Here is a 72089-nt window from a genome sequence, read left to right as displayed (position 1 = left end):
CCTCTCCTTCATTTCGGTTTTGATCTTCGCCATGACTAGCATCTTGATTATCGCCAGCAATTACTTCTTCAGGAGAAATTTCTTTCTCATTTGATTAACACCAGCAGACTTCTTTAGAAGGAACCTCTTCTTCATCTTCCAAGAAATTATCCTCTGCACCGCTTTCGTAATCATAATCACTATCAGCAGGAAGGAACTTCATCATCATCTACTTCTAAAGGATCAATTGATGTAGGAGGAAGAGAGTTGGACAATAAAATGTCATTTACAAGGACTTCAGCCCGGAGATGAACTTGGCGAAGAAGTGCTCTTGATGATTCCTATCTTGAATATCCTTAAAATAAGCAAGATAATCAAGTTCTTTCTGCTCGGTCGCGAGAACCAGTAAGGGTAGAGACGAGCAATGCATTTTCTTTGCGAATTTTGGCATATTTAGCCTCCAAAACAGAAATAGAAGAATGAAGATTCTTCTCAGACTCTGCGAAAATAGAATACAAAATTTTATTAAGATAAGGAATTCAGAGAGATATGACAAAGAAAAGATAATTAAGGCAGTCAAACTATTATGACTACCTTCCTTTTGCGAAATAAGGTGTTGAATCAAGGATAGACAACTATTCTCCCAACGGTCCATTGCGTCATCAAATTTATCTCCAACTAAACCTTTAAGTCGAGACTGAAGATTTTTCTCTTTAGAAATAAGAAAGGCATTTTTCTTCGCAAGAGAAGAATAAGATTCTTCTAATTTGGAATATTGTTCTTTAAGCTGATTCGCCTTTACACTTAAAGCTATTCTACCTTGAATGAGTGTATCTCTTTCAGCGATAGATGACTCTGTTACTTCTTTAAGTTCATTTCTCAAAGAGCGAAGAGATTCTCTTGGTCATCACATACTTTTTGAGAATACTAAGTTGTTGCGAAGATATCGCCATCTTGTTTAAATAAGTTCGCTTCTCTTGAGATAAGGTTTTTTCTCATCTGATAAAGTTTCCATCCCTAAATTAGCTTTAGTTAAAGAATAAGAAAGAAGATACTTCATTACTTAATAATCTTGTCTTTGAACTAATTGGGTATTTTCATTGGTAAGATTATTTATATGATCAAGAGAATATGAATAGAGGTTATCTAATTGGTTATATTGATCCATCAAGATTTTTTTATCAACACGGGCTTCTTCAACAGCAGATTCAAATTGATATCTCTCCATTATTCGTTTCTGATTTAATGCTTAACATGCGAAAGAGGGATTTAAAGGATAATTAAACATGGGAAGGATAAAATCATCGAAAAGGCAAATTAAAGACATAAATAATAAAATCATACCTCTCAATTCATCATTCTTCTTGCGAAGATTGTCACGATCCAGCAAAACATTCTGAAGCTTCTGATTTTCAAGACGAAGAACATTACATTTTTTTTCTAAAGCTGTCTGCGAAGCAGCTCTGTCAGAACCCAAATGCTTGCTCAGAATTTCGCAAACATTAGACTCGATGGGATCAGTAAAAGACTTCTTGCCATCATCCAGAATTTCAGATAAAACTTTGAAAGCAATATCTCCTTCCACGGTTTCTTTCGAAAGAGGAAGAGACTTGGGTAGAGAACTGGTAGAGATAGAAGGTTGAGGAACACTCTCAATGGGAAGAGAAAAGGTTTCGTTCGCAGAACGATCCACAAGGGGTATTTCAATCATAGAAAGGTCGGCTGAAGAAATGAAATCAGAGGCAGCATTTTCGCGAATTGGAGATAAAGGTTTATCTTGCAAAGATGTCGCAGGAGATTTGGAAGAAATGAGTAGGTGGAAGGGAACAGAAGTTGGAACAGTTTTAAGGTGGCAGGATTTCTTGAGAGGTTTATTAAGATCTTTATCACCCTGCGAATTACAATCCAGATAAGAAACATAGGCAACAATATTGTTATTAGAAAAAGATAGTGTTTCTTACTACCTTCTCATTCGCAGACTTTCTTTTATGTGCGACAACCTTATGTTGTGATTTGGGAATGTTAGGGTTCTGAACTGTAAATTTAGTGTTGGAGCCGCTTTTGCTGAAATAACAAGAGTATGGGAATCACATAAACAACATCAAATAAGGCAATAAATGATGAGTGCTAAATAGTGCATATTTATATATATTTTTGTTGGCATTTAACTCATCTTTTGTGCATTAATTCTACATTTTATCCCATATTCTGTATTTTCATTGTTTTCAAGAATAAATATTTTTCTTACTTAATTTTGCATTCTTAGGTAACAAATAAAATCTGGATGAAGTGCGGAGCAAAAAGAGCAGAAAAGTAGTGAAAAGCCGGGAGGAATTACGCAAGGAAGCCGCGAAGAATGTTGCGCGCAAGACCAAAAAGCTAGGAATGGGCTCAAGAAGGAAGAATTGTTCTTAAAGAAGATATGGGCTTGGCATACCCAAGGCCCAAAACCCTTACCCAAATCCATTCCTTTATCCATACCCATTTCCATGAGAGCCGTCAGATTGGATCCATTTTGTCATCCAGCGGTCACCTCATCACTGTGCATCAAATCCCGATGATTCCGCCCAACACTACAGCACCTAACCTAATCTAGCACCGTTGACTTCGTTGTGTTACACATCCAACGGTCGCTACAAACTGCTTCTCTCTTAGCCGTCCGATCTACCTACCATCTCCATATCCAGCAGCTCAGCTCGCCAAACATCGAACCAGATGATCCCGCTTCACACCCTAGCACCAAACCCTATACTACCACCCAAACACTCCCTCCTTCCCAAAACATCGAACTCATCTTCTCCACCCGACCATTTCCAGAACCACCATCGCCTGCAACTCCACTGCCACCACCAGACCTCGAGCTCCACCACCACCACAACCAGCCGACCAAGAGACCTATCGAACCCCCTAGTCTATCTCTCTCCCTCGTAGCGTCTTCTCACATAGGTGCTAAGATTAAGAGAGGCAGGCTTAGGGTTTCGCTCCAAGATAGGGTTGCAGTGCAAAGAAGACGAAGAATAGGGGATTTCGAGCAGCGTAAAGCCAGTACAAAGCATGGGTCGAGCCAATTTTGGGAGAATGTAAGCAAATTTTAGGTAATATAAAATTGCCCTAATTTTCTGATTTGGGGAAAATGTGTGTGAACCCTAATTTGCTAATTTGGGTATAAATAGAACTGTGTATGAGATGTAAAAACTGTTCTTGGACTAGCCAAGTTTCCACCCAATTTGGGTTAGCCTAATTTCAATTGTTCTTGCACTGTTAATTGTCCTGTTAAATTTCAGTTTCAACTGTTAGTTGCATTTTCACCCTTAGTTGCATTTGTTGTCATGTTAGTTTGCCATTGTTAAATGTTTGTTTGTGTGTGTTCATGTTAGACTCTCGTTACTGTAAATGTGCTCTTGTTAATGCACTTTAATGTTAATGTGTGATGCTCCTGTTGTTAGTTAGACTCATTGTTGTGTCACTGTGAATGCTATGTTTAGTATAATATTTGTCATGTTCTAAATCACCTTGCTAGGGACTAGATGAAGCTCTATTGTCTTATTGTGTAGTACATTGATCACATTGTTCTAGAAGGCTAAACAAGTTTAGGACAATACTGAACTTAGCTCATCATCACCTCACTTTCACAATGTATGCCAAGTATGCTTTGTAGTTAGGTTCATGAGCTGCTGATAAGCTGCAACTCAAGCTGAAGTCATAATCCCTTGACTAGTTGTGCTGTAGAAAGACAATTAGTGCTTTGGAAATAATACCATAGTTGTGTTTAACTTCCTATAGGAAAATACACAGTAAAAATTAGAGTGAATTCAACCCCTAGTTCCCATCCATAAATCCATTTTCAACTGTTAGTCTTGTTTCCTTCCACTTGTTTGGTTTACCTGCATTTTCTGTTTTGCATTTTCACTGCTTACTTGCTTTCCCTGCTGCATTTCTTCTATTGCTGCAACTGCTGCTGCAGTACTTGTGCTGCTGCACTGTTTTTCCCTCTTCTTGGCCTTGTGCTGTTTTGCCACTTCTTTGCCTGCTGCTCTGCCAAAGTGCTGCTGCTGCCCCTTCTTCTCCTGCAGCCAAGCCAATTCTTCTGTTGCTGCTGCCTTTCTGCAGCTGCTGCTGCCAAACTGCTGCAGCTCTTGCTCCTGCTGCTTGCTTTGCTCTCCATTTACTAAGCCCAACCATCTGAGCCCAACTCACAGCTCACTTCCAAAAGCCCAGAGCACAATCTGAGCCCAACTGTAAGACCAAAATCAAAGGCCAGTTCAGTAAGGCCCCAAGTCAAATTCATAGTCAAGGCCAAAGCCTAGTTCTCTGTTAAGCCCAACTCATAGTTGAACTGCTGAGCCCAAAGCTCAAATCAGCTCACTGAAACAAAGCCCACTTCTCAAATACCAAGCCCAATTACTGTAAAAGGCCATTTCACTGTTCAGGTGAGATTGAGCCCAAAGCTTAAACAAAGAACCAAAGCCCATTTGCACTTTAAATATAACTGAGCCCAAGCTCAGTTCATTTTATGTTTAACAAACCAACTAAGCCCAATCCATTCAAAGGGTATTCAAACCCAGTAGTACATTAAGCCCAACACTTCCAAAGGGCTTCTAAGCCCAAAGCAAATTTAGGAACCCAATTAGCTAAGACACTTTTCCGAAACACACCCGATCTCTGTGGATCGACCCGTACTTGCACGAGTTACAACTGACGACCGTGCACTTGCGGTATTACTGTAGGCCCGTTTTCATTACGCTCAATTTTATACACATCTCCGGGCCTGCCAAGTTTTTGGCGCCGTTGCCGGGGATTGGTGCTGTGTTTTATCTGTGTTTTTCTTAGCTATTTTTGCATTTCATTGCATAGCATTTGCATCTGCATCTGCTTCATTTCATTTGCTGTTGGACCTGCTGATTCTGAACCTGTTTTTCCTCTGCTGGGACGCCACCAAGGAAAAGAACCAAAACCCAACTGGGTTTTTGCAACAATATCAGAGCAGCTGGGCTGTGCTAAAAAGGTAAGCCTAAACCCATTTCATTGAGAGAACCCAACCTGTGGGCTTCCAATTTTTTAATTGTGGGCTTGTAATAATTAACCCAATTTTTTGGGCTTTTTATTTTTCTATTTTGGGTTTGTAATAATTTATTTGTGGGCTTGTTTGTTTAATTTGTGGGCTTGTATTTATTTTGTGTGGGCTTGTTTAAATTCTTTCATTGGACTTGTATTTTAGACTCTGGGTTTAAACCCAGCTGAGCTTATAACTGATTGTGGACTTGTAAGTGAACCTCGAAACCAAAGTTTTAAAAACAAACGTCGGGCCTTAACCAACTGGGCCAAATTAAACTTTCAAAATTAAAACTTGTTTCGTAGGCCGCAGCTTCCATTTCATTAGAGGCTTGCACAGGGGCTTGCTCCCATTTCAAAAACCAAAATTTTCTTCATTTTAATTTAAAAAAAAAAAAAAAAAAAAAAAAAAAAAAAAAAAAAAAAAAAAACCAAAATTTTCTTTTGCTCCCAATTTTAAACCAAATTTCTTATATCCCACCAAAACCAAATTTTTCCCAAAAATCCAAACCCATCAAAAACCAAATTTTTTAAAACCCATTAAAACCAAATAGTGGGCTTTGTGTCATTTCAAAATGGGCCAACCTCGTGCTCTCCATGAATACATGATCCATCAATACAAACTCCATTATCAGTATTGTCTTACCTCAAACCAATAACCCTTTTAAAATAAATGCAAACATGATACAAATACTTCCTATATTTCGAGGGTTCGATTCTGAGAACCCCTATACTCATGTGAGGGAGTTTGAACAAATTTGTCGGACTAGCAACCTGATCATATGTCCGAAGACTCTCTGAAATTGCGTTTGTTTACATTTTCTTTAAAGGAAAGGGCCAAAACATGGTTTTACGGTTTGAGACCACAATCAATCACCACTTGGGAACAACTCACTAATCAATTTTTCCAAGATTTTTTCCACATCATAGGACCATCGCTATTCGTCAAAGTATCAATTGTTTGTCCAATGGATGAGGAAACTGTTTTTCACTATTTTGAACGTTTTAATGATTTGTTGAGTGAATGTCCGCACCATGGAATTGAGAAGTGGAGACTTGTCGTCATCCTCTATGAGGGACTAGACTTTAACTCTCGAACCATGGTTGAGTCTATGTGTAATGGTGAGTTTATTGATAAATGGGATGATGCATGGAATTTTTTAGCCGAGATTGCAGAAAAAACCCATCAATGGGAATCCGTTAGGGAAACAGGAACAACACCACATGATATGAGTCACCCTCATGAATTAGAGTTTTATTCTTGTAATAGCTCCGACCTTAGGATTGAAAATTATCCTAGATTGCAAAATGCCTATCATGATGATGATGATGATTATGATGTTATGTTAGAAGAACATGTCTATACTGAAAATGTTATGGAACCTTTGGGGTTCAAATACATTAGGCTTCTCTGCCCCGACCTTAATGCATGATATTTCTTCTAGTATTCCATGTGATGTTTCCCCTGATGTGCCGATACATAAGAATAAATCTGTTGATGATGTTGATAATTCTGATTGTAATCTTGCCAATGTGATGATGAAATGAGCATGATGGTGACATGTGTAGATGAGTTAGAAGATTTTGATTGATTGATAATGATATGCCTATTCTCCTACATGAGTCACAATCTGTTGGCCTTCCACCCCAACCTAGATTTGGTTTGTACCCATATTAAAACCAATTTTTTTCTGAAAATTCCTAATCTAGGATTGGAACTGTGTGCTTCCCAAGCTCTTGTTGACTTTGCTTCAAAATAACACTTTTAAAGAGCCACAGTTGGAAATTGCATGTTTGCCCATCCCGAAAACAGTCCATTATGAGTTGGACCTTTTGAATCCTGAACCCCTAAAATTAATAGATTTTGTGCTTAAAAGTAAACCTGTTGAAAAAATTTTGGTTTAGGGTAATTCATTCGGTTTTTCACTCTCATTCCCATTTAAGTCCAATTTTAGTGTTTTGAATCTTCCTTTGTCTCTACACTTTGTCTTGTGGGTTGATCCTCAACTCTTTAGATTGTTAGTGTATGGTGAATTTTTGTATATAATCCAGTAGATAAAATTTTAAAAACCCTTTTGTTCCTTTTGTATATATTTTGCTAATCCAATATGATCTCGGCTGAAATATGTTGGATTTTGCCTTGAATAACGAGTTTTAATTCTGCTTTCGCCGAAATCGGTATTCTCTCTCCTTTTACTCTACTCAGCATGTCCCTTTCCATATGTTGCATTTTAATCTTTCCATATTTTGAAACATGAGGACAATGTTTAGTTTAGTTTGGGGGTATAGAGTAGATACCACGATAATATGCTATAATTAAAAACGAACTCCTTCTTCTTTTTTTGAAAAATTGAAAATTCCAAAAAAAAATTGAAAAATCAAAAATTCAAAAAAAATTAAAAAATGAAAAAATTCATAAAAATGGATCTCATTTACCTTGAAATGTTGACTCTTGTGCAAATATGTATTTTTATTAGGAGTCTTAGTCTAGATATTTAGGCACCCTGATTCTAGCACAATTCACATAGTGATAAAAATTTGCACGCGCACGATCTACCAATACATGTATGGCCTCGATCTTCAAGGTGTTGGATAGGAAGTTACGATTGCCAATCACTTTAGAATACTGAACGAAACTTGACTAGCTTGTTCTTGGTTGGTTGGGATAGAAGGTGGAGGTTACATTAAGAAAGACAACCATCGAATTTAACTGGGTGCATCAAAAGGGCTACCTCTTGCAAAGTGTCATGTAATTTTTTGTTTCTTTTTGTTATGTATCAAAAGAGCTACCTTATGTAAAAATCAATTTCAAGTTCTTCTCAAAAAAAAAAAAAAAAAAAAAAAAAAAAAAAAAAAAGAAAAAAAAAAAAAATATCAGAAAAATACAAAAAAAAAAAAAAAAAAAAAAATTCAAGTATTTATCAATTCCATCATCTCTTGTTCCAAAAATAAAAGAGAATGTAAATGTAAATAAGAGTCATGTAAAGAGTTCTTTTGTGTTTCGTTGTAATAAGCAAGGAGGGTGTATGCCATTGATGTACAACGCGAGCAATTGTGAAATACCTCCAACTCATTCACAATCCCGTAAAGTCCGGACAGCTAGCTAGATTTCGACCTCAGTTCTTAGCCTGAGAAACTATCTCTTGGTGATTAGTAGTCATAACTTCAGATCTTTCTTTACACATGTGTAGATACACTTTACACTCTTATCACATGTCTTTTTGTTATCAGTGCTAGGATTGTGCCTTGATAGCTAGATTGACATCTCCATTTTGCTGTGAGCTTAACTGTTTTGCACATGTCACGTTTGATGGAATATGAGCTTATATTTTGTCCTTAGGTTTTGTAGGCACACCTCTGGTAAACCTTCACGAGACTTCAACTCGTCCACTAGGGACACGTAGTGGTTTAAAAGGCTTAGTGCATACGCTAAATGCATTCGAGAGACCAGCGACAGTGGTATAGGTAGGATTTCCTTAGTTTGTTTTTACTTGAGGACAAGTAAAATTCAGGTTTGGGGGTATTTGATGAGTGCTAAATAGTGCATATTTATATATATTTTTGTTGGCATTTAACTCATCTTTTGTGCATTAATTCTACATTTTATCCCATATTCTGTATTTTCATTGTTTTCAAGAATAAATATTTTTCTTACTTAATTTTGCATTCTTAGGTAACAAATAAATCTGGATGAAGTGCGGAGCAAAAAGAGCAGAAAAGTAGTGAAAAGCCGGAGGAATTACGCAAGGAAGCCGCGAAGAATGTTGCGCGCAAGACCAAAAGCTAGGAATGGGCTCAAGAAGGAAGAATTGTTCTTAAAGAAGATATGGGCTTGGCATACCCAAGGCCCAAAACCCTTACCCCCATCCATTTCCTTTATCCATACCCATTTCCATGAGAGCCGTCAATTGGATCCATTTTGTCATCCAGCGGTCACCTCATCACTGTGCATCAAATCCCGATGATTCCGCCCACTACAGCACCTAACCTAATCTAGCACCGTTGACTTCGTTGTGTTACACATCCAACGGTCGCTACAAACTGCTTCTCTCTTAGCCGTCCGATCTACCTACCATCTCCATATCCAGCAGCTCAGCTCGCCAAACATCGAACCAGATGATCCCGCTTCAACACCCTAGCACCAAACCCTATACTACCACCCAAACACTCCCCCTTCCCAAAACATCGAACTCATCTTCTCCCACCCGACCATTTCCAGAACCACCATCGCCTGCAACTCCACTGCCACCACCAGACCTCGAGCTCCACCACCACCACAACCAGCCGACCAAGAGACCTATCGAACCCCCTAGTCTATCTCTCTCCCTCGTAGCGTCTTCTCACATAGGTGCTAAGATTAAGAGAGGCAGGCTTAGGGTTTCGCTCCAAGATAGGGTTGCAGTGCAAAGAAGACGAAGAATAGGGGATTTCGAGCAGCGTAAAGCCAGTACAAAGCATGGGTCGAGCCAATTTTGGGAGAATGTAAGCAAATTTTAGGTAATATAAAATTGCCCTAATTTTCTGATTTGGGGAAAATGTGTGTGAACCCTAATTTGCTAATTTGGGTATAAATAGAACTGTGTATGAGATGTAAAAACTGTTCTTGGACTAGCCAAGTTTCCACCCAATTTGGGTTAGCCTAATTTCAATTGTTCTTGCACTGTTAATTGTCCTGTTAAATTTCAGTTTCAACTGTTAGTTGCATTTTCACCCTTAGTTGCATTTGTTGTCATGTTAGTTTGCCATTGTTAAATGTTTGTTTGTGTGTGTTCATGTTAGACTCTCTTGTTACTGTTAAATGTGCTCTTGTTAATGCACTGTTAATGTTAATGTGTGATGCTCCTGTTGTTAGTTAGACTCATTGTTGTGTCACTGTGAATGCTATGTTTAGTATAATATTTGTCATGTTCTAAATCACCTTGCTAGGGACTAGATGAAGCTCTATTGTCTTATTGTGTAGTACATTGATCACATTGTTCTAGAAGGCTAAACAAGTTTAGGACAATACTGAACTTAGCTCATCATCACCTCACTTTCACAATGTATGCCAAGTATGCTTTGTAGTTAGGTTCATGAGCTGCTGATAAGCTGCAACTCAAGCTGAAGTCATAATCCCTTGACTAGTTGTGCTGTAGAAAGACAATTAGTGCTTTGGAAATAATACCATAGTTGTGTTTAACTTCCTATAGGAAAATACACAGTAAAAATTAGAGTGAATTCAACCCCTAGTTCCCATCCATAAATCCATTTTCAACTGTTAGTCTTGTTTCCTTCCACTTGTTTGGTTTACCTGCATTTTCTGTTTTGCATTTTCACTGCTTACTTGCTTTCCCTGCTGCATTTCTTCTATTGCTGCAACTGCTGCTGCAGTACTTGTGCTGCTGCACTGTTTTTCCCTCTTCTTGGCCTTGTGCTGTTTTGCCACTTCTTTGCCTGCTGCTCTGCCAAAGTGCTGCTGCTGCCCCTTCTTCTCTGCAGCCAAGCCATTCTCTGTTGCTGCTGCCTTTCTGCAGCGCTGCTGCCAAACTGCTGCAGCTCTTGCTCCTGCTGCTTGCTTTGCTCTCCATTACTAAGCCCAACCATCTGAGCCCAACTCACAGCTCACTTCCAAAAGCCCAGAGCACAATCTGAGCCCAACTGTAAGACCAAAATCAAAGGCCAGTTCAGTAAGGCCCAAGTCAAATTCATAGTCAAGGCCAAAGCCTAGTTCTCTGTTAAGCCCAACTCATAGTTTGAACTGCTGAGCCCAAAGCTCAAATCAGCTCACTGAAACAAAGCCACTTCTCAAATACCAAGCCCAATTACTGTAAAAGGCCATTTCACTGTTCAGGTGAGATTGAGCCCAAAGCTTAAACAAAGAACCAAAGCCCATTTGCACTTTAAATAATACTGAGCCCAGCTCAGTTCATTTTATGTTTAACAAACCAACTAAGCCCAATCCATTCAAAGGGTATTCAAACCCAGTAGTACATTAAGCCCAACACTTCCAAAGGGCTTCTAAGCCCAAAGCAAATTTAGGAACCCAATTAGCTAAGACACTTTTCCGAAACACACCCGATCTCTGTGGATCGACCCGTACTTGCACGAGTTACAACTGACGACCGTGCACTTGCGGTATTACTGTAGGCCCGTTTCCATCGCATCAATTTCTATACACTAGTCTGGACCTGCCAATAAACAAGATCAATTTCAAATATATCAATCTCAGCAAAACTTATAAAGAAGAAAAGAGAAGTCTAACCTTGATGAATCCATGAAAAATAATAGCAGGGAGATTGTCTCAAAGAAAATTACGAACTATGAAGATCTAGTATGAAGATGAAGAAGAACTTAAAAGATTGAAGAAGAAAGAAGAAAAATTGTAATAATGGAATTTGCAGAAGAACGATGAAGTTGCAGAGAAAATAAAAAGAAAGAAAAAAAGAGTGGGAATGAATATATATAGAGGTAATTTCTCCTCGAGAAAATAAACACGATTAATACGGAAAGATATAAGCGGTTAAAAAGCAACGGTTACAAAAGACGTGTCGAGAAAGAAATGGAGGAAAGAATACGTGTGATAAATGCAGAATATGAAGAGGAAAACAGTTGCGGCATTTCTCACATCATTCTCTACTTCGCAGAGAAGATATGAGAAGAGGCAAGATGTAGGATCAGAATATCGCAACAATAATGTCTCAGCGAAATTATCAAAGGCACAACACAATAGCGTCGCATAACAATTTCAGGAAGAATATAACAAACGACGTCAGCTAGGATCATGAGAAAGATGTGATAGTCCTGCGAAGATTAGAGAACTTGCGAAATTAACATTTATAAGGTTGTGAGAATGTCGCAAGCCATATCCGAAAATAAAGGACATAATTAGCTATCATCCACTATGTATTTCCCTATAAATAGTCATTCAAGTTGTAAAGATGAGGGAGATCTTTTTTGAGTAAGAAACAAGTAAATAGGAGAGAGAAAGTTCATAGCAGAGATCATTCTTGATTTCTTTATCTTTCTTGTAAGAACACTCAAAAATTAATCAATAAAATTAAGAGTGTAAACCTAAAAATGAGTTGATCAACAATGAAATCATATGAGGGGTGTGTTGTGGGAATTCCTGCAACTACAACCTTTGATCCATTATCTCTTGACTAGCCGTGAACGATGTACCCGTAATATTTATGATTATCATGTCTTGAGATATCTACCCAAAAATCACAACTTAACTTTAAATATCAACATTATAATTATATAAACTATCCAACTCATATCCTTATTAGCTTGAGATATATAAATTCCCATGTATCACGTTCTCGCCTCTCGCTTAGGAGTCAGATAGGCAGGGAGAACTCTTCAAAGAGCATAAGAAGTGTTGATACCGACATCGAGTCATTAAAATTTGGTGTGGTACACCTTGAGTTGGATATAAATGTATTGACTTTTTTTTTCTTCAATTTATGGGCGCATAGGGGACAATTATGATAACCACTTGGGAGATTTACATTCATAACCATTTTCGCTATAAGGTTACATAATCTCTTCGAATGGATATATCTCTATGGAGCAGTGGCTCAACATGAAAAAGAGATGTAAATTATTGTCTTCAGAAACATTGGGTATTTAACTTCAAGTAAGTGTTTAAAAATTTAATCATGATGATACTAGGATTTCCACCAAATCACTTAGCGAAAAATAAGAGCACCGAAAATTATAAATTTTTTTGTTATTAATAGATCATATCGTCAAACATATAATAATAGAATCAGAAAGCTTGCTCTAGTTTATGGACATACCTTTTAGAAGAATCCAATCATGAATCCTACGGCTTCACCAAATATTCAACATCCTACCCGACATAAAATTTGCGTCCTAATTCTCGTGCTTCCTTACCATGTTTCGTACTAACGAATTTCTTGGTGAGGGCACACTTCCAACACAACGACACTTTTCCGCATCTATGGGTTTTTCACCATTCGTATTTTTTGGCTTAGTTCGTTTCTTCTATCACGTATTCTTGTTTCTTACCTTTGGATTATCATAAAAGCGATCGCTTTTAGAACCATTGAGATACATATCCATCTTTACCAAAAAAAATTAAACATCCAAAATCACAGACTTTGTTGTTTCCGTTCTCATGGAATTTTGTAGAAGATCATTCTTCTTGACACTCAATGTACCATTAATGTTTTTTGGTACACACATCTTAGTGCATTTAGGTACAACCAGAACCTTCTTCCCATTATTCTCTTCAAGGTTCTCAGAAGAGGATTGGATTGAATATTATTTTGCAAGTTAGTCTTTCTCCAATTGGGAGCATCGGATCTTGTATTTGTATTTACAAATTTACCATTTCTATGATCACGAGGATTATGAAAAGGCTTTGTATGATGTTTATAGGCAAATCTAGGCTTATTACACCACTAATTCCTTCGCCTAAAGGTTGGACGTTTAGAATCCATAATATCAAGGGGATTAACTTTAATATATGATATACATTTGATCACTTCTTGTGATGCCCAAGCAAGAACATCATAAAGTTTCTCATTCCTTATTCGAAGACGACATCCCCTTTGCAGGTGGCCTTTAATTCCACAATAATAGCAAACATGAAGAATGTTCTTACCAGGATGTGTGTGTACTTTCTTTGGAGATTGATAGACTTTTCTCTTTCAAACATTAACTGACGGTGAAGGTGTTTCACTTTTTCCATTATTAGAAACCTTCGGTTGAGAAGAATCACCAGCCTTAACAAATTTTACCTCTTTGCTAGTACTTGGAGCATTTATTCCCTTATAGCCCAATACTCGTGTATCACGATGATTTTTACTTTCTCCTAACACCGAGGTTAATTTATTTGAAGTAGTATTGAAAATTTTCAAGTCCTCTTCCAACACCTTGATTTTATCAAGAGAAGTAGCTAATCAGCCTCAAGGTGTTTTTCTCGAGCAAGACAAACACTTTCCCTGTCTTCAAAATTTATTTGCTGGAATTTTAATCCTAGTATCAATTGCAACAATTTTTCCTTCCAACTTATATAAATTTCGACGAAGATTATCTCATTCAAGTGACTTTTTACTTAGGTCTTCCTCACGATCGCTCTTTGATGGTTGAATCGTTAATATAATTCTAATTATAAAGACCATGGTAAATTCTTCTCAATTTATTGTTTTCTTGACAGAGAGGAGTCAAAAAACTAATGAGACACGAAGTTGTCATCTTTTTATTTTTCAAAAGAGGGTCCAACAACTTAATATACGGTGAGATTTCCTCATATACATCTGAGTCACTTCATTGGAAATTTCGTCCAACAGTTTTTCAAAGTGTGTTTCGCAGTTATCAACAGTTTCTACATCATTAATAAGATTAACTTGTCTAGTAGATTCATGCGAGGTGATTTCATGAGGATATTTAGATTTTGATGAGAAGCTTTCAACAAAATCAAATCATGCATGTTTCATATTCGATATTATGTCTGAAAATACGAGGCTACCCAAATACACCACAATCTTTTATTTATCCACAAATAAGTCCTCTTACCGAAAGTGATCGTCGATGGACAAAGTCGAGACAATGCAACAAATCGGTATTCACACTTTGTGTGATTGTCTATGTGATAGGTGTCTAAAAAACCTTAATATTTATCTATTGTTTATGCTTTCTTTGTTAAGTTTTCTTGTAAATTATGTATCTTATGTTTGCTTTTGAGTGTTTAGGTACTTTGGAGTCATTTGGAACAAAAGAATAAGAAACGGGCAACAAGGTGCAACTGCAGTTGAAGGCGGATTATTTCTCATTATTTGCTTTTATTTCTTAATTTCTGTCTGAAAAGCATGTCGGATTTAGTGATGCAATTATCTGTCTGAAAAGCACGAATGCTTTAGTGATGAAGAGAAATTGAAGAGAACAAGTGAGTCTGAGATGTAAGAGGCGGCTGCTGTTGGTGGAAGATTTCGAAAAAAAGGCGAAAGCGTCGGCTCGTATGCAAGCATGATGGGGAGATTGGCGATTACGGGTCAACCTGCTGAGTTGTGTTTATTGGCTGTCACTGTTGGCGGCTTAAATCGGATTGCTGGGTGCCTGCACTCTGGAGTTCTCAGAGCTGGGGTGGTTAAATCCAGTTTCAATTCCTACAGAAGACCTAAATTACAGAGAAAAATCATTTCTCTCATCATTGGCTCTTCTTTCTTTCACTCTACCTGAAACCAAGAGAGACATGGCGGAAAGATCTTGAAGCTGAGACATCGATAGAATGATGGGGTTCTTGAGGATTTCTGAATCTGTTATCAAATTGACAGGGAAGAACAATGGTTGTTGTTCTTCATGGGTGTGAGGAGATTGAGAGGGTTTGGCTACGATTTGAAGTCAAGAAGGAAACCCAAGTTGGGATTGGAGTTAGTTTCGAATTTACAGTGGTAATTCAATTGAATTTATGGGTTTGTCTCAAGTTCAGGGTTACATCGAGAATCAGTTGGTGTTACTCTGAAATGGTGATAGACACATTTTTGTGTCTAATTTGTCTCGATTCTATATATTGATAGTGCTCATTTTTGTACTTATTATGGTGTTTTATGTGTGTGTAGTTATTTTTGTCCAATAAACATTTTTGGAAAAATCGGCTCGAAAAGTTGTCGAAAAGCGCACCCGGAGGACACTTGCTATTCGGACTCTCACTATGGATAAGGGGTACCCGAATTACTAAGGGGAACCCTCAAGACACCCCAAAGGCACCTGCTATCGGTACCCCTACTCTGGATAGGGGGCGACCTTTCTCTTCTCCAGATTTTTGGCGGGAAAAATTGAATTCAAATTCAGTTTTGCAGCGGAACATTCTGGCGAGATTCTGATCGAGTTTTAGGCTGAATTCGTGTTTGTTGTGGATTGGGATTACCCTGTTTTGGTCAAACAGGGAAGGTATGAGCTGTAGAATCGGAAAAACAGGGTCAGAAATCGAGTTTATACAAAACAAAGGCTTGGAGTTTCACGGGACTTGTGAGATTTTATGGATCTGGTTTGGAGTGATTCAACTGCATATTCGTGTTGGGATGGACTTCTTAGAGCATAACAGGGGATGTATGTTTATCAAATACAAAGGAATAGGGATGAATTCTTGGATTGAACAAAACAGAGGAGGAGCATTATTATCGGGAATTTTCTTGGTTCTATACATGGGGATTACGTGCAGATAAGGGTAGAAGATCTTCTGTATATTTAATGCCATCATTGGGAGATTCTTGGACGTCAGATTTAATTTGTAAGACGCGTAGAAAAGATTCAGAAAAGGAAATATTCGAGACTTGCTGTGAAGGAAAGAGAGGGATTGAATCAAGTTATTTTTGGGTTTGTTGCCTATATATAGGTTAGTTGCAGGTCATAGAAGGTTTACGCATAGTTTGGGGAAAGTTTAGAACACCACAGAGTCGAGAAATTGAAGTTGCAGGAAGTCGAGTTCTGCTGCTGCTGCTGAAGAACACGAAGAACATTAGACCCTTCAGAGCAGTATTTTATTCAACAACATATATTTTCTATCGTTCCTGTAACAGCCTGCAACAATTATTACTGTTAGTATTTCTCTGTAACACTGCTTTCTGTGACAGTGCGTTTTGTATCAATTACAACTGTTACAAACACGCTGCTTCATACCTTCTCTTCTATTTAATCAACTTTTGAGCAACAAACATGTATTTTGAGCAAGTGATTAATATGAGGAGCTAAACCCCATTGCTGAGGCGATAGAGGAAGCTATTTTTTCCAAGAAGAAGTGGTATATTCTATTTCATCTATTTATTGCAATTATGATTATGATTATTTGCCTTGAGCTATAATTGAATATGATTTTTACTTGAGTGATTGTGATCTATTTTGATGAAGTATGCTTAGTTTATAGACTTTTGATGCTTCATACTTGATATTTACAATTATTGCTTTTGAAAATCTATTTGTTGCAATGTTTTAGAATCAAATTGAATGAGAAAATTGCAAAAATATAAAGATTGGATTAAATCACTTTGAACTTGAAAAAATAGTGGAATCTTAGCCTCAGTTGTCTTTTAATATTGATATCAACTTGGTCAGTGTTTGCTATAATTATTAGTGAGTTTTCTATTTTAATTTTAGAATTTAAGTCTATATTTTATCCTTCGCAAGTCTGAGAATCGAACCACTTTTACCACTATCTATAAAATACATCAATTTTTGGTGCCGCCGACGCGGATTTGCTTTTAGGGTTTTTAGACTTAGTTTTCTTTTATTTTTTTATTTTTTTTAGGTTTTTGTTTATTTTTGTTCTTTTTTACGTTTTTGGGTATTTATCTTTTGTTTACAGGTTTTGGATCATAAAGAGAATTGAGCCAAAGAGTTTGGTGATTTCGTAAAGACTGGAACTTAAAACATAAAGACTTGGAGCAAAAGATTAAAGCGAAAAGAACGGAAAAAAAGACAATTTATTTTTAGATATTTTATTTTATTTTTTTAGGGTTTGTTTATTTTTCTTTATTAAAAAAAAAGGAGAGAGAACTGTTTTAGGTTTTGTTATTTTTGTAATTTTTTTTTTCTTTTTTGGACACTTGGACATTGAACTTTGGATATTATTATTTTTAAACCCTAAGGAAGGGTTGGTTTAAATACAAACTGTGTGCAGAGAAGGACGGTGATTACGATATCACCTCGGCCCCTCGGGTTCGTACATGACATAAGAGTCGTGGCCCGAGTCGACTTCAGCGGTTCTTCACCCGTCTGGTACGGGAGGTAAGTTTTTCGAAACACCCGCGAATCCCCTGTCAGCGGGTTTACTGTTTTCCTTCGTGTGCATATATGCTGAGGACTTGAAAACGGCTGCTTTAATTTCCTAGTAAAGGGCAAGGACTGGCCATACAAGATAAAGGGTTCGGATTTCATCACCGTTCTCTTCTTACCCGCCTTAGGAAAAAGAAACCAAACGCGAACCTAAGCCTAAAATTTTGACTAGAACGAGACCTATAGGGTAACGAGCTTAATAGGAAAGTCGTTCGAAAAATATTGGTTACTCTTTTGAGCATACTTCGAAGTTCTTGAAGGTTTCTGTGAGTTGAATGCGTGACTGCGCCGCCTTGTAACCGGTGAGGCCTTGGGTATCAAAGCTCCTCTGAGCTTCCTCGCCTCGATTCAACTTACTTTGACTCGGATTGGTTCCAGAGGGGTTTGCTCAGATTTTAACTAGTTCCTTTTTGAAAGAATAGAAGCTGGTCTAGAAACAATCTAAGTGGAGCCATCATGCTTTTTGTTTGCTAGAAATTTAGGTTTGATTTGGTTGAGTCAGCCTCGTTTGTGTTTGCATAGAATTCGCTACCTTATTATGTTGCATGCCTGAACATAAAAGAGACGCCCTAGGTAGATTTGTTAAAGAGAAACCTAGTAGTTCTAAGCGTCTTTATTACCTCAATTTAGAAAGTTTGATTCGTGAAGATTTCGTTTTTGAGCGTCCGTTTGAGGAAAGAATCCCTGATAGTCCAGTAGCGCCAGAAATGGCAACTTTGAAAGCTTTGTTGAATCCTACTAGGACTACTCGTCCCTCGTGTATCAGGTTACCTGAAACTGAAGCAAATTATGAACTTAATCCTGGAACCTTACAGTTACTCCCAATCTTTTTTGGAAAAGAAAATGAAAACCCCTATTTCCATGTTAGGGACTTTGAGGAAATTTGTAGTACCCTGAAAATTAGAAACCTTGATGATGATGCTTTAAAACTCAGGTTATTCCCCTTCTCCTTAAAAGATAAAGCCAAGTCGTGGCTATACAGTTTGGCTTCCGAATCAATTGAAACCTATGAACAACTTACATCTGCCTTTTTGAACAAGTTTTTCCCTAGGCACAAAACCTCGTCTATTAGGACGCAAATCTGCACGTTTACGCAACAGGAGGGAGAGTCGTTGTATAGGTATTTGGAAAGGTTCAATGATTTATTAGCCCAATGTCCTCATCATGGTTTAGAACAGGTTAGGTTAGTTCAGATCCTTTATGAGGGTTTAGATTATCCCACCATAACTACAGTAGAGTCCATGTGTACAGGTGGGTTTGAAAACCAAACAGTTGATGATGCGATGACAAACTTGCATGAAATCGCCGAAAAGACCCAGCAGTGGGAAAGTAATAGGGTACCCCAGAAAACAATTCTTCTAGGCAGAGGAAACGTTAATAGGGTAGAAGGAAGTTTTGAATCAGATGCCAAAATTGTTGCTATAGCGAAAAGGTTAGAAGCTTTAGAAGTGGGTCACACTAGTGGTAGATTGGAGCCTTTTTGGGAAGGCCAGAATAATGAAGAGCAAGCCAATGCTCTCTATAATAAAACTAGGTATGATAACCGTCAGAAGTTTGACCCATATTCAGAAACCTATAATCCTGGTTGGAGAAACCATCCGAACCTTTCATGGTCTAAGGGCCAAGGTCAGTTTAGTAATTCTAATGGTCCCCCAGGTTTTGGTTACACTAAGAATTCATCAGGCCCGGAAAATAAAACGACTAGCTTAGAGGAATCTATTAATATGTTAGCAAAAACTCAGGATATGTTAGCACAGAGCCAACTTAGTTTTCAACAGGAAACCAAACAGAACTTTCAAACTAGTGCTCAGAGCCTTGCTAAGCTAGAACTTCAAGTCGGCCAAATATCTAAGACCTTAAGTGAGAGGTATAACGGAAGGCTCCCTAGTCAAACTCAACCCAACCCTAGAGGAGTTCATGAAGTAGGTGCAAAACCATCGAATCAGTTGAATGCTATTAGAACCCTTAGGAGTGGTAGAGTAGTAGACAATCAGGTAAACATGCCCGATAGTGAACCTACTGTAGTTCATCCCTCAGGATCTCATCCCTCAGGACCGCTAACTGAGGGGACTGATAAAATTTCCAATGATGCTGACTCGGTCCCTGAGAGGTCTGATTCTGTGCCTAGAGCCCCATTTCCCCAGCTATTAGCACCAACAAAGAAGGAATCGAACTTTAATGACATGTTGGAGGTTTTTAAGCAAGTTACCATAAACCTTCCTTTATTAGATGCAATTAGGCAAATTCCTGCTTATGCCAAGTTCCTTAAGGATATGTGTATGCGAAAGCGAAAACTTAGCGTCCATAAGAAAGCCTTTTTAGCTAGTCATGTAAGTTCAATCATTCAGAACACTACCACTCTAAAGTACAAAGACTCAGGTTCCCCAACCATTGCTTGCAAAATAGGTAAACACCGGGTAGAAAAAGCTTTACTTGACTTAGGAGCCAGTGTGAACTTACTGCCGTACCATGTGTACTTAGAGCTAGGTCTTGGTGAAATGAAACCTACTCAGATAACACTGCAGTTAGCTGATAGGTCTGTCAAAATTTCTCGAGGTGTTATCGAGGATGTTCTTATTGAGGTCGATAAGTTTATTTATCCAGTGGATTTCGTGGTCCTAGATACCCAACCTGTCCTTGACCCAGAGAACCAGATACCTGTGATTTTAGGTCGCCCATTCTTAGCTACGTCTAATACGATCAGAAACTATCGAAATGGTGTGATGAATTTATCCTTTGGTAATATGACTATCGAAATGAACATTTTTAATGTCAGTAAGCTACCTTATGAGATAGATGACACATGTGTTGAGGAGGTGAATATGATAGAATCCTTAGTTCAGAAGTCATTACCAAACATCTTGTCTGAAGACCCATTAGAGAGTTGTCTATCCCATTTTGGTTTAGATTTTGACGATGATAGTACCATTGAACAAGTGAATGCTCTATTAGATTATACCCCTATGTTAGACACTGATAGATGGAAAACTAGGTTCGAACCATTACCAGCTTCTGAGACTACCTCAGTTCCTTCCTTAGAAGAGCCCCCTAAGTTGGACCTCAAACCACTACCAGATAACCTGAAGTATGTGTTCTTAGGACCATCTGAGACTTTACCTGTGATTATTGCTGCCGACTTGGATAGTGATCAGGAAAGTAGGATAGTATAAGTACTTCAAGATAATAAGGAAGCTTTAGGGTGGTCTATAGCAGACATTAAGGGTATTAGTCCTACCGTTTGTATGCATCAGATTCATTTAGAGGAAGACTCCAAACCTTCTAGGGAGATGCAACGTCGACTGAACCCTAACATGAAAGAAGTAGTTCGAAAAGAGGTGCTTAAGTTGTTAGATGCGGGTATTATCTACCCAATTTCAGACAGTAAGTGGGTCAGCCCCGTTCAGGTTGTTCCCAAGAAATCAGGTATCACTGTAGTCCAGAATGAGGATAATGAGTTAATCCCAACCCGAGTGACCACGGGATGGCGTGTTGTATCGACTATAGGAAATTGAAAAGGTCACAAGGAAGGATCACTTTCCCCTTCCTTTTATCGACCAAATGCTAGAGAGATTAGCTGGATATAGTTTCTATTGCTTTTTAGATGGCTTTTCCGGATATAATCAGATCGTTATTGCCCCAGAAGACCAAGAGAAAACCACTTTTACTGTCCCTTTGGTACCTTCGCGTATAGACGCATGCCTTTCGGGCTGTGTAATGCCCCTGCGACTTTTCAGCGTTGTATGGAGCATATTTTCTGATATGGTAACGGTTTTTAGAGGTCTTTATGGATGATTTTTCAGTGTTTGGTTCATCTTTTGATGAGTGCTTGCATCATTTGACATTAGTGTTGACTAGGTGTAAGGAAAAGAATTTAGTGCTTAATTGGGAAAAATCATTTCATGGTTAAATCAGGAATTGTTTTAGGGCACATCATTTCTTCAAAGGGTATAGAGGTAGACAAAGCCAAAGTTGACCTTATTAAGACTTTACAGGTCCCAAAAACCGTAAAAGACATTAGGTCATTCCTAGGGCATGCAGGTTTTTACCGTCGATTCATTAAGGATTTTAGCTTGATTTCTAGACCTCTTTGCAATTTGCTTGCAAAAGATGTTAAGTTTGTCTTTGATGATGCTTGTTTAGAGGCTTTTGAGAAGCTTAAAAATTTACTCACTACCGCTCCCATAGTCCAGGCACCCAACTGGAACCTACCCTTTGAGATTATGTGTGATGCTTCAGATTATGCTATAGGCGTTGTGTTAGGTCAACGAGTAGACAAATTACTTCATGTGATTTACTATGCTAGCAAAACTCTGAATGATGCCCAATTGAACTATACAACTACCGAGAAGGAACTTAGCCATCGTGTTTGCCTTGGATAAGTTTAGATCCTACCTATTAGGTTCTAAGATCGTAATCTATACTGATCATGCTGCTTTGAAATACCTTTTGTCTAAGAAGGATACCAAACCTAGATTGATTAGGTGGATCCTATTGTTACAAGAATTTTCTCCAGACATTAGAGACAAAAAGGGTGCTGAAAATGTAGTAGCAGACCACTTATCCAGGTTAGTTGTTAGTTCCCCTAGTGATTCCCTTCCTATAAGGGATAGCTTTCCTGATGAACAATTGTTCTCTGTTTCCCAATCACCTTGGTATGCAAATATAGTGAATTATCTTGTTACTGGCCGAACCCCTCAACATTGGGGTAAACAAGATCGTTCTAGGTTTTTAGCCGAGGTTAAGCATTTCTTTTGGGACGATCCTTATTTGTTTAAGTATTGTCCAGACCAGATTATTAGGAGATGTGTACCTGAGAGTGACCAGTCCAGTATTCTCTCCTTTTGTCATGAACATGCTTGTGGGGGTCATTTTAGTGCTAAGAAGACTGCTGCTAAGATATTGCAGTGTGGATTTTACTGGCCTTCACTGTTTAAAGACTCCCATAGTCACTGTTTCTTGTGATCGTTGCCAGAGGTTAGGACCATTTCCCGTAGAAATATGATGCCTTTGAACCCTATTTTAGTGATTGAGGTCTTTGATGTGTGGGGCATTGATTTTATGGGTCCATTTCCTAATTCTTTGGGTTATCTTTACATACTTGTCGCTGTAGACTATGTGTCTAAGTGGGTTGAGGCGGTTCCGTGTAAAACAAATGACCATAGGGTCGTAATTAAGTTTTTGAAAGAGAATATACTTACACGTTTTGGTACACCGCGAGCTATAATTAGTGATGGGGGTTCACACTTTTGTAATAGACCGTTTGCTCTGTTAATGAAACAATATGGTATTACCCACAAAGTAGCTACCCCGTATCACCCACAGACTAGTGGTCAGGTAGAGGTTTCCAATAGGGAAATTAAGCGTATTTTAGAGAAAACAGTTAATCCAATAGGAAAGACTGGTCGTCGAGGCTTACTGATGCCTTATGGGCTTACCGTACGCGTTTAAGACACCCATTGGAATGTCACCCTACCGTTTAGTATTTGGAAAGGCATGTCACTTGCCTGTTGAGTTAGAGCATAGAGCCTATTGGGCTATTAAGCAGTTAAACTTTTCACTTGACAAGGCAGGAGCTCACAGAAAGCTCCAGCTCAATGAGTTGGACGAGATTCGTAGAGATGCATACGATAGTGCTAAGGAGTATAAGAACAAAATGAAACTTGTGCATGATAAGAATATTTTACGGAAGTCTTTTCTCCAGGTCAAAAAGTTCTTCTGTATGACACTCGTTTGCATCTATTCCCCGGGAAACTGCGCTCTCGGTGGACCGGTCCTTTTGTGGTCCGTACTGTTTTTCCTCATGGCGCTGTTGAGATTGAGACATCAGATGGTACTAGTTCTTCAAAGGTTAACGGTCAGAGATTGAAGCCCTTTTTAGAGCCTTTTCCTACAGGTGATGTTGAGGAGGTCCCTCTGGAGGACCCTGTTTACCCTTGATTGACCATCGAGGCGATTTGTATGTTGTATATATTTTTGTCAGTTTTTGGTTTCACTTCACCCAGGTACTATCTTTCCGAACTCCTCTTTACTATTTCCTCATGTTACTTATATTTTTGGTACTGTTCTTTCATTCGAAACATTGAGGACAATGTTAGATTTAAGTTTGGGGGTGGGGTAGAAACTTTTTGTTTTAATAAATAAAATCCAGAGCCTAGAAATTTATGCATATTAAGGATAGCACTAACCAACCTAAGTGGATGGAAGCATTTTGGTTGTAGGAGTTTAGGAACCAATCTGATTAGATGGAAACATCTAGAAGAGTCTATTCATAAAAGCACAGAGCTCGGGTGTTAGAAATAACATGATAGTTTCACCATATCTTGTTGAGTCCTTTTCACTTCTATTTTTATTTTATTTTGTTTTTAAACTATGTTACTCTAAGTGATTAGGTGGGGCTCACGATTCAAGTTGTTACCAATGCTAGGGTGAATTAGAGTGATTGAGTTACCATGAAAAAAATAAAAAATTGAGACCAGACCATTTGACCAAAAGGAATAAATTCAATAAAGTCGACCACTGGTACCCTTGTATATGCCAGCTGTGTTGACCTAGAGTTAGGATTATCAATCACTGGTTCCCTTGTATATGTCAGTTGTGTTGATATTAGTCAGACTAGTATCTCAGTCCATTAGGATAGGTTCATTTTTGGCGGAGGCCTTCAGACAGATATGAGGAACACCGTTCATTTAGTAAAAATCAAAACCATCTACGTTTTTCTATATCCATCTCTTAATATATCCATGTGATTGGTTTGACTCCGAATATTGATGTCCATAGTGCAACTATCTGAGTAGAGCTCTGTCACTTTATATGAATTTTAGTATGCTTGAGTGCAAACTCGTGTACAACAATTGGAATTTCGCATCAGGGTATTTCTTCCTGTAGTCAATAAGTATGCCAACCAAGGAGATTCTTTAGTGCTTTCCAAGGTTCTGCGTAGATAGCTAGAGGCTGGAGTATAAAGGTTTTGTGGGTATACCTCTGGTAAGCCCTCCCGAGACTATAACTCGGCCACTAGGGCCACCTAGGAGTTTAAAGGCTTATTGCATACGCTAAATGCAATCGACGATGCCTGCGTCAGTGAGTTAGGATTTTATCTTTGCTCGAGGACTAGCAAATAATAGGCTTGGGGGTATTTGATAGACACATTTTTATGTCTAATTTGTCTCGATTCTATATATTAATAGTGCTCATTTTTGTACTTATTATGGTGTTTTATGTGTGTGTAGGTATTTTTGTCCAATAAACAGTTTTGGAAAAATCGGCTCGAAAAGTTATCGAAAAGCGCATCCGGAGGACACTTGCTATTCAGATTCTCACTATGGATAAGGGGTACCCGAATTACTAAGGGGCACCCTAAAGACACCCCAAAGGCACCTGCTATCGGCACCCCTACTCTGGATAGGGGGCGACCTTTCTCCTCTCCAGATTTTTGGCGGGAAAAACTGAATTCAAATTCAGTTTTGCAGCGGAACATTCTGGCGAGATTCTGATCGAATTTTAGGCTGAATTCGTGTTTGTTGTGGATTGGGATTACCCTGTTTTGGTCAAACAGGGAAGGTATGAGCTGTAGAATCGGAAAAACAGGGTCAGAAATCGAGTTTATACAAAACAAAGGCTTGGAGTTTCACGAGACTTGTGAGATTTTATGGATCTGATTTGGAGTGATTCAACTGCATATTCGTGTTGGGATGGACTTCTTAGAGCATAACAGGGGATGTATGTTTATCAAATACAAAGGAATAGGGATGAATTCTTGGATTGAACAAAATAGAGGAGGAGCATTATTATCGGGAATTTTCTTGGTTCTATACATGGGGATTACGTGCAGATAAGGGTAGAAGATCTTCTGTATATTTAATGCCATCATTGGGAGATTCTTGGACGTCAGATTTAATTTGTAAGACGCGTAGAGAAGATTCAGAAAAGGAAATATTCGAGACTTGCTGTGAAGGAAAGAGAGGGATTGAATCGAGTTATTTTTGGGTTTGTTGCCTATATATAGGTTGGTTGCAGGTCATAGAAGGTTTACGCATAGTTTGGGGAAAGTTTAGAACACCACAGAGTCGAGAAATCGAAGTTGCAGGAAGTCGAGTTCTATTGCTGTTGCTGAAGAACACGAAGAACATTAGACCCTTCAGAGCAATCTTTTATTCAACAACATATATTTTCTATCGTTCCTGTAACAGTCTGCAACAATTATTACTATTAGTATTTCTCTGTAACACTGCTTTCTGTGACAGTGCGTTTTGTAACAATTACAACTATTACAAACACGCTGCTTCATACCTTCTCTTTTATTTAATCAACTTTTGAGCAACAAACATGTATTTTGAGCAAGTGATTAATATGAGGAGCTAAACCCCATTGCTGAGGCGATTGAGGAAGCTATTTTTTCCAAGAAGAAGTGGTATATTGTATTTCATCTATTTATTGCAATTATGATTATGATTATTTTGCTTGAGCTATAATTGAATATGATTTTTACTTGAGTGATTGTGATCTATTTTGATGAAGTATGCTTAGTTTATAAACTTTTGATGCTTCATACTTGATATTTACAATTATTGCTTTTGAAAATCTATTTGTTGCAATGTTTTAGAATTAAATTGAATGAGAAAATTGCATAAATACAAACATTGGATTAAATCACTTTGAACTTGAAAAATAGTGGAATCTTAGCCTCAATTGTCTTTTAATATTGATATCAACTTGGTCAGTGTTTGCTATAATTATTAGTGAGTTTTATATTTTAGTTTTAGAATTTAAGTCTATATTTTATCCTTCGCAAGTCTGAGAATCGAACCACTTTTACCAGTATCTATAAAATACATCAAATGGAGGAATGGATTTCGTAATCAGATGGATATTTTGATAAGGAACTGAAGTTGTTGCAGCTGGGTAAGCAATCACAGGGAGAAGAATGGTGGCCTGAGCATGTGGAGTTGCAGTTCAGATGGCTTGAGCTTATTACAAGGAAGTGTGTTGGTGTTTTTGATGGATTTTGGGGTTTCTGCTGATGCTATTAACAAGTTGGAGATGGAGGAGAAAGTGGTTGTTATTATTGAGCTGAACTGGAGTGCACGGAGAAGTGGAGCACTGGTAGTGGTCTGGTACTGAAATTCAAGATGGAGGTATTGTTTCTGTAGTGATGGACTTGAGCAGAAAGGCTGGTGTGTGCATTAAAGAAGATACAAAGGGTCAATATGAGATGCTGGTAGAGATTGTGATGGAACTGAGTATGAGAAATGGCTGTAAGCAGTGATATTGAATATGCTATTGTTATGATGCTGGAAATTGAAGAGAGTAATGAATGGTGAACTGTAATGGAAGAATGTGCAGCTGATGGTGGTCATTACAGCTGAAATGGAGCAAGGAATGGCGTTGATGGGTTTCTGAAGCTGGGTATATTATTGGTACTGGTATTGCAGGTACAGGAGGATGAATGCAAGGGTCAGCGATGAGCTGAGAAGATTCAGAATTGGTGTTGAATTTGAGTTTCAGAATGAGTGGTTGTGCCTGAAGTAGATGAATGTCAAGGACAGGTACAAATTACAACATCAGATGGCAAGTACTGAGCTTGTTAATGGAAATGAAGTGCAGGTACTGGTGATAGTGAAGCTGCAGTTCAGTGAGGTGGTCATGGGTTCAACCAGTTGCAACTGCATATTTGTAAGAAGAGTGAGGGATTACAGGTTATAATGATTGCAATTGCAGTTGACTGAGCCTGAGATGAAGCATTGCAGGCATTTGAGCATTGCAGGAAAGGGTTGTTGGATCTGTTGATTGCAGCATGTTGCTAATGCTGAGTGGTGGGCCCGGGAAAGCGTATAAAATTGAAGCGCAATAAAAACGCGGGCCTACAGTAATACCGCAAGTGCACGGTCGTCGGTTGTAGCTCGTGCAAGTACGGGTCGATCCACAGAGACTGGGAGTGTTTGGAGTTTCTAGCTATTTGGGCTCTAAATTGCTATTGGGCTTCTAATTGTGCTTTGGGCTTAGTGGGTTTTTGTAACAATGAAATGATTTTGGGCTCAGTGGGCTTTTGGATTGACTGTGAACTTATGGGCTTTTGGTCTTTTGATGTGAACTGGGCTTGGTAACAGTGAACTGGGCCTTAGGCCTTAACCTGAACTGTGGCTGGGCCTTGAACTAAACTTTGGTCTTAGCTGAGCCAAGCTCAGTTGCAGCAGCAGCAGTGCAAAGGGCAGGTGCTCAGCAGGGAAAGGGAGAGCAGGAGCTGTTCAGGCAGACAAGGTAAAGCAGGCTCTAGGCAGACAGGGCACTAAATCACACAGGACCAAGGATGGCATTTACAATGACATGTACAAAGAAAAAGTGACAATGGTATATACATGGAAGCAACACAGGGCAAAAGGATGCAAATTTACAATGGCAATGAAGATGGTAGTGAAATAATGAGACAATGGATGATAAAACAAAAAACACAAGAAAACAGATACAAATACAAAACACAAAACAGGTGACAGAACAATGAAACTAAACAAGAACAATGGAACCAAGGCCTAAGCCAAGGGCAATGGCAGGGGAGCAAAATTACAGATACAAAACAGAGAAACAACACAACTAGGTTATGAATCCACCTTGTGACCTAGCCAGATAGTGTAATTCTATGTTAAATCCCTGTCCCTAATGGAGCTAGGTGAAGATTCAAGCCTGCCTATGTTCCAGGGTATACATAAATGGAATGGAAGGAGAAGAAGCTTGCTCAACTGTTTACTCCTAGCATTGACTGTCTTTTGACAGCACAATCAATCACAAGCACAGTTGAGCACTAAATTCCTCCATTACTCAATCAACTCAATTTACATGAATTATAACCTAGCATTCCACCACTAACAGTGACTTAAGGCATCATCTCAGCCTAGCTATACACATACACATGTGAACTCACATAACAGCAACAAAAACAAAACAATTACTAAACAGAGCATTGAACTGAACATAAACAAACACAGAAGACATAAAACAAAAACATGAACTGAACTGAAACTAAATAAGAGCAACTGAACTGAAACTAAACAAGAGTAATGGAATAAACATAAAGATAGTTGCAAATTAAACACTAACCCTTGAGACACTGGCTATTCCAGTGCTCTTGGGTGACACACTGGCTAATCCAGGCATAATTCATTACACACACCACAGTCCCCTTTTTATACCCAATTACATAATTAGGGTTTACACCCTTTTTACCCAAAAATTCCCAAAACAGTAGACATTAGGGTTCTGCCTAATGTGACAGAAAATCACAGTTAGGTTCAATTACCTACCCTATATCACCCACTTTATCTTCTCCATGCTCTATCTCAACCTAATTAGGATTTATGTAAAAACCCCCAAATTGACAGAACTAGGGTTTGGTAAATTCTTACCCAAATTGATGTGATTTGACGAGTTTTTCTTCGACCCATTCTTCTCCTTGGTCTCCTGCTCCTCTCCATGCCTCTGATTTCTTCTCTAGCCCTAGCTATTGTACCAATTTCTTTCCTAGGGTTTTCTGAGAAAGAAAAGAAAAGAAATTGGTAGGATAGATGGCTAGAAGATGGGGGGAATGATTATAGTGGAGTTGGTGGTGGTGTTTAGGTGGCTATGGAGTAGGTGGTGGCGATGGCAGTGGCAGGGTGATGGTGGTGGTTCTGCACAGGGTATGGTGGAGAGGAAGAAGGTGAAGGTCGATTGTTTTGGGAAGAAGGGGATGTTTGGTTAGGTCATAGGGTTCGGTCGCTATGGTGTGTAGCGGGATCATCGAGTTCGATGTTTGGCGAATCTCGACCGTGGGATATGGAGATGAAAGATCAATCTGACGGTGAGATGAAGTGGATCCTGAAGCGACCGTTGGATTATACAATACAACAAAATTAACGACACCAGATGGAGTTAGGTGTTGTAGTGTTAAGCGGAAGTATCGAGGTTTGATGCGCAGGCAAAGAAGCGATCGTTGGATTCAACTACAATCTAATCTGAAGGCTTGGAATTTAAGCGCTGTGGTGTTTTGCAGAGACTTCAGATTTTGATGCTCTACGAAGGAGCGACCGTAGGATTTCGATGTAGTCCCATCTAACGGCTGAGAATGGAGGCGGTTATGGATATAGAAAATGGGTCTGGGTAAGGGTTTTGGGCCTTGGGTATGCCAAGCCCATATCTTCTTTAAGAACAATTCTTCCTTCTTGAGCCCATTCCTAGCTTTTTGGACGTGTGCTCCATTCTTTGCGGCTTCCTTGCGTAATTATTCCCGGCTTTTCACTACTTTTCTGCTCTTTTCGCTCCGCGACTCATCCGAACTTCATTTATTACCTAAAAATGCAAGATTAAGTAAGAAAAATATTTATTCTTGAAAACAATGAAAATACAGAATATGGGATAAAATGTAGAATTAATGCACAAAAGATGAGTTAAATGCCAAGAAAAATATATAAAAATATGCACTTTTTAGCACTCATCACTGAGGAGTTGCTGGAGCTACAGGTGCAGCGAAGGTTGCTTACAAGAAGGGTTTATGGTGCTGATAATGGAGGCTAGGGGTTTAGGTAGAGGAGTTTGTTGGTCGGTATGAACTGCAGGAAGAACTATAGTGGTGATTAAAGTTGCATGTAGGTGTTGGCTGTTACTGCAGGGAGTGATGTACAAGGACACAACAGAGCTGGGATATTGGAATCTTGTGACTGGTAGAAGAGAGAAGTAATGGATCTGTGGCAATGAATGAATGGAAGGAATTGGAGCTATAAAATAGATGGAGGCAGCTACAGCAAGGGACTTGCTTGTAATCACTAAACCAGTTCCGCAGGAAACAGCGCGAAAACGCGGTGAGAATGGTGAGCTGGTGGTACTAGTTCCGGTTGTCGGATTTCGGAACTTGAAGCATGAATCATAATATTTCAGTGAATCATAAAGGTAGAACGTGTTGGATGCAAGAGTTAGCTGCAGGATGTATGAGTTCGGAGTCGCGCTTTTGGGTATGTTTTCGCAAGAACAAGGGATTGGCTTAAATGGTTCTTTTGTGAATGTATGGACTGATTTGAGGTGTTGGAAGTATACAATTTCCCGGTGATAGTTTCTGATTATTCAGGTGGCCAGAGACAAATTTCCGGTGACAAATTCGGCAACATCAACCGGATTCCGGCCTGTGACCCCAGTTTCCCGGCGACCAACTTTGGACAGAGATTTTCACGTGGGTCTTTCTACATACGGGCTTGGTGGACTTCTATTTATTGGAATTTTGAAGACTTGACCTAAGAAGAGAGACAAAAGGGAATATTTCTACAACTTGGAGGATCACGTATTTTTCTTGGATCTAAGGAGAGAGCCGCTTTTGTTGACGCTACTAGGGTTTGCTTTGCTTTCATCTTCTTTATTTGACTATTGATTATGATGAAATCCATAGCTATGAGTAGCTAATTTAATATTATTGGTTAAGGATGTAGTCCTATATCCACAACTTGTGCTTGATTAATGCATTACTTTTCTCTCTTGATTATCGTTCAAATCTCTACTGTTTTTAATAATCACATGATTGATGTATTGTGATAGGATTAGATGTTTGTTTGGTTAAGTGGCCAATTAATTGAACTTGCATCCTTGTCCATAGATATTTTAGGGTTTTTCATCGAGAGATAACCCCGAATACAAGTAGCATGATATGATCACGGTTTGTAGTGATACACTCTTGTGATCATATGTAGAGTTTGACCATTGTCCGAATTGTCATGCGCAGTGTATGACAATTGCATTGATTAGCCTATTTCCAAAACTTAATGCTTCTAGGAATTGAACTTAATTAGTGCAAGGCGTTAGGTTATTATTTAGGTAGAATTCACATACGCAGCTCTAATGTGTGTATTGATGAACTTAGGAAATTAATGGAATATCTTGCTCTCTTGATACTCTGGGCTTTTGATGATGAAGAGATTAAATTGTAATTCTAATCATGTATGCAAGCACATGTTTAAGATTGAAGATGAACTCCTTGACCATATCTCTCTCTATTGATTATTTTCAACTATTTTCATTACTTTATTGCTTTGTTTATTTTGATAAAACAAAAATCCCCCAATTGGTTACTAAGAAACTAGAATTTTTATAACAACAATTGCCTCTCTATGGAAACGAACTCTTCCTTACCGTGTACTTCATTTATATTTTGTTGAGTAAAAAAGTGAATTATTTTTGACGCATACGACTGCGACTAAATTTTGGCGCCGCTGCCGGGGAGGCAACAGGTTGTTACTTGTTTTTTGTTTTTTGTTTCTTATTTTCTGTTTTTAGTTTTTCTTATTTTCTGATTTTGACATAGTTTTGAGAACTCTTGTTTCAGGTACCAATTTCTATGGACGGAGTATATTGGAGCAATCAATACGGCTTTCAACCTCAACAACATGACAACTATCACCCTAGTGGGGAATACAATCAAAACCAATCCTTTGGTTATGGTCAGTATTCCACGTACCTTTTGAGTTATTCTCATACATACCAACCTTCTTACGTAGGTATGTAAGTGAGCAACCACAAGGAGGGGAGAATAGTTGTACTCTTATTCATATTTCTTCTAGTTTGGTAGATGAGATGCAACAATTTATGGTGGGCATGGAGTCAGTTTGTAGACAACCAAGCGTGGAACCAATTTCATCGACCAAATCTTCTCATAGTATGTTTGGCCCAATTTTTGATCATAGTTATGATCATTCACCCATTCAAAGGGAAGATAATTGGCCTAACAATACTGGAGTATGTGCACCTGCGCAAGGATGGGAGGATAATAACGCTTATTCTAGTATTCCAGGTTCTACTTTTTCCTTGTCAAATGAGCTTTACAAACAAATGGAACACTATATTCAGAATTTTGATGGATCACTCCAAGAGCTTCAAAAAGGTGTTTCCAATTTAAGAAAGGGTATTGATGAATACAAGGAGGAAATGGATAATTAAAGGACCAACCTTTGGAGATATTTGACAATACTAGTGTAGTTGATTCAACTTTTGATCTTTATAATGATCAAGCACCTATTCAAAAGGTACATGAGTGTGACGAAACTAGTGTTCTCAAGAATTTCCTTGCAACAAGGTTTGAGTCTGCCAAAGAGGAGTATGTTGAGAATGGAACCGATTTAACCAATATTGTGAAAGACCCAATTGAGCTTGCAAACGATGGTAACGATGATGTTAATGCCGAGATTTTGGTTAAGGCAAAGACGGACGAAGAATACTTTCAAGTTTTGATAGAGGACCACGATGTGCAAGAGGTAAGTAATTCACTTGAATTTTCTAAGTATGAAGAGGATACCGTAATACAAAAGTTGCAAGGTTTTCCTAACCCTTTGCTTATTATTTCTTCTCCTTCACCTCTTATTGGTTTGAATGTATGTGCTTCGAGAATATTGTTGAATGACTTTGTTTCGCGATATCCTCCATTAGAGATATTTGATTCTCATACTATGCAGGTTTTGGAACAAGAAACCGTGGAAGTTCCTGAATTTTATATTCTTTACTCACTTCCAAATGTGGACAAGAATAAGTGTGAGGGAAACTTTTATCGGTTAATAGCTTCAATTCTGTTTTATATTACTAATATTTGTGTAAAGCTAGTGTTTGCAGAACAGGTTCTATGGAAGGATCCCCAACTTTTCAGATTATTGGTATATGGAGAATGAACCTTGCAAGGATAAAGTCGGGCTGACGACTTTAAACCAAGCGCTAAGTGGGAGGCAACCCACCGGGTTTGTATCTTTATCTTTTTATTTTTAAGCATTTTATCTGTGTTTTTGCATATCATTTGCGAAATTTCCCACCTTGAACTTTACTTTGGATGACTAAATTTTACATTAAGGACAATGTAAAGTTTAAGTGTGGGGGAGCATTTATATGTTTGTATAGTTAGTTGATTTGATGCCTTTAGTGAGAAAAAAAATTAGAAAAATAGGAAAAAGAAAAATTATTTTATAAACTCTGAAATCTAGCAACTTGTGCCTTATACTAATGAAAACATAGGAGTTAAGGAACCTATTAGTAGAGTCTATTCATATGAAAATGAACAAAATATAAAAATAAATAACATGTTAGTTGTCAACATATCTCGGAGTCATCACCATATCACGTTCTACTTTTATTTTTCCATATTTATCTATTGTTTCTCTAAGTGATTTGGTGGGGCACCAACATCGAATTGTTATCACTGCTAGGATGAAATAGAGTGATTGAGTTACTACAAAAAAAAAAGAGACCAGACCAATTTGACCAAACGGTGTACATATAAAATAAAATAAAATAAAAAATTGACACTTGGATAACAATATGTGTGTGTTCTCCCTGTCTCCGTCGCCTAAACAAGCGTGTAATACAGGATCCATGGGAATTACCATGTAATCTGCTAACAAGAATCATGCGCTTGGATTCAAAAAGATCCAATCATGTTGTCGATTTGAAGAAAAAAAAAGAAAAAAAATTGGAAAAAAGAAAAAGAAGGAATAAAATATATATATTATTATTGTGTTGAATAAAATCAATCATTGGTTCCCTTGTATATGCCAGTGAATTGATCCAGAATTAAGTTTGTCGACCGCTGGTTACCTTGTATATGCCAGCTGTGTTGATATTAGAATTCAGACCAGTAGCTCAATCCAATAGGATTTTTAGGTTTTTTTTGGTAGTGACCTTCAGACAGATATGGGAAATACCGTTCACCTTAGTCAACAGTCCGCCACCATCTACTTTCTATATCCATCTTCTTAATCTTTTCATGTGATTGTGGTTGATTCGATTCTGAGTATTGTGGTTGTGTTCAACTTTCTGATAAAGCTATATTACAAATTTATGAATTGGATTTGAAAGTGGGTACTTCCTCCTGTAATCATTGATGGTATGCCAATTACAAAATGTTTAGTGTCATTTTTAGAATTTTCACAGGTAGCTGAATTTTGGAAGTAAAGGTTTTGTAGGTACACCTCTTGTAAACCTTCACGAGACTAAAACTCATCCACTAGGGACACCTAGGGGTTTAAAGGCTTGTTATTTATGCTAAGAGTAACCGTAGCCTCGACGAGACGGAGTTGTATGTATGTTTTAGAATTATTTTTTTTTATTTGCTCGAGGACTAGCAAAGTTTAAGTGTGGGGGAATTTGATAGGTGTCTAAAAAACCTTAATATTTATCTATTGTTTATGCTTTCTTTGCTAAGTTTTCTTGTAAATTATGTATCTTATGTTTGCTTTTGAGTGTTTAGGTACTTTGGAGTCATTTGGAACAAAAGAAGAAGAAACGGGCAACAAGGTGCAACTGCAGTTGGAGGCGGATTATTTCTCATTATTTGCTTTTATTTCTTAATTTCTGTCTGAAAAGCATGTAGAATTTAGTGATGCAATTATCTGTCTGAAAAGCACGACTGCTTTAGTGATGAAGAGAAATTGAAGAGAACAAGTGAGTCTGAGATGTAAGAGGCGGTTGTTGTTGGTGGAAGATTTCGAAAAAAGGCGAAAGCGTCGGCTCGTATGCAAGCACGATGGGGAGCTCGGCGATTACGGGACAACCTGCTGAGTTGTGTTTATTGGTTGTCACTGTTGGCGGCTTGAATTTGATTGATGGGTGCCTACACTCTGGATTTCTCAGAGCTGGGGTGGTTAAATCCAGTTTCAATTCCTACAAAAGACTTAAATTACAGAAAAAAATCATTTCTCTCATCATTGGATCTTCTTTCTTTCACTCTACCTGAAACCAAGAGAGACATGGCGGCAAGATCGTGAAGCTGAGACATCGAGAGAATGATGGGGTTCTTGAGGATTTTTGAATCTGTTATCAGATTGACAGGGAAGAACAATGGTTGTTGTTCTTCATGGGTGTGAGGAGATTGAGAGGATTTGGTTACGATTTGAAGTCAAGAAGGAACTGCAAGTTGGGATTGGAGTTAGTTACGAATTTGCAGTGGTAACTCAATTGAATTTATGGGTTTGTCTCAGGTTTAGGGTTACATCGAGAATCAGTTGGTGTTACTCTGAAATGGAGGAATGGATTTCGTAATAAGATGGAGATTTTGATAAGAAACTGAAGTTGTTGCAGCTGGGTAAGCAATCACAGGGAGAAGAATGGTGGCCTTAGCATATGGAGTTGCAGTTCAGATGGCTTGAGCTCATTACAGGGAAGTGTGTTGGTGTTTTTGATGGATTTTGGGGTTTCTGCTGATGCTATTAACAAGTTGGAGATGGGGGAGAAATTGGTTTTTATTATTGAGATGAACTGAAGTGCACGGAGAAGTGGAGCACTGGTAGTGGTATGATACTGAAATTCAAGATGGAGGTATTGTTTCTGCAGTGATGGACTTGAGCAAAAAGGCTGGTGTGTGCATTACAGAATCTATAAAGGGTCAATATGAGTTGCTGGTAGAGATTGTGATGGAAATGAGTATGAGAAATGGATGTAAGCAGTGATATTTGAGAATGTGTTATTGTTATGATGCTGGAAATTGCAGGGAGTAATGAATGGTGAACCGTAATGGAAGCATGTGCAGCTGATGGTGGTCATTACAGCTGAAATGAAGCAAGGAATGACGCTGATGGGTTTCTGAAGCTGGGTATATTGTTGGTACTGGTATTGCAGGTGCAGGAGGATGAACGCAAAGGTCAGTGATGAGCAGAGAAGATTCAGAAATGGTGTTGAATTTGAGTTGCAGAATGAGTGGTTGTGCCTGAAGTAGATGAATGTCAAGGACAGGTACAAATTACAGCATCATATGGCAAGTACTGAGCTTGTTAATGGAAATGAAATGCAGGTACTGGTGACAGTGAAGCTGCAGTTCAGTGAGGTGGTCATGGGTTTAACCAGTTGCAACTGCATATTTGTAAGAAGAGTGAGGGATTACAGGTTATAATGATTGCAGTTGCAGTTGACTGAGCCTGAGATGAAGCATTGCAGGCATTTGAGCATTATAGGAAAGGGTTGTTGGATCTGTTGATTACAACATGTTGTTAATGCTGAGGAGTTGCTGGAGCTACAGGTGCAGCGAAGGTTGCTTACAAGAAGGGTTTATGGTGCTGATAATGGAGGCTAGGGGTTTAGGTAGAGGAGTTTGTTGGTCGGTATGAACTGCAGGAAGAACTATAGTGGTGATTAAAGTTGCATGTAGGTGTTGGCTGTTACTGCAGGGAGTGATGTACAAGGACACAACAGAGCTGGGATATTGGAATCTTGTGACTGGTAGAAGAGAGAAGTAATGGATCTGTGGCAATGAATGAATGGAAGGAATTGGAGCTATAAAAGAGATGGAGGCAGCTACAGCAAGGGACTTGCTTGTAATCACTGAACCAGTTCCGCAGGAAACAGCGCGAAAACGCGGTGAGAATGGTGAGCTGGTGGTAGTAGTTCCAGTTGTCGGATTTCGGAACTTGAAGCATGAATCATAATATTTCAGTGAATCATAAAGGTAGAACGTGTTGGATGCAAGAGTTAGCTGCAGGATATATGAGTTCGGAGTCGCGCTTTTGGGTATGTTTTCGCAAGAACAAGGGATTGGCTTAAATGGTTCTTCTGTGAATGTATGGACTGAGTTGAGGTGCTGGAAGTATACAATTTCCTGGTCATAGTTTCTTATTATTCAGGTGGCCAGAGACAAATTTTCGAGGAAAAATTCCGGCAACATCAACTGGATTCCGGACGGTGACCCCAGTTTCCCGGCGACCAACTTTGGACATAGATTTTCACATGGGTCTTTCTACATACAGGCTTGGTGGACTTCTATTTATTGGACTTTTGAAGACTTGACCTAAGAAGAGAGACAAAATGAAAGATTTCTACAACTTGGAGGGGCACGTATTATTCTTGGATCTAAGGAGAGAGTCGCTTTTGTTGACGCTATTAGGGTTTGCTTTGCTTTCATCTTCTTTATTTGATTATTGATTATGATGAACTCCATAGCTATGAGTAGCTAATTTAATATTATTGGTTAAGTATGTAATCCTATATCCACAACTTGTGCTTGATTAATGCATTAGTTTTCTCTCTTGATTATCGTTCAAATCTCTACTGTTTTTAATAATCACATGATTGATGTATTGTGATAGGATTAGATGTTTGTTTGGTTAAGTGGCCAATTAATTGAACTTACATCCTTGTCCATAACTATTTTAGGGTTTTTCATCGAGCGACAACCCCGAATACAAGTAGCATGATATGATCACGGTTTGTAGTGATACACTCTTGTGATCATATGTAGAGTTTGACCATTGTCCGAATTGTCATGCGCAATATATGAAAATTGCATTGATTAGCCTATTTCCAAAACTCAATGCTCCTAGGAATTGAACTTAATTAGTGCAAGGCGTTAGGTTATTCTTTAGGTAAAATTCACATACGCAGCTCTAATGTGTGTATTGATGAACTTAGGAAATTAATGAAATATCTTGCTCTCTTGATACTATGGGATTTTGATGATGAAGAGATTAAATTGTAATTCTAATCATGTATGCAAGCACATGTTTAAGATTGAAGATGAACTCCTTGACCATATCTCTCTCTATTGATTATTTTCAACTATTTTCATTACTTTATTGCTTTGTTTATTTTGATAAAACAAAAATCCCCCAATTGGTTACTAAGAAACAAGAATTTTTATAACAACAATTGCCTCTCTATGGAAACGAACTCTTCCTTACCTTGTACTTCATTTATATTTTGTTGAGTAAGAAAGTGAATTATTTTTGACACATACGACAGCGACTACTATGGATACTAGATCGAGACAATACGACTACCAAAGTGTGATACTTGATACTAGGTTCGAACTTAACCAAACACTATAGGATCACTATCAAGTATATCGGGGTTAACGTTTGTGCAGTTTACTTTAAATTATATAAACAAATATAATTGAGGAAAACAAAAGTAAATCACACAGCAAGATTTTGTTACTGAGGAAAACTACAAATGCAGAAAAACCCAGGGACCTAGTCCAGAATTGAATACTCCCAGAATTAAACCGCTATACAAAATATAAACCAACTTTGTATAGTTTAGGCCAAGCAACTACCCCTAGTTCACTTAGTTTCCTCGGTATCCCTACGCTTCCGACTTCGATGAGTGCGCGCACTGGAACAATTCCTTTCGATCGTATTCCAAACAGTAAAGGAATAACAAATTTGTTTGGTAACAACTCTTTCAATTCTTTCAAGATAAAGATATCTCAAGTCATACGCAAAGGCGCTTCCGTTTAATCTAATAAACTCCTTTGCCTGGTTAGATCAACCTATCCAATAACAACCAAGGTAGCCAAGTTTAGATTCACACTCAATCCAAATAAATCTCAAAGGGATATATTGAGAATGCCGATCTCATGCAACTAATCAATCGAATAAATCCGATTCTAGTTAGATCCCAGCCGATCAAGGTTTGTGCACACCAAAGATATGAGAACTAAATCTTCTTCGTCTTCAAATCTTCTTTGATCTTCAATAAACACCTGCAAAACACCACTTTTGAATCTCTTGTGATCAATCATACACAGAACGGAGTCTGTTAACAATGGATTTTCACAAGATGTCTTTAGATATACAAACAGTTCTAAAGATCCCGTTGATACTTCAATCTAGTTTGAGTGAATCTTATATCAGAAGAGAAGATTCTCAAGAATAAACAAACTAGGTGCAATCAAAGTTTCAACAACTGTTAGTCAATCAAATCAATCGAAAACTAATAACACTGCAATTATCTAGTTTCCCACTAACGGTACTCGTAGATCTTTTTGATCCTACAGAAGTCTTTAAACGAGCGGTCGTAAGAGATTTCACCTAATTAGGATACTTTCCTCTACGATTAGACGGCTCCACCAGAAACAACAAGAATGAAGTTTTCCTGACTCTTAGGATAGTTTGCTAGAAATGAAAACTTAGGTATTTATAGTCCAAGGATGGTTGGACACCAAGGAATTTCCAAAACCGAAAATATTCTCAAGATATACACTGAATAGCAAAATTCGGCTTTCCTAATTCCAATAAATGCTTTTCCAGAATATCTGAAATCTCTCAATAGAAAATCTCTGATTAGTAAATGCACATTACTAATTTTTATTCTCTAGATATATGCATTTAATTGCTGGTAATTAAAGCATATAAAAGCAAAAAACTTAATTAAAAGATTTTTCTCAATTTATTTCGGTACAAGATATCCTTGAGTACTAAGGAATATCTTTGAACAATAAAAGATAAGAGTTACTGTACGTGTTCAAAGTATGTTGACATCTCTTCACTGTAAATCCTTATTCATATTTACATGGATTTACATTCTTGGAATCGGTTATACCACACTTCCAAACAAGTTTAGAATTGGTTCACCAGTATTCCAAGATTACTATGTGATTGATCAACTATGAAATCACATACATGGGTTCAATTGGTCTACCAATCACTAGGATCGGTTCTACCTTAATATGGAAACACTTTTGGTCGGTCACACTAGTTATCAGGACCGGTTACATCAGTTACCAGGATCAGTTACATCAATTACCAGGACCGGTTGCCATATTGTCATGGTATTGCTTGTGATCGGTCTCACCAGTTACCAGGATCGGTTACACCAATTACTAGGACCGGTTACACAAATTACAAGGATCGATTACACAACACTATGTGATAGGTCACACCAATTACTAGGATCGGTCACACCAATTACAAATATCGATCATACCATCTCATGGTGATTACTTAGGATCGGTTACACTAATTAATAAAAACTAGTCATACCAAATCATAAGTCAAGCACTTATGATTAGTTGTACCGAGATACATAACAAAGTTACGATCGGTTCTACCATCTCACACATATTAGTAATCCAAAGATTTGCAATGAATAGCCGTACCAATAAGCCTAATGATTTCCCTTTCGATTCATAAAACAAGTTCATGAATGTACTTTCTTTAAAGAAATGTAAAACATTGTTTCCTATGATGAAATCTTCACCATAACCCATTCACATAATCATAACAGTATATACAAGATTACGTCGATGCCATATCTACGAAGTTCAAAAGATAAGCGTTATACTTCGTAGTCTAATTCCCTGGTACTATGATCATACAAATATGACCATGTCACATCACTAGAGTATTATACAATATGTACGGTATATGCAGCTTCGCAGTTATGTTTTCAATATAACACGACTTGAAAGATATGTTAGGAATGAAACAGTTCAAGTCAATATTACTAACCTCAAGAGGAAGGATGATGTCGTCATTGTAGTTCGTTTCTTCTTCTTCTTCTTCTTCTTCACATTCTTCAGGTCTTCGGCGTAATACTTGTATGTCTCAACATTCCTAGACTTTCTAGTCTAACCTGAACGAAGTTGACTCTAGTTTACAATCAAGCGAATTTAGATGAGTTTTGACACACTAAAATATGACAACCAAACTTGACATACCAACGCTTGGTGAGTTCAACCGAACTATGCTCTAACAATGTCTATAGGTCATATCACTACAAACACAGACTTATTAGGTCTTTAAAGTGTTTTCCTGCTCTGACACCAATTATAAAGGAGCGGGTACCAAGTAAACCATCAACTTTTTTGTTTGGACATATAAGATAAAACCTAATAGTATCAATAAGTAGACCTTGATCCTTGTATATGATTGTATACACAATTTATCTCTCTTGTACAATCACGTAGTTTAGATCAAAGATTCGTGAACTTGATTGTGTATGAGAATTCTTGGACGATCTCAAAAATCAATATCCAAGATCAACCTAGTATGTACTGGAACAGTACACGAACCAGACTCCAACAAGAACAAGTCTTGTAATCTGTATTTCAAGATACGAATTCTTAAGAACAAGAGTTGTAGGTTCTATACAATTTTAGTTTATAATTATCTAGGTTGATTATCGAATCACTTGTTTTTACTTTAATTATATCAAATACGAATATAGTGTGGAAGTAAAAAGTAAAGCAAGATACAGAGAAATTTTGCTAATGAGAAAAACTACACCTGCAGAAAACCTCGGAACCTCGTACAACTTTGAACACCAAACCGTATTTACCCGCTATAAATACTAGCCTACTATCAAACTTCGAACTGGAATGTGGTTGATGCCGAATTAACACTCGAAGAAATTCATCTTCAGTCGTGTTTCTTACGTCTCTTGAACTTCACAAGGATCTACGCAAGTGATTCCCTTAGCCTTTCGAATAACTACTAGGTACATAGTGGATATCAAAACAAACTTGTAGAATTAGGGTTTATACTCTTCAAAACTAGCAAAGATACCTAATATATTTTACAACAAGAACAACTATAATAAATCTAGAGGTATCTTGTAAAACTTCTTAAGAAATTTTTGAGACACCTTTTATATGAATTTTTATTTTTAATCCAGACTTCAATCAACTAGTGTCGGTATATAATTTTATATTGAAATCTATCAAATCTAGGGTTTATGATCAACAATCCCTGGATGGCCTTATATTAGAAGAGAATAACCTTAGAATAGACAAGGATTATTGAATTAACTTGGATACAAGATTCGTAACTACCTAAGAAGATTATTACCAACTCGTGCTTTGTGATCCCCAAGCAAAACTCGAGTCAACTTTGTCGGGTTAGACTAGGAACAATTGAAATGTTGAGACTCACTCGTGTTACTTTGAAGAACTTGAAGACGTATCGACGTCTAAAAGGGAGAGGGTAACTAATACACCACCAATTATTTTGTTCGAGAGCCTGTATGAAAAATCCTTGTGCAATCCATATGTTAGACCGCTTCTCGGTCGAACCGCAAGTTTTTCTATCTCAAGCTTGTTATCAGATTTAGTTATACAAAACTATATCTTGATTTCTAGTATACATTTAGTCGAGTATCAGAAATCACTGAATCACCTATTAAAGATGAAGATCAACCGAAGACATTTGGATAACTTCATCAATAAAAGTATGTGAAGACTGAACCATTCTATTTACTCCCATGATCACCATTCTATCATTATGACACTAAGTCGTATGACTATGTGGACTTTAAACATTGCATAGAAGAAGTTTCAAGTCAAGCTTGTATTGCTGAAATCTCGAAATATGATTCAAAGCAATAGTCTTTCATATACTTGATGAATTTAGTTAAGAACAATTTAATATTTATGAATTAAGTTATGATTCAAGTTAATCATTTGAAAGTATCCTGAGCGATGATATTCATCATTGATGTCATTTGGGAATGTTTCAGATCGATTAAAAGAGAGTAATAGAACCATTGAATTTCTAGAATAGGGACGGTACATGTACCAGTATAACTATGAAGTTCTGGATCCATGGGTACACGTACCCAGTATGCGTACCAACGTAGCTCTTTTCCGATAACGACTTTTGGTACATGTACCCAGTACGCATACCCAAAAGTTCTGCTCGTGAAATTGGCATATGGTACACATACCCAGTATGGTTACCAAAACAGTCCGATTTTGGATTTTCCTTGACGTACATGTACTCGGTACACATACCTTGCATTCTGAGTTCATGAATTGGGTTTAGTACACGTATCCGGTAGTACACGTACTTCCCCAGTCGAATATTTTCAGATGCATTCAAACTATTTATATGACATGTTTGACATTTGATTAACTCTCTAAAATACCTCTAAACGTGTTTGATCACTTAATCACTTATGGTTGTGCATTAACATTAAATTCTAAAGTGTTAATGAATATGGCTAAGCTTATGGTTCAAATGGCGAATTGCGGCTAACCATGAACTATCATTATACACAGTTCAGTTACAGCTGACTATAACTTATATTCTAATATGTGATTTCAAGTCGAATTTTTCACATGCTTACGTGAAACCCTAACTAGAGTTTCATTTAAACACATAAAGTGCCTGCTTGATTCCCAAGCTATCTTAGCTTGAATCTTAAGCGACCTTTGATCTTGAAAGTATTTAGATAGAAGACTAAAAAAACTCGAAAATTGACTCTTTCATATGTTCTAGTTGTATTCCAGAGTCTTCCTCTATTAACTTAGGTTTCCTCTGAGAAATATAATTAGGTTAATAACTTAAAGACTTCACTTAGGGAGTCATGAAGCCATGTACGACTATCTTTTACCTTGATAGTTCGTGTATCTTAATCTTGATTTTCTGTTACCGAGGTTTTTATAATCTCTTTCAGGTGAGATAGATGAAAATCACAAAGTTTTGTTCGTCTCAAACTTTGTGATTTCGCAAGATATATATCTGATAACGATTATTAATTGAATTTGTTTAAGATTGTTCTTGTGAGATTATGAATAATCTAGGCTACTCTTCGGGAGTCATAAGTACCAAATTTGTGAGGTTTGCTAGCGTTGTCTACTGCAAACAGATTCCCCTACCTTGATCGAACGATCTAAACGGAAATCAAATGTGCTTATATGTTAGAGGCATATTGGTATCAAAAGTTTTCACTTATGCTGAAGCAACTCTTAGGCTGTAAATGACGTCCGTTAAGGGAATCAATTGCGTAGAATCTTGTGAGATTCAAGAGAAGTGATGAGCGCGACTGCAACTGAATTGCTTAGAGGGTGAATTCGGTCTCAGTTGCATTCAGTCCGAAGTTCTGATGGTAGGCTAGTGTCTGTAACGACTTAATATAGCTTGGTGTTGAAATATGAACGAGGTCTTGGGGTTTTTCTGAAGTTGCAGTTTCCTCTTTAATAAAACTTCTGGTGTTTTGTGTTTTTTCTTTTTGAAAGTATATTGTTTATCTTTATAATAGGAATATCACAAGTAGTACGTAATCAATCGTAGTTGTGTAATCCATATTGATTGTGATATATAATAACTTGTTCTTGTAGAATTTGTATCTTTAAAGATAGATTAAAAGTTTCATACTTGGCAGAATACCGATCCGGTTATTGGATTCAACTAGATTGAGCTTGGATATTGATCTTTTCGTCCAAGTACTCTTACGGTTATATCAGGTTCACAGACTCAATTGTCTCGAACATTCTGATTGTAAGATAAAGAGATATAAACTCTTTACACAATTTTTTTCAAGGACCATTATTCATTAAGTTGGTCTACTTGGAATTGTGCTAAGTTTTTGTCCATACAATAGGTTTTCAAATGGAAAAGTTGGTGGTGTACTTGGTACCCCCTCGTTTTCACTATACGTTCAGTTACGAAACTGTATGTAAGATTGTTTAACAAGGTAAACATGGTATACACCCGAACTGTTCACGAACCGAATTTCAATAAGAACAAGTTCGTAGTCTATATTTCAAGACATGAATTCAAAAAGAATGGGTCTTTTGGTTTCTTTACAGTTGAGTTAATACTATCTAGGTTTAAATACATACAACCTGTGATATTTTAATTATAAAAATTGAAAAAGCGGGGGTCTAACAACCACACCCAATATTTCGATTAGCAATCTGTATGGACTAACTCCAATATACTTTTAAGAGAATCAACTAGACAGTCAGACTCAATCTTAATAAAAGTATATCAAAAAGTTATATCTCTCTTTCTCGATTCAATACTTACTCAAGCAAATAGAAATCTGCGAGTCTAATTGAATACAAGATAAATCACTTGAACGGTACCAAAGACCAATGTTCAAGTATCAATCAACAACCAAAGGTTGGATTTCCTAATTGATTGATTCAACGCACAACCTGTGATATTTCAATTATATAATAAAATATAATGCGAAAAAGAAATAACACAGATACCAAAAGTTTTGTTAACGAGGAAACCGCAAATGCAAAAAAAACCCGGAACCTAGTCCAGATTGAACACACACAGTATTAAGCCGCTACAAACACTAGCCCACAACACAGTAACTTCGGTCTGGACTGTAGTTGAACCCCAATCAATCTCACACTGATCCAAGGTACAGTTGCGCTCCTACGTCTCTGATCCCAGCAGGATACTACGCACTTGATTCCCTTAGCTGATCTCACCCATAACTAAGAGTTGCTACGACCCAAATTCGAAGACTTTAATAAACAAATCTGTATCACACAGAAAAGTCTACGGTAATAGATAAATCTGTCTCCCACAGAAATACCTACGAGTTTTTGTTCCGTCTTTTGATAAATCAAGGTGAACATGAACCAATTGATAAACCAGACTTATATTCCCGAAGAACAACTTAGTATTATCAATCACCTCACCATAATCTAAATCGTATGATGGCGAAACAAGATATTGTGGAATCACAAACGATGAGACGAAGATGTTTGTGACTACTTTTATATTTTTCCTATCGGAGAAATCAATCTCAAGTCAATCCTTACGGTTGTACTTTGTACAATATAAACAACAAGGTCATATCACACAACCACGAGAAAGTATTATCGGTCTGGCTTCAAAATCCCAATGAAGTCTTCAAGTCGTTAACCTACAGGGACTCGGTAGAAACCTAAGGTTAAAGGAGAATCGACTCTAGCTAATACAACTAGTATCACACAGGAGGTGTGGGGATTAGGTTTCCCAGTTGCTAGAGTTTTCCCTTATATAGTATTTCAAATCAGGGTTTGCAATCAATGTTAGCTTAGTAACAAAGTATTCAATATTCATCGTTAGAAGAAAACCTGATTAGATTCAAGCTAATATCTTTCAACCGTTAGATCGAAACTTAGCTTGTTACACACAAATGAAATGCAAGTTTATCTAGGTTTGTGCAACCGTACCCAAACATGTACATCTAGTTGGTTCAACAGTATTTAACCAAATGGTTATCCATATGAGCACTTTCATATCAACCATATTCTTCTTTACCACAACTAGTTCAAATGACTCAAATGAACTAGTTAGAGAATTGCTCAATTGCTTAGATCTTTATAATAGACACAATTGAAACAAAAATGATTTGATTCACTCGAATCGATTCATGAACTTTACAGCCACGGTTTGCAAACTTGCATTCCTTAGTTTATATAAGGTTAAGTTCACGAATAATCGTTTTTAGAAAATAACCAACTTAAGTACGCGGACTGGTACGCGGACTTAAGTACCCGGAATAAGTTTGTAAATAATTCACAAACTCCAGCAGATTTTCTCGGGAAGAGAACCTCCGACAGTACGCGTACTGGGTTCGCGGACTCTGTTCCGGTTTTCTTGATCAATAAAGTACGCATACTTTGGTTTAAGGAATAAGGACTTATACATGTATGAGTTATCACACAATTCTTATATCCAACAATGGTTATATAATCTAAACTCTCATTTCAATCATTGAAACATTCTTAGAGGACGTTATATAGTTGTTGTTCACAAACCATTTTTCGTCAAAGCCATTTTCAAGTGATTGAAACTTAACATGACTTTCGTCACTAGTAAAGATGAACTTAGCCAAAGCGAAAGCTTACCAATACATATTTCGAGAGATAGATAAGCGAGATAAACTCAGCTCGAAATAGAAAAAGTGTATAATTAAAGTCTATATAGCAAAACGACTTTTGTCTCAAGATAGAAGATAGAGTAGATAAACTTTTGAGTGATAGATAAGTTCAAGTCTCCACATACCTTTTAGTCGATGAAGTTCCACCAGTTCCTTGAGTAATTCTTCGTCTTTATATGATGATCGCCATGGAGTCTTGAGCTCAAATACACTTTTTATCCTAGTCCGAGACTTAGCTAATAGTAGACTAGAAATCAAGACTTATAGTTTTGACCAATAACATTGACAAACATGCTTGAGATAACAACGCATGCGAGTTCGACCGAGCAATGCTCTAACAAAGATAAACAATATAAAGTGGAAAAGAAACAACATGGGCACCAAATATTTTTGTTAATGAGGAAAACTACAATCTTGTAGAAAAATCCAGGGACATAGTCCAGATTGAACACACACTGATTTAAGTTGTTACAACAATTTTCTACTACAAAATTTCAGGCTAGATGTAATACCTGTTTCAGCTGTATTCGTGTACGTGTAAAACTCCTAACATAACACCGATTTTCTTTAGCAATTTCTCTTGAAAAAATGGGGGTCTAACAACCTCACCCAATATTTTGCTTAGCAATCTGTATGGACTAACTCCAATATACTTTTAAGATAATTAACTAGACAGTCAGACTCAATCTTAAGAAAAGTATATCAAGGAGTTATATCTCAATTTCTCGATTCAATACTTACTCAAGCAAATATCAATGTGCGAGTTCTAATTGAATACAAGAGAAATCACTTGAACGGTACCAAAGACCAATGTTCAAGGATCAATCAATTTCAATCAACAACCAAAGGTTGGATTTACCAATTGATCGATTCAACGCACAATCTGTGATATTTCAATTATATAACAAAATATAATGCGGAAAAGAAATAACACAGACACCAGAAGTTTTGTTAACGAGGAAATCGTAAATGCAGAAAAACCTTGGGACCTAGTCCTGATTGAACACACTGTATTAAGCCGCTACAGACACTAGCCTACTACAAACTAACTTCGTTCTGGACTGTAGTTGAACCCCAATCAATCTCACACTAATTCAAGGTACAGTTGTGCTCCTTACGTCTCTGATCCTAGCAGGATACTACGCACTTGATACCCTTAGCTGATCTCACCCACAACTAAGAGTTGCTACGACCCAAAGTCGAAGACTTTAATAAACAAATCTGTATCACACAAAAAAGTCTACATGAATAGATAATTATGTCTCCCACAGAAATATCTACGGGTTTAGTTTCGTCTTTTGATAAATCAAGATGAACATGAACCAATTGATATACCGGACTTATATATTCCCGAAGAACAGCCTAGAAATATCAATCACCTCACAATAATCTTAATCGACTAGCGAAACAAGATATTGTGGAATCACATACGATAAGACGAAAATGTTTGTGACTACTTTTTATCTTGCCTATCGGAGAAATTAATCGCGAGCCAATTTTACAATTGTACTCAATACGATAGAAACAGCAAGATCAGATCATGCAACTACAGAGAAAATAGTTGGGTCTGGCTTCACAATCCCAATGAAGTTTTCAAGTCGTTAACCTACAGGGTCTCGATAGAAACCTAAGGTTAAAGGAGAATCGACTCTAGCTTATACAACTAGTATCATACAGGAAGTGTGGGATTAGGTTTTCCAGTTGCTAGAGTTCTCCTTTATATAGTCTTCAAATCAGGGTTTGCAATCAATGCTACCTTGGTAACAAAGTATTCAATATTCACCGTTAGATGAAAACCTGATTAGATTCAAGCTAATATCTTTCAACCGTTAGATCGAATCTTAGCTTGTTATACACAAATGAAAATGCACGTTCATCTAGGTTTGTATAAGCGTACCTAAACGTGTACACCTAGTTGGTTCAACAGTGGTTAACCAATGGTTAACCATATGAGCACTTTCATATCAACGTTATTCATCTTCATTACAGCTAGTTCAAATGACTCAAATGAACTAGTTAGAGAGTTGTTCAATTGCTTGGATCTCATAGATTTATATAAGACACAATCGAAACAAAAACGATTTTGATTCACTCGAATCGATTCATGAACATTATAGCCATGGTTTGCAAATATGCATTCCTTAGTTTATATATGTCTTAGTTCACGAATAAACCGTTTTTATAAAATAACCCACTCAAGTACGCATACCGGTACACATACTTAAGTACCCGGATTGAGTTTGTTTTCAGTTCAAAAACTCCAGCAGAAATTCACGGGATGTGAACTTCCGGCAGTATGCGTACGGGTACGCGAACTTAGCTTCCGGACATCCTGAACCAGTAAAGTACGTATACTTTAGTTCAAGGATTTTGGACTTACACAAGTATGAGTTCACATACAATGTTTATATATCCATTCAAGGTTATATATTCTAAACTCTCATTTCAATCATTCAAACATTCTTAGAGGATGTTAAATAGAGGTTATTCACACACTATTTTTCATCAAAGCGATTTTCAAGATATTGAAATAATCAACATGACTTTCGCACTTGTAAAGATGAACTTGGCCAAAGCGAAAGCTTACCAACACATATTTCGAGAAATAGATAAGCGAGATAAACTCCGTTCAAAATAGCAAATGTGTATAATCGAAGTCTATATAGCAATACTACTTTTGTCTCAAGATAGGAGATATAGTGGATAGACTTTTGAGTGATAGATAAGTTCAAGTCTCCACATACCTTTTAGTCGATGAAGTTCCACCAGTTCCTTGAGTAGTTCTTCGTCTTTGCATGATGAACGCCGTGGAGTCTAGAGCTCAACTACAGTTTCTATCCTAGTCTGGGACTTAGCTATAAGTAGACTAGAAATCAAGACTTATAGTTTTGGCAACTAAACTTGACAAACAAGCTTGAGATAGCAACGCTTGCGAGTTCGACCGAGCAGAGCTCTAACAGCTCTTGTAAATTTTCTAGCAAAATGCCGATTCTTATTAAATCTTCTAGCAAAACGTTAATTCTATTTAGAAGATGTTTTTAAATAATTAGGGTTTACACGTTCAGTAACCTAATTGATTATTCCCCACAAGATCACCTAGGAATAATATAGAGACATCTTGATGTATCAAATCTAGGGTTTATGAGAAAAACCTAGATACATGTTTGGTAACTACCGAAGAAGATAGCTTGCATGTGATTTATAATTCCCAAGTAAAGTTCTGTAGAATCTTAATCTTACTTATGAAGCACAAAGATGTGGAAAATAACCTTATGCAACACATCACTATCTTCCAAGGGATAGGTTGTGTAGTGACATGAAACCTTTATCTATAGTGAATAATCAAGCCTAGGTTGTTTAGGAAAGGAAACACCAAGTACTTGACTAAAATAGGTCTTTAGTCACGTATTTATGGTTCCGGTTTTCGAATTGTTGCTAAAACCTCGTATTTACGGTTCCGGTTTTCGAACTGTTGTTAAAACCTCATATCTACGGTTTCACGAGGTCAATTTAGCCATACATCATGAGTGTTTCTTTAATAAATCACTCATAACTTCTTCGCTATAACTCGGAATTAAGCGATTCATGGCTCATTGTTTTCATTTACTATAAAATTGAGACCTTCTAGAAGATCAATAGTTATTTTCACTAAAATCTTAGGCTCAAAACTCCTCGAGTGTATGTACAAAAGTATATTTACCATCATAAGAATTGTTCGAAAGAGTGAACACTTTGTTTCGATTGATAGAGAGGTAATATATTTCCATTACTAATCTTTAATGAAGTTCTCCATAGATGTCTTTGTGAGTCTTCAATCTTCAGTCTTCAAGGATATCTTTGATTCCACACTCTACTACTGAAACTTAATCTAGTCCGAAACTGACTTTGCTAAACCAAATCAAGAATATATTTTGCGTTCTAAATTTGAACTGACTTCATACCAGTGCAAGTGGGTACAACCGAGCACTGCTTTAACAACATTAACGAACTCATCATCCTTTTATTCGAGGACAACACAACTTCTCTGCGTAGAGCTAAAGATGTGCAACTTGATCCCCGTCTCAATATATATAATGGATTTTTGGTCTACCGAATATAGTAGGAACGCATAACCTATCAGTAAATTATCTCTTTAAGATAAAAGTATTTGAATACAATCATTATGAACTTTTCTCCTGAAATAACCTCACTAGATTTGTTATGGTTTTGGATTCGTACTATGTGCCTCTCCACTTGATTACTCTATCCCACTGAGCATCATTCATCTAAACAAGTCCAACCCAGTACTAATGTACACATATGTTCACTTAGAAATGAACTTCCCAACACTCTACTTACAAGATTGCTAATATGAGATACCAAACTCCCTGCCAAATTCCATAGAAAACAAAATCACTTTCACATATGAGATGGTACACTGGCAAGCGAACTGGCACCCCATATTAGCATCCGAGCTCTACTGGGGACTTCCAATGGGGACTACCTGAATCAGCTCTCCTCGAGGGAACTACACGAATTGGTCAAGGACTCCACGTGCCATTTCCAGAGCCTCGTAGATTCCCAAACATCAGGTCCCACGTGCACATAATATAAGATTAAAATGGGATAACATCCACTGCATAAAAATCTACACTTCACACCAAATTACGAGTGCAAATTCGTGCACACTCCTTAACGAGTGTATATTTCACATGTTAATCTCTATCCTTAATTTAATTTAGGGAGTTATGTAACGAGGGTCATGATTCTAAACATGAAAGATAATTGGACCACCAGTTAAATAATCAACCAATCAAAAGAACATGTGAGATATACACTCGTTAGAGGAGTATGAACAGATTTGGACTCCCAAAATACTTTTTCACAAGGGAAATGTAGGCTCCATTTGATACATCAAGGATTAATAATCACCCACATAAACAGTTGTACACACGTGGCATCGGATAACAAGTAGTTCTCAAAATAGTAGGAGTACACCATCTTCAACCTTGTAAACAAGATTCTCTTCAATTTTCTTTTCTTTTTTTCTCTCTCTCCTCTGAATCCCAAAGTCCAAATTCGAAAGCGCAAAGATAGGGCAAAAAAGGTACTCTCTGTTTTCACTCGTCGATAAAATTAATTTTAATTCACCGTATTCAATTTCTAGGGTTTGGATTTGGTTTTACAATTGATGATTTGTTTCTAGGGTTTCTATTCTCCTCACCCCCTTTGTATACTTGCCCTGTGTAAGAGTTTTGAATCGTTGAATCTGGATAAAATAACAATATATTCTTTGTTGGTTGTAAAGAATTTGTTTGTTAGGGTTTATCAAAGATGGAAAAAGAGCTTCTCGAGTTGTTTGATTCTGCAAAGAAAGCGGCTGATGCAGCTGCGGGAGATGAAGTTTCCACGGGTGGAGCTGAGGAAACGAGATGCATTGAGGCATTGAAAGAGTTGAAGAAATTTCCTGTTACCATGCAAGTTCTTGTTGCAACCCAGGTTAGTCATTCTTTAATTAATTTGGTTGTGAATTTGTGATATGACATGTGGTTTGATGTCGTATTGTTCATAAGGATTTCTGAAATTTCGTTGTTGCATTGCAACTGAAATAGACACAAAGCAAGAAGTTTGGGTTTTTTTTTTGGTTAAGGAAGAATGATGTCGAGGATATTACAGATATTAGACTAGGAGGGGCAAAAAAGAAAGATCTTGTCTGAGATTGCAGCACAATTGTTTTTTTTTTAATAAAGAAAGATGTAGTGCTGTGCTGAAAACGTCTCTGTGTCACATGGAGTGATGAACAATTTCAATTTGTTCCAAACTATCCGTCTCTGTTCATTTCTGTGTTTCTCATTTATTAAATCTCAGGTTGGAAAACGTCTTCGCCATCTGACAAAGCATCCAAAAGAGAAGATCCAGGCTGTAGCTACTGACCTGCTTAATATCTGGAAGAAAATAGTCATGGAGGAAACTGCCAGGAATAAGAAAAATGGAAGCATAGAAACTAAAACGCCCCAGAAGATTCAAATTACAAAGTCAGAGTCATTTAAAGTTGAGAAGGTTGATAAGTCGGGTTCCATGAATGTTGAAAAAGTCTCAAGATCTGAAACTACAAAGGTGGAGAAAACTGATCATGGCGAGAAGATAAGCTCTGCAAAGGTTTCTAGATCAGAAACTGTGAAGATGGAAATAAAGAATGATTTTCCTAGGGTTGAGAAGTCTAATGGTATCAAGCAGGCCCCCTCACCTGCTCCTCCAAAGTTTACTTCAATAGTTAAATGCAATGATGCAGTGCGTGACAAGCTCCGGGAACTTCTTGCAGAGGCTCTGTCCAAAGTTCACACCGAGGCTAATGGAGATATTTTGGATAAAGTGAATATGTGTGACCCAATCCGTGTTGCTGTCTCTGTGGAGTCTGTACTTTTTGAAAAATGGGGACGGTCGAATGGGGCTCAGAAGTTCAAATACAGATCTATAATGTTCAATATCAAGGATCCTAAAAACCCTGATTTCAGAAGAAGAGTCCTTATTGGAGTGATCAAGCCAGAGAGTCTTATTAGTATGACTCCTGAAGAAATGGCAAGTGATCAAAGGAAGGAGGAGACTAATCAAATCAAAGAGAAAGCACTATTTGAATGTGAACGCTCAGGCGCAGCTAAAGCCACAACTGATCAGTTCAAGTGTGGTCGGTGTCAGCAGAGGAAGACCACTTACTATCAGATGCAGACTCGGAGTGCAGATGAACCTATGACGACTTACGTAACATGTGTAAACTGCAACAACCACTGGAAGTTTTGTTAGTTGTCCTTCTCTTTAGGGCAGCTGCATCCTTATGTGATCAATCACCTGAGATGATGAACTATGGAGTCCCATCCTTCTCGTATTTTTGATGCAACATTTGTTAATTGAGACCTTGATCTTCATATGAAAGATCCTTTTCTGTACCATTCTAATGTAAGTTAGGTTAACTTGTTTTTAGATTGTTTTAGGTATTTGTCATGTGCTTGTGTTGAACCAATGAAATACCATTTTATTGCGAAACATAAGTCTGCCACTTTTGTTTTGTTTATTTAATCATATGCAAGCCGAAGCTGCAAAACTTAGGTTGCAAATCCATCAGTGAAATTCCAAGTAAGTGAATTTATCTGATTTTCTGACTTCTATTCTGTACGCTGCTATTGGAATTTGGAACAGAATATAGTAGAAATATATGATATCGCTTCTCTTCTCACTTGGTATGCTGTGCGAAATTTTGGTTATATACTTATACTGCACTACTATGCTCCTTTTTGGCTTTCATTAGAAATCGTTTCTGCTATAACTTCTGCTAAACATCGCTTTTGCAGTATAGTCTTTTATGCGTAGCTATAGTGAGACTACTTTATTCGTTTTTATTAGAGTCCAAATGATATCTGAATAACCACCTGCATTTTGTGCAACACCTGAGCCCCATAGAACTGATATCTGCCGACGCAAATAGCCTATATAATGACATCCTGTAGCTGTAGGGTTGCTTTCTCTTGAAAGAAAGTTGGATTTGAGGCAGAGGTTCAATACCAACTTGTACCTGTGAATATATAAAAAGGGTGTTGTCCTAAGGTGTAAGTAAGCTCTTTTCTGTTCGTTTTTTGACCGTACGAAACTCTATGGTTATAGGAAGAATAACTGTTGATTCTGCAATTTCTCGAATCCCATTGCTAACTATCACGTTTTGATTCCTGGTAGCAGCTCTATATGTTTTTGTAGATGAGAAGTGATGCTTGTGAAATTGGGGTTATTTTGTATCTGGGCAGAATCAAACCCACAGAAGGGCACATAGAGCATGTTCTATTAACTGTTCTTAATACTGAAACTCTTCAGTTAGGTTCCATTCAGATAATTTTGTGCATTCATGAAGAATTTGAATGATTGATATGGATCAACCTATCAGACGAACTTTTTCCTGAAGACTGCAGACTTCCTTTTGCTAAATGGATGCATAAATATTCGAGTATCATTAATCAATCCACATGCTCTGTCCGTTGGAATGATATGTTGTTGAAATTGACATGTGTGGTGGTTACATTGCTTTTAATTTTTTGGGCTAGTACACCTTATCCTGCTTCTCATCTTGTAGAGCAACATCAAGAAAACGACCATCTAGGCTGGGTTCAAAGAAAGTTCACTTTGATCTCCAGATCGATTGGATCGGCAGAATTACCGTTGTATTCCTTGAGGGCAGGCATTTTATGATCCTACAGGAACAGTGACCTGAAACACTAGTAGTCGCAGGTGGTAGAGTTATTTGAGCTCAGCTTGAACTTCTGACTTATATCCTTTGGAGATCCCATACCCAGAATTTTTCATGACCCACAAAGGTCACATTTCAAAGCAGCAGAGTTAATTGAAAAGTACACCTTCAAACATTCGTCATTTTGATTCGTACATTTCTGGCAGCTTACAATCTTTAAAGATCAGATCTACTTACTCCATTGTGAATGCTGACTTAAACACGACATTGTGAATTGGATCAAGAAGAGGAGAAAGAATACAAATTACAAATGGATGAAAAGAAAATATTGAGCTACTCGTATTATTTTCTCTGGTTTTGGGTATCACATGCTATAGTTCAGACAAAACGCATAAACACATCAAAAGAAAACCAAGCTCTGATCATCATCATTTACCCTCGAGGATGACGATGCTTCTGATTTCTCTATCTCATTTTCTGTTTCCTCCTCCTACATTGATATAAAAATCAAAAAAAATAAATGGGAGAAAATTGACTAATTATATGGAGGAAAAAACAGGTAAAGCAAAATTGATACCTTCAATTGAGATTCTTTAATCTTCTTTGCTTCTTCAATTTCTCTAAGCGATTGGATTCGAGTAGCTCTCTGCAAAATACAGAAAATTTGAACTCGATTGAAATAAATAGTTACTCACTCAGATCGTACTGATAATTATCTTCATCTCTACCAAATCTGATTCACTTACCATACAAAAGGATCTAAGTTCATTCAATCTCTGTAACTTGACAACTTCCATTTCCAATTCCTTCTGCATCTTCCCTCTCATCTCCATCTCTTTCATTTCCATATCCAATACCAAATCCATCTCTCTCAACATCTTTTCAGTTCTCTCCTTCTCCAATCTCAATCTCTCAAGTTTCTTCCTAATCACACCTAATTCCTCAGCTAATGATGAATCAAACGATTCAATCTTAATCGGAACATTATCATTATTAGTACTCTGAGTGATCTCCAGATCTTTATTATTTTTCTCAACTTTCTCCATTACATTGAAATAGTTCTCTTTGCCAGTTAATGAAATCTCTATCCATTCAGACTTCCCCTTTCCCTTACTCTTAACTCCATCATCAGTGATCGGATTTGCAGGAATGTTCTTGAGTTGTAGAGGTGTTCTGCCATTTTTTTGCTTCATTTTCTTGATTGGAGTTGTTAACATTGTTTTGGACTGATAAAGTGAAGTGAGAATGGAGTTTGAGTTTGTGTTTGAAATTTGAAAGATGTAAGCGGCGATAACGGTAAGTATATCTACAAAGTTTGTATATTAATCAGCTGGGAGTTGAATCTCGATCTCTTCAAGCGGAAAAAAGCCTTGATTCTCGATTACACTCACATGAGTGTCCTTTTTTTTTTCCTCGTTGAAGGATCTTTGGTGGACCCTGGTTATCCAGATTAATAATTGACGGTAGATGATGGACTGAAATGAGATGAGAGCGGATCTCCGAGAAAACATTTTAAGTTGGGTTATGGGCTTTCCAACTCCAACATTAATGTACAACTAAGTTTACTAACTACTCCGAATATAACGAAGTACAACTGTCGGATTCCGAAGTGGTTGTAAAATGTACTCGCCTGTTTCAGTTTTCTGTTTTCTGCAAAGGCATTAGGCACATCGATTTGGATATGGGAGTAGTATATTGTATAGAATTCGCAAATCATAAATAGGTTATTGTGGAAGGAGATAATATGTCATTTATTGATTGTTGTAATGGTAAAGTTTAAGGTTTCAGATGGGAAGATCAAAATATTTTGCTTGAATTGTCAGGAAACTCTCAAGATTCTTGTGCCTTGTAATGTTTCTTCCCGAAAAAAGGTAATGTAATTAGGTAGCTGACAAGTTGGCGAAGTTTTCGAGGACAAGTATTAGGTATGAGGTCTGGTGGCATGAGCATCCTAATGTTATAAGTCAAGTTCTAGATCAACTCTTAATTACTATTGATTTGTTCTGTAAGAGCTGTTGAGTTTGATCTTTAGTTGGGCCGACCCACCGGAGGGCCCGTAGGGAGGGAATCCCTTCTATGGCCATTCTTTTGTCAAGTGAAAACTACAGACAAACCCATTTTTCAGATTTTTCCTACTGTGAAACTCATCCCCAAAAATCCTCGAGGGCGCACCCATTCTGAGTGATAGGATTATGGACAAGCCCATAATTTTGAGAAATTGTTTTTCTTCTTTCCGAACTAACTTAAGGCGAAAATTTCCTTCAAAATTAAAAAGCCATTGTTATTCAATCTTCTCTTGAAGCACAGACATACAAAGATCTCCATTTTCATCGTTGTCATCGTCACCACCGTTTACATATCAGAGGAAAATAATTGGAGACGGAATTGAAGATGAAGAGTAATGGTTAATGAAGGAATTGCAGGTCTTCAACAAAATTCTTTTTACATGCATCGAGCCCTGGTAAATTAGATCGATTCACTCCCCCAAAACCCTAATTCTTATTCTTATTATTAATTTTAATTTCATTTCCTTCAGATTCATTGAGCTAGTTCGAATAAACTGCAGTCTGTATCATTTGCCACAATCAAATTAAATTCCTATAATTTGTTATTGGGTTTCTGTTGCAATTACCAGTTCTTGAGCAATTGGGAAGAAATAAATCTTGGGTACGATTCCATTCATGGGATTTAGGGTTTACTAAGCGTGGAATTGATTTGAAATCGAACAATAAAGAAAATTAGATCGAGATGAGAATGTGCTGAGATGTGTGGTTGTCCTGGTGTTGTTGAGTGGATGTTGGCTGGTGACAGTGCAGCAGAGATGGCGAATGGTTGATCTGATAGTTGCAGTTGAATTGGTGAAACAAAATTGAGCTGCACCCCGTCCAGGTACGCTAATATGCCTGTATTTGCAATTTATATACATCGCAGTGTAACGTTTGTCGAAGGTTCAGTTCCCAGCTAATATTTACCGTCTCTATAAATCCCACTTGCCTCCTCCGCATATATGGTTTTTTTTTAGTCACTCGAAAATGTGTTGGACTGCAATTGCGGTGCTCCGATCTTTAAAAGAGAACTGGGAGAACTCACCACCAAATTGGAACACAGATGATCCTTGTGGTGATCAGTGGGATGGCGTTGGCTGCACTGGTGCAAGGGTTACTTCACTGTGAGATTCCTTAGTTTTGCTCAGTCACAGTGGCAACATAAACTGGTTTTTTTGTTCTTAGTCCTCTTCTTATAACTTAATAACCCTCCTGTCTTTGTTTTATTTTGATCTTTCAGAGAATTATCCAACATGAACCTCAAAGGTACATTGAATGGTGACATTGGAGTACTCGCTGAACTGAGATCATTGTGAGTTTGAGTTTCCTTTCTTCTTCTTCTTAGTATTTAATTGCCAGTGGAGTTCGGAACAGAAGTAGTAAGATATCAAGGGGCACTGTCCCAACGGAGATGATTGTGAAACCTGAAATATGAGTTGTCCTATTAAGAAAATGAGATTATATATTCAATAAATGTAAATATGAATTGGTTCTAGGCAGGTGCAGTGATAATGGTTAGATTTATGTCTAGGTTTTGCAGTTGGTTCCGGTAGAACTGATATTTGTTGTTGTTGGGTCAGTTAGCTGATACTAAAGAAGGTGATTATGGAACTGACAATATTGAAGTTAAGCTGGAATTGCAGGTTAGGATTGAAGGGAATAGATGAGGCTGTTGTACCTGACTCGCAGGTGTTTGTTCTGCGGAATGATACAGTGACTTGTGCTAGTGAAGGACTGAGATTGTAATGGTGCTGGTGCTGCAGTGGCTAGGTCAAGAAGATGGAAGTGAAGAATTGAGCTGAGAAAAAATTAGTGTTGCAAGACATAGCAGGTCTGCAGGTGTAGGGTTTGGTTGCTGCAATTCAAATAGTGGTTTATGGGTCAGATTGCGGTGATGTGTTTGTGACAGAAAAGTGCAGGTAGTATTTGTGGTTGTAGGTAAATAGAAGCTGAAGGAAGTTACATTGCAGCTGTAGAGAATGGGTGTGTGGTGTTGCTGAGTTGTTGTGTGACGCAGTAGTGGATTTGGTGGTTTGCAATGAAACTGGTTGTAATGGAATTTGCAAGGATATTCGAATTTTTTTTACGTTAGGAAAGTATTTTGTATTCGTATAGTTGAATAATCTGTTATGCAATTATGGAATTGGTTGCATAACCTGTTGCATCTATAAAATTTGTTGCATAACTTGATATGCAGTCTAGAAAACGGTTGCATAGCACGTTATGCATCAACTTTTTCGTCACTATTGAAACCAACAAAAACAAAGACTGCATAACTTGTCATGCACCTACAATAATATATGCATTACATGTTATGCATCCGAAAATATGGCTGCATAATGCAATATGCATCGAGAAATTTGTTGCAGAATCTTTTATGTATCGAGAAAATCGATGCATAACCTGTTATGCATCCGAAAATATGTTTGCATAATGTATTATGCATCAAATTTTTATGTACGCACTAAAATCAACCAAAACAATGGCTACATAACTTGTTATGGATGCATAACTTTTTTATGCAGGTGCATAATTTGTTATGCAGTCGAGAAAAGGGTTGCATAATTCGTTATGCATCTGCAGGATGTGTTATGCATCTGTTTTGGTGGTTGCATAATGGTTATGTATCAAGTTTTCGAAAATTTTACCTAAAATGATGATCACCTCCGATTTTTCCGTGAAAAAAAAAATTAATATTGTTGTTTGTACTCGTTGCGTAGCTCTCTTAAAAATATTTCCAACGATATAAAATTTGTAAAATTTCAAGGCGCGGATTTTTAAATATGTTATATCCAAGTTGCGTTGTCAATTATATCCCTGATGCATACCCGTCATGCGGATACATAAACCGTCATGCAGACATTTTTAATAATTTTAGATAATTATGAGTGTCGCGGAAAATAATTATGAGTGTCACAGTATTTAAAATTAATCATGGGCCCGACGATGAAAATATTATTTTTTTTGGCGTGCGCCTAAGTTCCCTTTTGTCAATTGTAGAGTAAAGAAAAATTTCAATTTCACACTCTCATGGCCGAAAATAGCCCTGAGAGGAATCATACTCTTTCTCTTCTCTATTTTCTTTCATAATCCCATCGTCACCAAACCATCCAAAGATGCACACCGACAGCACCATCGCCGCCATCTGTTACCGCCAGCAACTCCGCCACCATCTCCAACTACAGCATCCCATTTCTTCACCTACACCAGCAGAAACAACACCACCACCACCACAAACAACACAGCGCCACCACCTCTTCGGATAACACCTCCACCACCATCTCCATCATCAATTTTCTTCACCCACAACCACCACCTCCGACAACACCTTCACAGCCACCACCTCCGACAAAATCAACAGCACATCCACAATCACCCACAGATCCGCCACCATCTTTACTGATTTACAAATTTCTCAAAAGTGAGATTGATCTTCAGGTAGTCAATCAAATTGATTGTAAATTTCATTCATATCCAATCGAGCAAACCAATTAACAACTCAAAAGTTACTTAAAAAATCCATCACATCGATCAGAATTGATCGAATCGAAGAATTATGAATGATGATAATTTTTCATTTTTCATGAAATTGACAAAATTAGAACTCAAATTGAGCAAATTAATTACAACAAACCCGTACTCCAACATGAGGAATTATTTGATCTAATTCGATTAATTGCATTAGCATAGATTGAAAACTTAAAAAAAAAAAAAAAACAGTAGCAGAAAACTGGTGAAGAAGATGAAGTTGTGGATCCGGTTGATGCAGACAACTCACTGGCCTGACTCAAATTGGTTGATGACTCGGTGATGACTTAGTAATTTCTCCCTTAACAACTTAAACATTTTATGAAGTTTTCATCTTCCCGACTCCATTACACCTTAAGGAGGCGAAGCTGCGGAGAGAGATGGTGATGAGACGACAAAATTAGGTATTAGGTATTTTTTTTGTAATTGAAAAGGAAGTTACCATAAAAGCCTTTGACACATGTTACTCCTTATCTGTGCATTTTGTGTCACATTGCTAGGAGTGTTCGTGGACGTGAGTGTAGAGAACATTAGTAATTTAGGGGGTGTCACCACCATCTCACATGTATGGGGCACTGTATACGTTGAAACGGACACAGTTATTTTGTTTCTGTATATGGGCTCGTTTAGAATGCTTGTCGACCAAAATTGGTTAATTTTTTTTTATCAGTTTTTTTTTTGTTTTCTTTATTTATTTATTTTTTGATAGGAGAAATCAATGGGTGATAATACCAGAATCTGTGTTCCAAACTCGGAAACACTAAATTTTCAACGACCACCACTACGACGGCAACTATCTATGATCTTTTTTCGGTCGGCCCTTTCCACCGTGGCAACGGTTATCTAGTTAGTTTGTCTAGTTTGGGCATGTGTAGGTCTTTTAGTCTTATAATCATGGTTTATTTCAATAGAATCTCCTTCATTTGCTCAAAAAAGAAAGAATTTTTTTTTTGATAATTGTGTTTGGCTTGTATGGTATGAGTTGGAAACATATACATAAGGAAGGATTTGTGTTATGACATATAGTTGGTGAGAAGATATCCAAAATACTATGCAAATTGTGCTCAATTCATTTTTGTGGCATATTGTCTGAAATTTTGTGGAACTGTTGAAAGTTGGAGGGGATAACAATGTGGGAGAATGGGGAGTGAAGTATTAATAGATTTTGGAAAGTAATGTTGTTCTAAAGTAGTTGGAGGGGTAAATGAAGTGTTTGGATGAGTCATGAAGAAAATGTGGAATATCATGTTGGGTATTCGGCTATTGCTGCTTTTAATTAGAAAGTTTCATGGGCTTTATTAGCACCGTGAGCATGAGGTATGAAAAATACTATGACCCCCCTTCTATATGGTTTCAACATATAGAAGCCCCACTAAATGGATCATTCATTGTCAATTTCATACATTAGGAAAATGATATTGTTAGGCCCAAAAAAATCAAATTTTCTTTAAATCTGGCCCATAATTAATTATTATGAATTTAAATTATGACAACAATACCCTTTCCTGTTTATATCATTAGATATTTTCATTTTAGTTTTTGTTTCTCCTTTTCTCTCTCCAGCTCACCGAAAGAAACACCATAACAGAATTATCCTGATGAAATCGATCCTCATAAACCTAACTTTGTGAATCAGAAAGCGTTCGATTCAAACCTGATTTTTCATTAGCAGTTTGTGTTCTCGAAGTTTAATTCAAAATCGCAGGCAAAAGCAAATGAAAATCATTAAAAGATGAATCTGATCGAAAGAGGCGATCAAAATCATCAACAAACAATTTGAAAGGTATGTTGTTCTCTCCTTAATACTTTAATTCCGTCTAAATCATTAAGGTATAGAGTTAGAATTGAAAATTTTGAAAACTTATTTTACGACTTTGAAACTCTTAAAAATATGATTTCAATTGAAATTTCTTGATGAACTCATAATTAGAGCTTAGATCTAATATAATATTTTCAGAATCGCACTTTTCATATAAGAGTTTTGAGAAAAAATTGCCAAAAATTTTCTAGGGTTATTGATCTAATTTCTGTGTATATTTATATCCTTAATAATTATGGTCGATAATCGTTCTTATGATTCGAAATCAGTGAAACATTATCTCTATTACCCATTTATTTCAATGTTATTGGTTGATTTTTTATGGATTTTTTCTTTGATCTGATTCTTTAAATGGTTTAGTCAATGAAAACCATGAGAATGGATTCTGAGATGATGCAAAATCAAACATGAACTACAGATGTCGTTGAATAAAGTATTTGAGTGGCTGAGTTCTCAACTTGTCAGCGGCGTTTCTGTTTTTAGGAAGTATTTGCTTGTTTGCTTCTCTCTCAGATAGTACTTCTAAAGGTTGAGCATGCAGGTGATGATATCTCATACGTAGACATGGTTTAGATGGCATTTGATAACTATATGACTTCTGTTCTTGTCAGCTCGATAAATATTATAGTGGAAAAACAATAAGAAGCTTTAGTGTATACTATCTTTGAGAGTCTCGTATGTACAATTAATGGTATGGAGACAACATAGTCCAATTAGTTAACTAGTAAATTTTCATCACTACAATCATCTCTCTAGGCTATATAACTAAAAAATAAAAATTTACTTATGGCTTGGATTTCCTTTCATTTTTAACTGGCGCCTTTCTTTATTGAGAATGTTGTTTTATATTAGTGTTCTCTTGCTTCTTTCCATATGGTCAAACTATGATCATGATCCAAGGTGTTCTAGAGCATATTACACAAGATATTCATGTTTTCAATTTTCTAAGCCTGACAATGTCTAGAGATTGACCTGGTGTATATATATATATATTCGATTTATTATTTTGTCGTGATTATTTGCATGTATATTCTATCTAAAAGCTTGGTTGTTTTTTTTGTCTCCCAGCAAACTGACGAAGAGGTTGAACAATGTTATGAAGAGTTTTATGATGATGTACATACAGAACTCTTGAAGTTTGAGGAAATTGTGAACTTCAAGGGTGCTTTCTATAGTGTAAGTTTACGTTAAGATATTATTAACTAAGAACTTTTTGAAAGGCTAATACGGCAAGCTAAATGGATGTGTAGCTACTACTTACACGTGCTAATTAGATGTGTAACTTATAAATAGACATGTTAAATGGATGTATAGCTACTAGTTACACATGCTAAATGGATATGTAGCTACTAGTTACACATGGTAATTGGATGTGTAACTTCTAGATACACATGTTAATGGATATGTTTGTCAGGTCTATGAGGTCCCCAGATGGACTAGGGCACAAGATTTGGATGTTTGAATCCAATAGGAAGGAATGTCGACTGCAGTCAGATGGTATCATTTGAGGAGGGGAGTTCATGGTAATTTCTGAACAAAGCATACAAGACAGTGCATTCTAGTTCATTTGATTTTCTTGGCAGGACATTGGTCATATGGTGTTAAAACCATAGATATTGTTGAAAACTTTGAAAGCTTCGTGTCCGCTGGTTTTCTAATTCCTTGAACCATATTGCAGTAGCAATAGAAGAATTTCTTAAATTGAAAGAAAAATTGATTTCTATTGATAGATAACTTGGGGATTTTAATCATTAAGAAGTCAAGTGTTACGAACCAACCCAAGGAGGAAGTAATTAACTCTTTCTTTTCCGCTTTTCGATTGTTACTGTTTTTTGAGATTTTCAAAGTATGTTTTGCTAATGTTTTCTTCTGCTTTGGTTTCAGCAGCTGAAATTGAAACAAAAAAGTTATACTCTGAGATATGCAAGGGAGGGAATGCTGAGGCTATAATCAGAGGTGTTGTACGAGCCGAATTTCAGAAGCTTCCTGATGGTAGTAAGTAAAACTAAGGGTATCATGCATGAGTCTATACTTGGTGATATTATTCTTTTTATTATACTGAAGTATGCCATAGTTGTTGTTGATCCCCAGTTTATGTCCAAGATATACTAACTGAATGTGTAACTGCTAGTTACACTATCTAATTGAATGTGTAACTTTAGATTACACATGCCATATGCATGTGTAATTTCCGGTTACACAAGTCGTATCATGTGTAACTTACGGTTACACTAGTCGTATTACACATCTATTTAAGTTTCTATTGCAACTGATCTCTTAATTGTAATTTATTCTCTTAGCTCCTGCAAATTAGTAAAGCAGTCTATTTGCCAGTTTTGCATTGTTTTCCTTTTTAAGGAGTCTATGGATATACTTATTACAGAAAGTTGAGAGATGAAAATGGTGTCGATTCTGACAAGGGAAAGAAAGTTGAGACTGTCGGCGATGAGATGAAAAGTTTACGTGATTCAAGTGTCAGCAAGGCTGCTGATATGGCTGCTAGGTAATGCATTACTGTGTAAATTATTTGGTTTTTTATATATTTTGGTAAAATGTGTATCATGCATGCTAGGGAGTTCCATACTTTGAAGATTCTGTTGCATGGACCTATAATTTTTAGAATATGGTAGTTTCCTACCCAGAGCTTTTATCTAATGCCACAGGGAACTTGTCTGGAAGGAACTAATTTCATGTCTTAACATCACCAAACAAGAATTTGTTGTGCTATATTCATCCTTGGCATTCAACTTTGTATTTACATCAGTGTTGGTACTGGTAAGACCAATAGGATCATCTTTCTAATGCTGTGTATAACATCACCATGCTTATAATAGTAAATAGCTTCTTTCTGATCTCTTATTTCAGGATATTCTAGTAGTTTACGCCTAGATAGATAAGGATATTGGCTACTGTCAAGGTAAGCAGTGATGATCCTTTGCGTTTTATAGTTGAAAATGTGTGCTTAGGCATTTGTTAGTCTAATGTTAAACTAGCATTGGTAGACTATGGATGTGTAACTAGTAATTACACATGTTAATTAAATGTGTAACTTCTAGGTACACAAGCCAAATCGATGTGTATCTACTAGTTACACATGCTAATTTGATATGTAACTATAAGTTACACATTCTAGTTTTATGTGTATCTACTAGTTACATATGCTAATTAGATGTGTAACTTATAGTTACACATTCTAGTTAGATATGCTTATGTTCTGCCTTTGTGCGTTCGACTAATTTTTTGTGTACGTAGAGCTCAGAATTTACATATATATAGTTAACCTCCTTTCTAGACAAGACATATTTCGTTGCAAGTAGAATACTATTCAGTGTTTCCATACACGGATAATTAAAACTCGCATCCCTTGTTTTTATGCAGTGTTGAGATGCGAGTCAGTTTAAACATCCCCTAGGTTATTCTCGGCCACTCTAAAAGAAGGGAATTGTTAAATGAATAATCATTTTTGCTTGCATAGAAGCTGAATTTCCATTGTTATGTATAGCTCTTGTGGCACATCATGTTTTCCTTTAGTTGGTTATTGTTATGTATAGATTCTTGTGCGTTTTATTTGGCTATTCAGCTTATAACCTTTTCGACCCTCCTGATACTGTTGCAGGTATATCTTTGGAGCATTAGGAGCATACCCAGATGACTGGTTAACTAAAAATGGCAATCATTTTGTCTTTGCCCTCATGTTTTCAACCTCACAAAAATTATTGTAGTCATTGCATTCCGATATGCAACTGATAAACAGAAAATTTTTTATTTCAATAACAACTGAATATGTGCTTTTTTTTTGACGTGTAAGTGTTGAGATAAACATCTATATGCATGTGTAACTTGTAGATACACATGCCATACGCATGTGTAACTTCTGCTTACACATGTAACTGTTGAGATAAATTATTTTAATAATTTTGGGCCTGAATTTAAATTTTATTTAATTATGAGCTTGATAATATGCATAAGGGTATCAAAGTCTTTTAATATTTCGGGTCTAGATTTAAACATCTTTTAATTAAGGGCCTCATATTACGGGTTATCCATGGGTTGGGCCTTACCCTAATTTAAATTAGGCTCAGGCCCAACCCATGGATAACCCATAATATGAGGCCCTTAATTAAAAAAAGTTTAAATCTAGGCCCCGAGTTTTTAAAAGACCTTGATACCCTTATGCATATTGTCAAGCCCATAATTAAATAAAATTTAAATCTAGGCCCAAAATTATTAAATCTAGGCCCGAAATTATTAAAATACAGTGCGAAGGTGTAAACAGAAGTTACACATGCATATGGCATGTGTAACCAGAAGTTACACATCCTTATGATATGTGTAATGCAAAGTTACACTTGTATATATATGCAAATAAATAGACATCAAAAAAAAAACACAAAAAAAAAGTTATTACTTTAATATTCATTTACAATAATTTCTTAGCATGTGTAACTAGAAGTTACACACGCATCTGTTTAGTGTAATTGAGAGTTACATATGTGTCTATCTAGTGTAACTGAGAGTTACACATGCATCTGACTTGTGTATTCAGCGTCAACTCCAGTTCCAGCGAGACCATTACCACGTTTAAGCAATTAGCTTTTATGAAGTTATCTAAAACCTGAAATATAACAACAAGCAATCAGTATTTATACGATTAAAATGAACAGTACATAAAACAATGTATATTTCAGTTTCACAAGCATCTGACTAGTGTAGCTAGCGGTTACACATGCATCTGAATTGTGTAACTGAGAGTTACACATGCATATAACATGTGTAACTAGGAGATACACATTCATCTGGCTAGTGTAGCTAGCAGTTACACATGCATATGACTAGTGTAACTAGGAGTTACACATACATATTGATATGTGTACCCAAAATCAGTATGTGTAAGTAAAAGTTACACATCTAATTAACATGTGTAACTTGCAGATACACATGCATCTGAATTATGTAACTAGGAGTTACACATGCATCTGACTTAGATATGTCAACATAAAATCAGCAAATCCATCTCTAAATGAATAACACTAGCAAAAACGAGAGGTGACTATCAAGCAATTACCAGTCATAAAATAATACAGTTAACCTTGCAAGTGAATGAGAAGCTCTTAATTAAGATATCACTGCTTCAGCAGAAAGACGTTGTTAGCACTGTATTAACAGAAAGACGTTTTACAGCGCTAGTCTAGATGTACCTAAGCCATTTTCATATTATCGATGACGAAGGACATTTTAAGCAACAGAAAGTAAAGCTTCAGACAGTAATTATACTGGCAGAATAATACAAACACCTGGGAACCTTGTGCTAGCACATTAATATCGCAAAAAATGATCACACAACTGATTCAGCAGGGTATAGATATGAACCCAGGAAAACAAAATGCATGTGTAATCAGTAGTTACACATGTAAACAATAGTTACACATGCATATTAGCATAAGTTACACATACAATCATCATGTGTAACTAGAAATTACACATCTAATTATTATGTGTAACTATAAGTATAACCTGCATCTAATTAGTCTAATCTGCATCCACTACTACTCCCTACTACTAGGACTTGATGTTCTTTTCTCAATTTCATAAATATAACCACTATAACATATCCCATCAAATTAGCATGTGTAACTATAAGTTACATATGCATATCCCATCAAATTAGCATGTGTAACTATAAGTTACACATCTAATTTGCATGTGTAACTAGTAGATACACATTTATTTGGCTTGTGTACCTAGAAGTTACATATTTAATTAGCATGTGTAACTACTAGTTACACATCCATAGTCTGCCAATGCTAGTTAAACGTGCAAATTGTCATGCATATGGCTTGTGTGATGTGCAGTTAAACAGATGTATGAGTTAAGTGAAACCATTCCAGACCTATATCCATATACTACCTTTCAAGAAAAAGAAGTAGCTAGTCGTAAGTAATCAAGAAGGCTTACTTGATAACGGTGTTCACTTTATCTGTCTGGATGTTGTACATCTTCTTGAAAGCATCCTTGTTTTCTTCTTCTTGTTGTCTTCAATCTTCTTCATTGCGGACTCGGTGGTGAGTGGGTATTTCAGGATCTGGTAATGGTCCAGCTTGTTCCTTGGTAGTGCACTAATATATTGGTACTTGGGATTCCTTGCCTTCTGCAATGTCTTTGGCCTGTGAAATATGACTGATGTGCAGATATTCTTAGCCTTCTTCTTAATGGTTGATGCTCCAGCTTTGACAGCCTTGGAAGCTTTGTTAGCCAGCACCTTGGGGTCAGCCTTCTTAGTAACTACATGACAAGCAAATGATATCAGTACCATAGCAGCTAGAACACTTCTCATACAAATGAACAAAACAGGACATCCAAAAATCAAAAACCAATGGACACAGAATAGTCAAATCTATCTCATAACTGAATAAACTAGAGCAAGTATACAAAACTTAATAGTTCACCCTTACAGAGTTACAGACTCTACAAAAAGAAGGTAAAATTAAAAATGTTACAGTTAGATAGAAGTTTCATATTAGGTTACATATGCATATACCATCAAATTAACATGTGTAACTATAAGTCACACATCTAATTTGCATGTGTAACTAGTAGATACACATTCATTTAGCTTGTGTACCTAGAAGTTACACATTTGATTAGATGTGTAACTACTAGTTACACATATATAGTCTGCCAATGCTAGTTAAATGTGCAAACTGTCATGCATATGGCTTGTCTAATGTGCAGTTAAACAGATGTAATGTGCAGACCTATATCCATATACTACCTTTTGATATACATTCATTCAACGGAAAGCATTGACCCCTTTGATATACATTACAAAATCCATATACTACCTTTACAAGGATGCATAAGTCAACAGTAAAAACCAATCATTGACAGGGATGCTACCGTAGTAAATTTATCAGAACAAGTTAACCTTGATCACAAAAAAAACATAAATTTAAAAAAGAAGAGAACCTTGTGAAATCAGCTAATTACCTGTCACCACTAGCACCAGTAGTAGAAACTTAAAATAGTTCATCCTTTATCTTCTCATCATCTCCTTCAATTCATCAATTCTGAAAAACACCACCACTGACTTCAAAATCCTCCTTCAAACCTGCTCCAATACCACCACCTCTACCACCACATCCTCCTCATACTCCTCCAGATTCTGCATCTCCACCATCAACACCACCATAGATTCGTTAACCAAACTCAACATATATAGTCAAGATAAGCAACATAAAAACACCAACAAGAGTCCACAACTAGCTCCATTAGAATTATGAGAGATCAGCGTTTTTATTAAATGGAGAATTTAACTAGTATTATCAACAAATCGGCAGAAACAAACAACAAACCTAAACATACCTAGATTCAAAACCTGTTGATTCAATAAAAATAATGTTCTTCTCCGATCTGAATAAAGTCAACGAAACAAAAATCAGAACCTTATCAAACTAAGAAAGTAGAACTACTAAATCAGGAAAACCTATTGAATTAAATAGAAAACCTTACCTGAAGTAGCTTCGAAACAACAAATTAGAGTCAATTTTATTTTCGGATCACATAACTAGGAATTTTAATTGAATTAAACAGGATTAGAAGGGAGAAACTTATCTTTCTCACTTTTTGTTGTTGAATCTTCAGATCTAATAGTTGATGACGAATTCCATTGTCTCTGCATCTCGATTTCGACTTATTCACAAACAAATGATGATCTACAAACATCATCAGTAGATACAGATACAGAAGTAGAGATTGATGTCATTTTTTCCTCTTCGTCGTACATCGGCATCCATAGATGACATAGATCGAAAACCACTAAATTCTTTTAGCAGAAGATAGAGTAGAACAAAAATCTCTATACATAATTGATTCTTTCTAAATCACAGATCGATTTGCTTGCAAATTGTTGATGTGAAATCAATCAGAAGATTAGATCTTGTACAACCGAATAGATAAAACCCTAGAAAATGAATCTATGAGAGCAACTCTGGTTTTAGACGGAGAAAGAAAATGAAATAGAAAATGAAAGTATCTTCTGTTATTCCTCTTGTATAAATATTAAAGGGTATCCTTGGTATTATTAAAATTCGTAATAATTAATTATGGGCCAGATCTGAAGAAAATTTGATTTTTTGGGCCTAGTAATATCATTTTCTTAAAGTATGTAGTTGACAGTGGATGATCCATTTAGTGGGGCTTCTATATGTTTGAACCCATATAGTTGGGGGTTCTAGTATTTTTCACTTATTGCATTGCATTTCAATTTAATTTTCATTGGATGACGACTTTTTTTGGTGAGGGAATTTTATAAAAAGATCGTACTGCTGCTTAATTCGGTACTACAAAAAGGTCACATACCATTAGGATACTTTAACAACCATGTCATACTTTCATCTTATTTTTGATGCAAAGAAAGGTCTTATTTAAGAACATAAACTTAATATATTGTTTTGATCTTATATAACATGACTATAAATGAAACTAGGAATGTTACTACTCACTCCCAATTGATTTTTTCTGTTCCAGCAACCTTTGACAAAATATCTGCTACTTTGTCTCCATGTTATATTCTTTCTTCCTTTTGTAACTGCATTGACCACCAACTTTGATTCCATTTCAAAATTCACATGCTCTAGTGTAAGTTGTTGAGCCCTTGTAGTTATGCATTCAATGGCTTGTTGATGAATGCATATATGTCTCCGTTTGAGTTACCAACGCAATCATGAATAATCAGTACAGTATTCCAACAAAATTAGTTGATTGTTTAAAAGATCCATCGATGTTAATAGTAAGAACCGCGCGTTTGAGATGTGAAAACGCGGGTACTAAAATACACCACCAACTTTTTCTTAGGAAATATGTATGGAAAAACTCAATACAATTCCGAGAGTTCAACTTAATGAATCTCAATCAAGAAATAGTATCTAGTTATATCTCTATCTCTCACAATCAGAACGTTACATACATAAGTCTGTGATCCTGATTTACGTGTGAGAGTACTTGCGTAATTCCAAAGATCAATTTCTCAAGTGATCAATCAAGTCTGTATCCACCAAACGAGGTCGGATGTATCTATTATAATTGATTAACGCACAACCTGTGATATTTCAATTATAAAGATAAACAATATAATGTCGAAAAAGAAGTAACACAGACACCAGAAATTTTGTTAACGACCAAACCACAAAAGCAGAAAGCCCCGGGACCTAGTCCAGATAGAACACCAAACTGTATTAAGCCGCTACAGACACTAGCCTACTACCAATTAACTTCGGACTGGAATGTAGTTGAGACCGAATTAAACCCTACCAGC

General features: G+C 36.9%; 4 protein-coding genes across 8 annotated transcripts; 2 read left to right on the top strand and 2 right to left on the bottom strand.

The window, feature by feature from the left end:
• Positions 1-52150: 52150 nt before the first annotated feature.
• Positions 52151-54228, top strand: LOC113312897 (transcription elongation factor TFIIS-like). 2 transcript variants are annotated; one of them, XM_026561627.1, is made up of 3 exons: positions 52151-52261; positions 52463-52653; positions 53023-54228. In XM_026561627.1, the coding sequence occupies exons 2-3, from the start codon at positions 52489-52491 to the stop codon at positions 53953-53955; spliced, it is 1098 nt and encodes a 365-aa protein (XP_026417412.1). In that variant the 5' UTR covers positions 52151-52261; positions 52463-52488; the 3' UTR covers positions 53956-54228. The 2 variants fall into 2 exon arrangements, with proteins under 2 accessions (XP_026417412.1, XP_026417413.1); XM_026561628.1 differs by having other exon boundaries at positions 52180-52258; positions 52459-52653.
• Positions 54229-55634: 1406 nt separating this feature from the next.
• LOC113309460 (high mobility group B protein 13-like) lies at positions 55635-57211 on the bottom strand. The gene is made up of 3 exons (XM_026557880.1): positions 56131-57211; positions 55962-56030; positions 55635-55874 (listed from the first exon to the last, which is right to left on the bottom strand). Exons 1-3 carry the CDS (start codon positions 56599-56601, stop codon positions 55785-55787), a joined length of 630 nt encoding a protein of 209 aa, XP_026413665.1. The 5' UTR covers positions 56602-57211; the 3' UTR covers positions 55635-55784.
• Positions 57212-57543: 332 nt separating this feature from the next.
• Positions 57544-59584, top strand: LOC113308188 (probable leucine-rich repeat receptor-like protein kinase At5g49770). Of its 4 annotated transcripts, none has more exons than XM_026556667.1 (4): positions 57544-57845; positions 57921-58553; positions 58670-58741; positions 59061-59584. In XM_026556667.1, exons 2-4 carry the CDS (start codon positions 58417-58419, stop codon positions 59173-59175), a joined length of 324 nt encoding a protein of 107 aa, XP_026412452.1. In that variant the 5' UTR covers positions 57544-57845; positions 57921-58416; the 3' UTR covers positions 59176-59584. The 4 variants fall into 4 exon arrangements, with proteins under 4 accessions (XP_026412452.1, XP_026412453.1, XP_026412451.1 ...); XM_026556668.1 differs by having other exon boundaries at positions 57544-58273; positions 58407-58553; XM_026556666.1 differs by having other exon boundaries at positions 57545-57845; positions 58020-58553.
• A 9160-nt stretch (positions 59585-68744) lies between these two features.
• Positions 68745-70190, bottom strand: LOC113308524 (60S ribosomal protein L23A-like). Its single transcript, XM_026556977.1, has 3 exons — positions 70129-70190; positions 69764-69938; positions 68745-69058 (listed from the first exon to the last, which is right to left on the bottom strand). Exons 2-3 carry the CDS (start codon positions 69804-69806, stop codon positions 68745-68747), a joined length of 357 nt encoding a protein of 118 aa, XP_026412762.1. The 5' UTR covers positions 69807-69938; positions 70129-70190.
• Between the last annotated feature and the right edge of the window lie 1899 nt (positions 70191-72089).

Source organism: Papaver somniferum, chromosome 9, assembly GCF_003573695.1.
Source record: "Papaver somniferum cultivar HN1 chromosome 9, ASM357369v1, whole genome shotgun sequence".
NCBI lineage: Eukaryota > Viridiplantae > Streptophyta > Magnoliopsida > Ranunculales > Papaveraceae > Papaver > Papaver somniferum.
The sequence above is the reverse complement of the archived record's forward strand: the minus strand, read 5'-3'. Positions and strand labels throughout refer to the sequence as shown.

Excerpts from the sequence above, each read along its gene's own strand:
- LOC113312897 (XM_026561627.1), top strand. The coding sequence starts at position 52,489 with ATGGAAAAAGAGCTTCTCGAGTTGTTTGATTCTGCAAAGAAAGCGGCT. Across the intron at positions 52,654-53,022 it reads AAGTTCTTGTTGCAACCCAG|GTTGGAAAACGTCTTCGCCA; the intron begins GTTAGTCATTCT and ends ATTAAATCTCAG.
- LOC113309460 (XM_026557880.1), bottom strand. The coding sequence starts at position 56,601 with ATGTTAACAACTCCAATCAAGAAAATGAAGCAAAAAAATGGCAGAACA. Across the intron at positions 56,031-56,130 it reads AACTTAGATCCTTTTGTATG|AGAGCTACTCGAATCCAATC; the intron begins GTAAGTGAATCA and ends TGTATTTTGCAG. Across the intron at positions 55,875-55,961 it reads TTAAAGAATCTCAATTGAAG|GAGGAGGAAACAGAAAATGA; the intron begins GTATCAATTTTG and ends ATATCAATGTAG.
- LOC113308188 (XM_026556667.1), top strand. The coding sequence starts at position 58,417 with ATGTGTTGGACTGCAATTGCGGTGCTCCGATCTTTAAAAGAGAACTGG. Across the intron at positions 58,554-58,669 it reads GGTGCAAGGGTTACTTCACT|AGAATTATCCAACATGAACC; the intron begins GTGAGATTCCTT and ends TTGATCTTTCAG. Across the intron at positions 58,742-59,060 it reads CTCGCTGAACTGAGATCATT|CTGGAATTGCAGGTTAGGAT; the intron begins GTGAGTTTGAGT and ends ATTGAAGTTAAG.
- LOC113308524 (XM_026556977.1), bottom strand. The coding sequence starts at position 69,806 with ATGAACTATTTTAAGTTTCTACTACTGGTGCTAGTGGTGACAG. Across the intron at positions 69,059-69,763 it reads ACTGGTGCTAGTGGTGACAG|TTACTAAGAAGGCTGACCCC; the intron begins GTAATTAGCTGA and ends CTTGTCATGTAG.